At 38.8% G+C, this 72,089-nt stretch overlaps 1 protein-coding gene across 3 annotated transcripts; it reads right to left on the bottom strand.

Moving 5' to 3' along the window:
- Positions 1 to 32,716: 32,716 nt before the first annotated feature.
- Positions 32,717 to 47,169, bottom strand: LPAR4 (lysophosphatidic acid receptor 4). 3 transcript variants are annotated; one of them, XR_011446154.1, is made up of 5 exons: positions 46,824 to 47,169; positions 44,513 to 44,562; positions 43,077 to 43,178; positions 37,122 to 37,260; positions 32,717 to 33,020 (listed from the first exon to the last, which is right to left on the bottom strand). XR_011446154.1 is itself a non-coding variant. In XM_070290347.1 (4 exons), exon 4 carries the CDS (start codon positions 37,181 to 37,183, stop codon positions 36,071 to 36,073), a length of 1,113 nt encoding a protein of 370 aa, XP_070146448.1. In that variant the 5' UTR covers positions 37,184 to 37,260; positions 43,077 to 43,178; positions 44,513 to 44,562; positions 46,824 to 47,169; the 3' UTR covers positions 35,565 to 36,070. The 3 variants fall into 3 exon arrangements, 1 of the variants encoding a protein (XP_070146448.1); XR_011446155.1 differs by lacking the exon at positions 32,717 to 33,020 and adding an exon at positions 33,091 to 34,070; XM_070290347.1 differs by lacking the exon at positions 32,717 to 33,020 and having other exon boundaries at positions 35,565 to 37,260.
- Positions 47,170 to 72,089: the final 24,920 nt, after the last annotated feature.

The raw sequence follows: 72,089 nt of genomic DNA, 5'->3' as shown, positions 1-72,089 counted from the left end.
ATAATTTGGGGTTTTGGTTTTCTTTTTGTTTTGTATTTCACATATAAATGAGATCATATGGTATTAATCTTTCTCGGTCTAACTTATCTCACTTAACATAATGCCTTCAAGGCTCACTCCTGTTATTGCAAATGATAGGATAACCTTCTTTTCTATTTTATTATGACTAATATTCCATATATATATATATAATGTATATGTAAAATTCCAACCAAGAACCCTACCTGGTAAATACTTCCTTCAGAATTGGAGAAGAAATGGGAGTTCCAGAGAAGGAAAAGCTAAAAGAACTAATCTCTCTTCTCCCTTTGGGTTTCCCTGGTAGCTCAGCTGGTAAAGGATCTGTCTGCAATGTAGGAGACCTGTGTTCAATCTCTGGGTTGGGAAGATCCCCTGGAGAAAGGAAAGGCTACCCATTCCAGTATTCTGGCCTGTAGAATTCCATGGACCATATAGTCTATGGGGTGGCAAAGAGTTTGACACGACTGACCAATTTTCACTTTCATTTCTCCCTTTAGGACTCATAATGCAAAAGATGATCTGCTTGATATTGTTCCACAATTCCTTTAAGCTATCTTCACAAATTTTTTTTTCTTCACAAATTTTTAATTATTTTTTTCTGTTTGATATCTCATTAGGTGATTTTCACTACTCTGTCTTTGAGTTCACTGATCCTTCCTTCTACTTCATTTGATCTGTTGTTGAACCACTCTATTGCATTTTTTAGTTCTTGTTTTCCTGCTGTGTGACTTCTACATGGCACTTCCTTATATTTTCTCATTGTTGCAATTATCACTTTGTTAATTCATTCTTCTTTGAAATTTGGTAAACTTATTTATATTGTTGTTTTTGACTCTTTATCAGCTATATCATTTGTATTTATTTTTAGTTTTCTTAAGTTTTATCTTGTCCTTTAAAAAATAGTCTCCTCTTTCATCACTTTCTTTAATTCTGTTTTTTTTTTCCTGTGCATTAGAATAAATAGCCACCTTTCCTAGTCTTAAAAGAGTGGTCTCATATAGAAGATGAAACATCATTTAACCTTGCCCTAGCTGTGGTTGTCTTTCAAGCCTTTATGATTGTCCAAGCAGTCTACTTTGTTCTTAGTGGTTCCCAGTAACTGAGAGTATGCCAAGATCTGTCCATGTTCCAACAAGGATGATTTCAGTCAGCACATAGAATGAGGTTGATTGGCAACTAGAACCTTGGGCAACAGCTTTTAAGTCTGCAAATATACCTCTTACAGGGGAAGACTGGGAAATGGGCATTTCTGTCTGTTCCTCTGTACTGAGCCATCAAGTGATAGCCAGTTAAGAACTATTTCTTTGTGTGCTATCATTGAGCTGGTGAACACAAGCAGACTCAAAAGCCAGGATGAATTAGGATCAAGATGGCAGAGTAGGAGGACATGCAGCTCACCTCCCCCAACAAACACATCAAAAATACATTCACATGTGGGAAAATTCTAAAGAAAAGTCAATTGGAAACTAGCAGAAAGACTCTTATTCAACCAAAGCTGCAATAAATATTTCCAAATAATCGGGTAGGACAGGAAAAAAAAAAAGCATTGGGTCAGGACCTTCACCACTGGAAAGGACCTGTAAGAAGGAGAAGGTCTGGACAGGAGGACCCTTATCCTGGGGAGTGAGAAGGTCAAACCACAATCCAGGCATTCCAGTCCTGAAGTCCTTTACAGAAGAGATGGGTTCCTTTCATGATGGAAAATTTGTTACAACAGACAGAAGAGCTGGAGAAGCCTTGACTCTACTTGCAAGAAGTGTGTCCATGCTGACTGTGGACAATCAAGGCAGAGAGAGCCTTTCACTGATGTCTGCCACCTCACTGTATTTCTCAATACAAAGGGGTCTACACCCTGGCCTCACTCACTCTATACCACAGCCTGGTGCAAAAATCTGTACAGAGACCCAGTTTAGCTGCAGAGACAGAGACAGACATCCTGGGATATGAACCTGGTGAAAACATAAATATCATCAGCATGCCCACAGAGCAGTGGATATCATCAGTGTGTGTGCAAAGAGGTGCCATAGGAATAAGCAGCAGTTAAGCACTGAATCTTGGGCGGATGGGCCCTGGGAGAGCACTTGATCTAGCTATGCAGAGACAGCCCAGAGGGCTTAAAGTATGGTCTGGATGGGGTGAGAATAACCACTGATGGCACACTCAGAAGTACACGCAGGTTCACCTCCTAGTGAAAGTGTCCTAGTTCCTCTCACTCTACAATTAAGGTTAGCACTAGATCTGAGGCAAAGCAGCCCTAGGAGAAATATGCCATAGAAGCAGCTCAGATCCAAGGCAGCAGCAGTACAGTCATCTCAATTCCTGCAGCCTCAATTTCCCAGTCTGATTCACACCACAGTTCTGCACCAGATTTAGTATGAACACAAAAGAGAGATGTAATCGTGGACTACTGAATGGAATCTTGGACATATCCACAGGCAGTGCAAAAGTCCCCTGTGACTGCATAGGCCTAACTTACTTCAGCAATCACCTTCTTTGGGGAGGAACATGTAATCAAGGGCAATGGAACATATGCAAACCTGACCCTCAGAGCTTCTACTCCAACAACTGGGGAGCAGACCTCTCTCCTGACAAGGCAAGGACAGCCATGGAGCAGAGAGGAAGCTTTGCCTCATGTCCAGCACAGGTTCCAGATACTATAACACAAACTACAATCATTATCAAGGGAATAATGGACAGCACACTTTAAGGAAAGATGCAGCTGCTGTCTGTAATGAAACCAACCCTTCAACCAAAAATATTGGAAAGGCACAGTCTACACAGAAACGCTACCACATAAACATTCCTTCATAATCACAGTATATGACTATTTCTCCTAAATTCACAGAGACAGAGAAAGTTCAGTTCACTTCAGTTCAATCACTCAGTTGTGTCCGACTCTTTGCGATCCCATGAACTGCAGTATGCCAGGCCTCCCTGTCCATCACCAACTCCTGGAGTTCACTCAAACTCACGTCCATCGAGATACCATCAAGAAATATCATCCTCCGTTGTCCCCTTTTCCTCCTGACCCCAATCCCTCCCACCATCAGGGTCTTTTCCAATGAGTCAACTCTGCATCAGGTGGCCAAAGTATTAGAGTTTCAGCTTTAGCCTCAGTCCTTCCAATGAACACCCAGGACTGATCTCCTTTAGAATGGACTGGTTGGATCCACTTGCAGTCCAAGGGACTCTCCAGAGTCTTCTCCAGCAACACAGTTCAAAAGCATCAATTCTTTGGTGCTCAGCTTTATTCACAGTCCAACTCTCACATCCATACATGACTACTGGAAAAACCATAGCCTTGACTAGACAGACCTTTGTTGGCAAAGTAATGTCTCTACTTTTTAATATGCTGTCTAGGTTGGTCATAACTTTCCTTCCAAGGAGTAAGCGTCTTTTAATTTCATGGCTGCAATCACCATCTGCAGTGATTTTGGAGCCCAAAAAATTAACTAAGCCACTGTTTCCACTGTTTCCCCATCTATTTGCCATGATGTGATGGGACGAGATGCCATGATCTTCATTTTCTGAATGTTGAGCTTTAAGCCAGTTTTTTCACTCTCCTCTTTCACTTTCAAGAGGCTTTTTAGTTCCTCTTCACTTTCTGCCATAAGGGTGGTGTCATCTGCATTTATTGATAGTTCTCCCAGCAATCTTGATTCCAGATTGTGTTTCTTCCAGTCCAGTGTTTCTCATGATGTACTCTGCATATAAGTTAAATAAGGAGGGTGACAATTTACAGGCTTGACGTACTCTTTTTCCTGTTTGGAACCAGTCTGTTGTTCCGTGTCCAGTTCTAACTGTCGCTTCCTGACCTGCACATATGTTTCTCAAGAGGCAGGTCAGGTGGTCTGGTATTTCCATCTCTTTCAGAATTTTCCACAGTTTACTGTGATCCACACAGTCAAAGGCTTTGACATAGTCAATAAAGCAGAAATAAATGTTTTTTCTGGAATTCTCCTGCTTTTTCCATGATCCAGTGGATGTTGGCAATTTGACCTCTGGTTCCTCTGCCTTTTCTAAAACCAGCTTGAACATCTGGAAGTTCTCAGTTTGAGCTCAATGTGTCTATTGAGATCTGGAAGCATCTCAATAGACACAGAAAAAGCAAATTTTCACCAAAGTGAAAAATAAACACAATTAGACTTTAAAGTTGTTCCTCTTACAGTCCCACTTTGTCTCACTGAGTATATATCTCAGATTTTAATATGATTCTGACAAAATCTGGAAGATTCCACACACTCAGTTGGGTGGCAGAAATTCTTTTTCACATAGGAAGGTGACTTATCTTACTCTCTGAAATCTTTCAGTTCAGTTCATTCTCTCAATCATGTTTTTGTGACCTCATGAAACACAGCATGCCAGGCTTCCCTGTCCATCACCAACTCCTGGAGTCTACCCAAACCCATCTCCATCGAGTCGGTGATGCCATCCAACCATCTTATCCTTTGTCATCCCCTTCTCCTCCTGCCCTCAATATTTCCCAGAATCAGGGTCTTTTTATGTGAGTCAGCTCTTTTCATCAAGTGGCCAAAGTATTGGAGTTTCAGCTTCAACATCAGTCCTTCCAGTGAACACCCAGGACTGATCTCCTTTAGGATGGACTGGTTGGATCTCCTTGCAGTCCAAGGGACTCTCAAGCGTCTTCTCCAACACCACAATTCAAAAGGAGCAAGTCTTCAGCACTCAGCTTTCTTTATAGTCCAACTCTCACATCCATATACGACCACTGGAAAAACCATAGCCTTGACTAGACCGACCTTTGTTGGCAAAGTAATGTCTCTGCTTTTTAATATGCTGCTGGAAAACACTTGAAAAGACCCTGATGCTGGGAAAGATTGAGGGCAAGAGGAGAAGGGGACAACAGAGGATAATGTGGTTGGATGGCATCACCGACTCGATGGAGATGGGTTTGGGTGGACTCCAGGTGTTGGTGATAGACAGGGAGGCCTGACGTGCTGCAGTTCATGGGGTCGCAAAGATTCGGACATGACTAAACGAATGAACTGAACTGAACTGTTTCTTGAAAGAAAAGCTGTGACAAACCTAGGCAGTATATTGAAAAGCAGATACATCACTTTGCAGACAACGGTCCATCAAGTCAAAGATATGGTAGTAGGACCATAAAAAAGGCTGAACACCAAAGAATTGATGTCTTCAAGCTATGGTGCTGGAGAAGACTCTTGAGAGTCCCTTGGACAGCAAAAAGATCAAAACAATCAATCCTAAAGCAAATCAACCCTGAGTATTCATTGAAAAGACTGATGTTAAAACTGAAGTTCTAATACTTTGGCCACCTGGTGCTAAGAGGTGACTCATTGGAAACTCTTTCTCTGTTGCTGGGAAAGATTGGGCATAGGAGGAGAATGTGGTGACAGAGAATGAAAGAGTTGGATGGCATCATCAGCTCAATGGATATGAGTTTGGGCAAACTCCAGGAAATAGTGAAGGACAGGGAAGCCTGGAGTATTACAGTCCATGGGGTTGACTGAGATTGAACAACTAAGTAAATAAATATATATTCTCCAAAGAGGACATACAGATTATCAAGACACCTATGAAAAGATGTTAAACACCCCTATTAGAAAAATACAAATCAAAACTATGAGATGTCACCTCATACCAGCCAGAGTGGCTCTCATCAAAAAATCCACAAACAATAAATACTGGAGAGAGTGTGGAGAGAAGGGAACCCTTCTACACTGTTAGTGGGAATGTAAATTGGTACAGTCACTGCAAAAAACAATATGGAGGTTCCTTAAAAAAACTAAGCATAAAGCCACTGTAATACCCTGCAATCCCATCCTGTTCATATATCCAGATGAAAACATGACCCAAAAGGAAACATGCACCCCAGTTTTCATCACAGCATTGTTTACAATAGACAAAACATGGAAGCAACCTCAATGTCCATCAACAAAAGAATGGATAAAGATGTGGTACATATATAAATGGAATATTACTCAGCCATTAAACATAATGAACATAGCTGAGTAGTGCTCAGCACCATGGCCAAGGAACTACGAGGGACTGAGAGCCTAGTGCAGACGATCAGGGGAGTCAACCCAAAACGGAGAGAACCTTGGGAGGGGTCCACATTTATTCCTGGCCAGTTCCCCTGGTGACTTGACTGCAAGGCCAGGGCTGGGAACACAGCAGCCCCATTCATCTGTGTGTGCAGCCTGGGGGCCTGGGCCTGCCTGCTCCCGCCCTGGCCCCCGGCCAGCAGCCGGAATGCTCACTGAACTCGATCAGCAGCTTGCTGTAGCCCCGGCGCTGGTAGGGGGCCAGAGTCAGGATGCAGGCCACGTTGTAGTCTTCCATGGACTCCTTTTCCTGGAAAAGCCGGGCTGGAGTGAGTGTGAGGGGAGGGACCCAGCTCAGGGCAGGACTGAATGATTGCCTGCAGGAGTGCTCACCTTGGAGAAGTAGCCCACAATATGGAAGCCCTTGCAGTCGTACTCTGTCATGATGTAGAAGAGGAAAGGGTCTGTGTCATAGTATGTCTTGTGGTCGAGGAAACACCTAGCCAGAAGACACAGGTTTGGGGAGTAACTCTGCAAAAGACAAGGTCTGTCACCACCCTTGGTGGCTCTCTTGGAGTGTGGCCATCAGGCTGGGGTCAGCTTGGAGCTTCTTTGTCCCCCAAGCTGAAAGGGGTTAAGCCTTCCTCCCTGGGGCCTGAACCCATCCATGGGCCAGGCTGTCCCTAAGCACAGGCCATTCTTAGTGTCCAGGAGTCCCTGTTCCAGCTGTGATGGTATTCAAGCACCAACCTCTGGGTGAGCTGGGCAGGTTTGTTCCTACTCCCCGCACCGCCACCTAACTGGCCTGGAAGGCTTCCACTGCCCTCTGCCACAGTTACCAGTCAACAAATTGATGTGTACCCCGCCCCCAGGAAGACTGACCAAGGCTTATGAGAAAAGCTCTGCCTGTGTGACAGTCTCAGGAATCCAGCTGTCAAAAAGCCACAGTACTCTTTTGCCCAGGCACACGTCCTGAAAACACATCTGCTTGTCTACAACATGGGTGAAGAAGTCTGGGGTCTCTCAAGGGCTGCCCCAGTAAAATTCATCTTGCTACTACACTCCATGCTCACAACTCTCCTGCATATCACTGGAGGCTTTTTAAGCACCTGCTAGACTCAGAGAAGGCAATGGCACCCCACTCTAGTACTCTTGCCTGGAAAATCCCATGGACAGAGGAGCCTGGTGGGCTGCAGTTCATGGGGTCGCTGAGAGTCCGGCACAACTGAATGACTTCACTTTCATTTTTATGCATTGGAGAAGGAAATGGCAACCCGCTGCAGTGTTTTTGCCTGGAAAATCCCAGGGATGGCAGAGCCTGGTGGGCTGCCGTCTATGGGGTCGTACAGAGTCGGACACGACTGAAGTGACTTAGCAGCAAACATAATGAAATTATCCCATTTACAGCAACATGGATGGGCCTAGAGATTGTCATACTGAGTGAAGTAACTCAGAAAAAGAAGGAGAAATACCGTATGCTATTCTTTATCTGTGGAATCGAGAAAGATATGATACTTACAAAACAGAAAGAGACTCACAGACTTAGAGAACGAATTTACGGTTGCCAGAGGGATGGGATAGTTAGGGTGTTTGGGATGGACATGAACACACTGAAATATTTAAAATGGCTAACAAACAAGGACCTATTTGTACAGCACATGGAACTCTGCCCAATGTTATATGGCAGCCTGGAGGGAAGTGGGGTTTGATGGAGAAGGCAGGCTGTATATGCATGGCTGAGTCCCTTTGCTGTTCACCTGAAACTACCACAACATTGTTAACTGGCTATGCCCCAATGCAAGATAAAAAGTTTAAAAGAAAAAAAAATTAAAACAACAACAAAAAATAAGTGGTAGACCAGGAATGTCAGGCTGTACACTTAATTCTTATTTTATCATGATTCACATTATAATATTCCTTCTTCTTTAGTTTAATCAGACTTCTAATGCAAAGTTGTAATTTAGAATTATTATGAAGATGGGCTTTGGGTTTAGACCTGGATTTGAATCTCAGCTCTACTATTTATTAGCTGCCTGACCTTAAGCATTTTACTTAACTTTTCTGATCTTTCATTTCTTGCCTTCCATAAAATAAGCTTAAAAACAACAACTAGGGGATTATGTGAAAAATGAATTTGTATGCTGAATATCACAGGCTTTGTACACAGTAGATATTCAGTTCATTATCCCCTTTTCTCAAAGGAATATACATATTGGCCATGACAATTAACCTCTAGATATTTAGCCTGTGTGTTTCACCACTCTTACTTTCACTCTTACTACTGAAACTACTAGGCTAGACCCATCCTTTGTTACCCAGCCTAATAACACCTCAAATTCATGTTTATACTTGTGTTAAAACTGAAGAAGTTTTCTTGCCTCCTCCCAAACTTCACTTACATGTCTCTGTGTTCTGTGAATGATAATGGCTATTAATATGCTACTCTTACAAAGTTCAACATGTATTTGTGTTTTACTAAGATCACCTGAGACTGCAAGGAGATCCAACCAGTCCATTCTAAAGGAGATCAGCCCTGTGTGTCCTTTGGAAGGAATGATGCTAAAGATGAAACTCCAGTACTTTGGCCACCTCATGTGAAGAGTTGACTCATTGGAAAAGACTCTGATGCTGGGAGTGATTGGGGGCAGGAGGAAAAGGGGACGACAGAGGATGAGTTGGCTGGATGGCATCCCTGACTCAATGGATGTGAGTCTGAGTGAACTCTGGGAGTTGGTGATGGACAGGGACGCCTGGCGTGCTCCGATTCATAGGGTCGCAAAGAGTCAGACAATTAAAATAAATAAATTTATATTAAAAAAGAAAAGAATATAAAAGGAGAAGAGAGAGAGAGAGAGAGAAAAGAGTCAGACACGACTGAGCAACTGAACTGAGGATCACCTTGGAGAAGGAAATGGCAACCCACTCCAGTGTTCTTGCCTGGAGAATCCCAGGGATAGGGGAGCCTGGTGGGCTGCCGTCTATGGGGTCACACAGAGTCAGACACGACTGAAATGACGCAGCAGCAGCAGCAGCAGCAGCAGCAGGACCACCTAAATACTTATTATCTAATCCCAAGGATAGCATCTATTTTGTCTGCCCAGGACCATGAAGCCACAGAACAAAACAATTATGTTAAATGAAAAAAAAAAAAAAATATATATATATATATATATATGTATATAAATAAATTAGAACGTTGAATTCTAGTAAAATTAGCTTTCAAAAATTTCACACTGCCTCAAAGTGTTTGGGTTTGTTTCTTTTTGAGAACAAATAAAACACTTATTTTACCCAAGTATAAAGAAATAGAGAAAAATAAATTCTAATCAACAAATAAAATAATCAAGTGGTCAGTCTCAAATCTCTTTGAGACAACTAGCAAACCCTGCATTAAGTGGTCCTCTGCAGCTTCATCAAATAGTGACTTTGATTCTCTTATGATTTCCACATCTCCAGGGGTGACATTAGTAGCCTCCTTGCTCTCATTGTCATTGCCAGACCAAAAATCTTTCTTTATTTTGTACTGCAATTGTTGTTCTTTGAGATAAATGACACATGGCTCTACCATCCTCTCCTTCCATTTTGATGCTATCTGTTGATCACTGCTCTTTTCCTTTCATGAAGGCCCTATATCTAAGCTACTTTTCCACTTTAAATCTACATGTCATCTAGAGATATTTTCATGTCCATGTAAATAACCAACTACTACCTTAGCCCTCATTCATGGATCACAGCCTTGTTGCAGTGAAGGGGCTTGCATGACTCAATGAAGCTATGAGCCATGCCAGGCAGGGATACCAAGATGGACAGGTCATAGTGAAGAGTTCTGACAAAACTTGGTCCACTGGAGGGGGTAATGGAAAAACACTCCAGTATTCTTGTCTGAAGAAACTTATAAACAGTATGAAAAGGCAAAATGGTATGACATCACACAATGAGCACCCCAGGTCGAAAGGTATCAAATATGCTACTGGAGAAGGAGCAGAAGGCAATTATTAATAACTCCAGAGAGAATGAAGTGTCTGGGCCAAAGCAGAAATGATGCTCAGTTGTGGATGTGTTGGGTGGTGAAATTAGAGTTTGATATTGTAAAGAACAATATTGCATAGGAACCTAGAATGTTAGGCCCATGAATCAAGATAAATTGGATGTGGCCAAGCAGGAGATGGCAAGAGTGAACACTGACATTTTAGGAATCAGTGAACTAAAATGGAAGAGCATGGTTGAATTTAATTCAGATGACCATTATATCTACTACTGTGGGCAAGAATCCCTCAGAAGAAATGCAGTAACCCTCATAGTCAACAAAAAAAGTTTGTAATGCAGTACTTGGTTGCAGTCTCAAAAACAACAGAATGATCTGGGTATGTTTCCAAGGCAAACCATTCAACATCACAGTTATCCAAGTCTATGCCCCAACTACTAATGCCGAAGAAGCTGAAGTTGACCAGATCTATGAAGACCTACAATACCTTCTGGACTTAACACCACAAACAGATGTCCCTTTTTATCATAAAGGATTGAAATGCAAGAGTAGGAAGTCAAGTGATACCTGGAATAACAGGCAAGTTTGGCCTAGGAGTACAAAATGAAACAGGGAAAAGGCTAACAGAGTTTTGTCAAGAGAGCACATTAGTCATAGGAAACATCCTCTTCAAACAACACAAGAGACAACTCTACACGTGGACATCACCAGATGGTCAACACCAAAATCAGATTGAGTCTGTTCTTTGCAGCTGAAGATGAAGAAGCTGTATACAGTCAGCAAAAACAAGACCTGGAGCTGACTGTGGCTTAGATCATGAGCCCTTTATTACAAAATTCAGCCTTAAATGGAATAAAATAGGGAAAACCACTAGGCTCTTCAGGTATGACATTGATCAAATCTCATATGATTGTGGAGGTGAGGAATAGATTCAAGGGATTAGATCTGGTAGACCAAGTGCCTGAAGAACTATGGATGGAGGTTTGTAAAACTGTACAGGAAGCAGTGACCAAAACCATGCCAAAGAAAAAGAAATGCAAGAAGGCAAAGTGATTGTCTGAGGAGGCCTTACAAATAGCTCTGAGAAGAAAATAAGCAAACAGCAAGAGATAAAGGGAAAGATATACTCAACTGAATGCATAGTTCTAGAGAAAAGCAAGGAGAGATAAGAAGGTCTTCTTAAATGAACAATACAAAGAAAGAGGGATATAAAGTAGAATGGAAAAGACTAAGGATCTCTTCTAGAAGTTCTACCAACCTTGAGGATGACAAAAGGTAATACCAGGGCTGCTTGCTAGCAGGGGGCCATTTTATTAGAAACTGTTTTTGGATTGTTTTTCTACAGTTTACCTTTAAAATTCAGGTGCAATGATGAGTCAAGATGGTGGAGGAATAGGACAGGGAGACCACTTTCTCCACCACAAATTCATCGAAAGAACATTTAAATGCTGAGTAACTTCCACAAAACAACTTCTGAATGCCAGCAGAGGACATCAGGCACCCAGAAAAGCAGCCCAGGGTCTTTGAAAGGAGGTAGGAAAAAAATATAAAAGACAAAAAAGCGACAAAAGAGGTAGGGAGGGAGCTCTGTCCCGGGAAGGGAGTCTTTTAAAAAGAGAGAAGTTTCCAAACACCAGGAAACACTCTCACTGCTGAGTCTGTGGTGAGCCTTGGAAACACAAAGGGCAACATAACAGGGAGGGAAAATAAATAAATAATTAAAACCCACAGATTACGAGCCCAACGGTAACTCCCCCAGCGGAGAAGCAGCACAGACGTCTGCACCCACCACTAGCAAGTGGGGGCTGGGCAGGGAAGCCCAGGCTGCATTGCTTAGAGTAAGAATCTGGCCTGTATGCCCCGAGGGCAATCTGAGCAAATTAACTTGGGCTAGCAAACCAGACTGTGGGATAGCTACAACACGAAAAGACCTAAGACACATCCAGGCCTGCGCCCAGAACAAAGGACTGAAGAAAACTAGCTGGCTGTAGACCATCCCGCTCTGGTTACAGGCAGCCAGAGCCAGAAGGGGGCAATCACAGCCCCAGAGAGACATTATCTACCAAACTGCAAGCAGGCTTCTTTGCTAACTAAGACTTCTTGGGGTTCTGGACAGTCAACATCCACCTGAGGAGGTGCTCCGGTTGTACACCCAGAAAACCGAGTGGCAGGGACATGGGAGGCAATAAGTTGCAGCAACCGTGCTAGCCAAAGACCTCATCACCTGAGCTGCTCAGACCTGGGAAGGGCAAAAAACACAGGCCCAACCAAATCTGCCCCTCTGAGGACTACCCAAGTGCCTGAACCCAAGTGGCTTAGACCTGGGAGTTGCATGCAGCCCAGGGCCGGCTTCAGACGGTTCCTGGCAGAGCAACCTAGAGCCTGAGCAGTGTGAGCAAGGAGGGCACACGCGCTGTGAGCGGGGGGACAGACCCAAGGTGCCTGAGGCACTGTGAGCACACGCCAGTGCTATTTGTTTGCAGCGTCCCTCCCTCCCCACAGGACAACTGAACAAGTGAGCCTAAAAAAAAGTGTCCACCACTGCCCCCTTTGTGTCAGGGTGGAAATCAGACACTGAAGAGACCAGCAAACAGAAAAAGATAAAGCAGAGGAACCATCTTGGATGTGACAGATGCAATAGATTAAAACCCTGTTGTTAGTACCGACAACATAGGAAGGGGCCTATAGATCTTGAGAAATGTAACCTGGAACAAGGAACTATCCCAAAATGAACTGACTGCACAATACCCACAACACCAGAGAAAGTCCTAGATATATTTTTACTATTTTTTAATTTTTTAAATTTAAAGTCCTCTATTACTCCTTTAATTTTCACTTTTATAACCTACTATTACTTTGCAAAAAAAATAAGACCCTTTTTTATAAAGCAAACTTCATATATATATATATATATGTATTTTTTATAATTGTTATGATTTTGGTTTTTTCTCTATCTCTTTTTTCTCCTTTTCTTTAATATTGTATTTTTGAAATTCCAAACTCTACTCTAGATTTTTAATCTTTGCTTTTTCATATTTGTTATCAATTTCTCTTCTCCATGTAACTCTGGGAACCTTTCTGGGTGTCCCTCACAGTGGAGAAACTTTTCATCTTTAACCTAGATGCTTTATCAATGGTGTTGTACAGAAGAAGTCTTGAGACTACCATAAAAATAAGACTGAAAACCAGAAGCAGGAGGCTTAAGTCCAAACCCTGAGAACACCAGAGAACTCCTGACACCAGGGAACATTAATTGACAGGGGCTCATCAAATGCCTCCATACCTACACTGAAACCAAGCACCACCCAAGGGCCAACAAGTTCCAGAGCAAGACATACCACGCAAATTCTCCAGCAACACAGGAACACAGCCCTGAGCTCCAATATACAGGCTGCCCAAAGTTACTCCTAAACGACTGACATCTCATAACTCATTACTGGACACTTCATTGCACTCCAGAGAGAAGAAATCTAGCTCTATCCACCAGAACACCGACACAAGCTTCCCTACCAAGAAACCTTGACAAGCAACCTGTACAAGCCCATCCACAGTGAGGAAACTCCACAATAAAGAGAACTCCACAAACTACCAGAATAGAGAAAGGACACCCCAAACACAGCAATATAAACAAGATGAAAAGACAGAGGAATGCCTAGCAGGGAAAGGAACAGGATGAATTCCTACCAAACCAAACGAAAGAGGAACTGAAAGGGAATCTACCTGATAAAGAATTCCGAATAATGATAGTGAAAATTATCCAAAATCTTGAAATCAAAATGGAATCACAGATAAATAGCCTAGAGACAAAGATTGAGAAGATGCAAGAAAGGTTTAACAAGGACCTAGAAGAAATTTTAAAAAGTCAATATATAATGAATAATGCAATAAATGAGATCAAAAACACTCTGGAGGAAACAAATAGTAGAATAACAGAGGCAGAAGACAGGATTAGTGAATTAGAAGATAGAATGGTAGAAATAAATGAATCAGAGAGGAAACAAGAAAAACGAATTAAAAGAAACGAGGACAATCTCAGAGACCTCCAGGAAAGTGTTAAACACCCCAACATTTGAATCATAGGAGTCCCAGAAAAAGATGACAAAAAGAAAGACCATGATAACATACTTGAGGAGATAATAGTGGAAAACTTCCCTAAAATGGGGAAGGAAATAATCACCAGAGTCCAAGAAACCCAGAAAGTCCTAAACAGGATAAACCCAAGGTGAAACACCCCAAGACACATATTAATCACATTAACAAAGATCAAACACAAAGAACAAATATTAAAAGCAGCAAGGGGAAAACAACAAATAACACACAAGGGGATTCCCATAAGGATAACAGCTGAGCTTTCAATAGAAACTCTTCAGGCCATAAGGGAATGGGTAGACTTACTTAAAGTGATGAAAAAAAATAACCTACAGCCCAGATTACTGTACCCAGCAAGGATCTATTTCAAATATTAAGGAGAAATCAAAAGCTTTACAGACAAGCAAAAGCTGAGAGAATTCAGCATCACCAAAACAGCTCTCCAACAAATGCTAAAGGATATTCTGTAAACAGGAAACACAGAAAGGGTGTATAAACTCAAACCCAAAACAATAAAGTAAATGGCAACGGGATCATACTTATCAATAATTACCTTAAACATAAATAGGTTGAATGCCCCAACCAAAAGACGAAGACTGGCTGAACGGATACAAAAACAAAACCCCTATATATATTGTCTACAAGAGACCCACCTCAAAAGAGGGGACACATACAGACTGAAAGTGAAGGGCCAGAAAAAGATATTCCATGCAAATAAAGACCAAAAGAAAGCAGGAGTAGCAATACTCATATCAGATAAAACAGAGTTTAAAACAAAGGCTGTGAAAAGAGACAAAGAAGGACACTACATAATGATCAAAGGATCAGACCAAGAAGAAGATATAACAATTATAAATACATATGTACTCAACATAGGAGCACTGCAATATGTAAGACAAATGCTAACAAGTATGAAAGGGGAAATTAACAATAACACAATAATATTGGGAGACTTGAATACCCCACTCACACCTATGGATATATCAACTAAACAGAAAATTAACAAGGAAACACAAACCTTAAATGATACAATAGACCAGTGAGACCTAACTGATATCTACAGGACATTTCACCTCAAACAGTCAATTTCACCTTTTTCTCACGTGCACACAGAACCTTCTCCAGGAGAGAGCACATCCTGGGCCATAAATCTAATCTTGATAAATTTTTTTTAAAAAATCGATATCATTCCAAGCATCTTTTCTGACCACAATGCAGTAAGATTAGATCTCAATTACAGGAGAAAAACTATTAAAAATTCCAACATATGGAGGCTGAACACTGCTGAATAACCAACAAATCACAGAAGAAATCAAAAAAGAAATCAAAACATGCATAGAAACGAATGAAAATGAAAACAAAACAACAACCTGACACCTGTGGAACACTGTAAAAGCAGTACTAAGGGGAAAGTTCATAGCAATACAGGCACACCTCAAGAAACAAGAGAAAAGTCAAATAAATAACATAACTCTATACCTAAAGCAACTAGAAAAGGAAGAAATGAAGAAGACAAGAGTTAGTAGAAGTAAAGAAATCTTAAAAATTAGGGCAGAAATAAATGCAAAAGAAACAAAAGAGACCATAGCAAAAATCAACAAAGCCAAAAGCTGGTTCTTTGAAAGGATAAATAAAATTGAGAAACCATTAGCCAGACTCATTAAAAAACAAAGGGAGAAAAATCAAATCAATAAAATTAGCAATGAAAATGGAGAGATCACAACAGACAACAGATCACAACAGACAACACAGAAATACAAAGGATCATAAGAGACTACCACCAGCAATTATATGCCAATAAAATGGACAACATGGAAGAAATGGACAAATTCTTAGAAAAGTACAACTTTTCCAAAACTGAACCAGGAAGAAATAGAAAATCTTAACAGATCCATCACAAGCATGGAAATTGAAACTGTAATCAGAAATCTTCCAGCAAACAAAAGCCCAGGTCCAGACGGCTTCACAGCTGAATTCTACCAAATATTTAGAGAAGAGCTAACAACTATTCTACTCAAACTCTTCCAGAAAATTTCAGAGAAAGTAAACTTCTAAACTCATTCTATGAGGCCACCATCACCCTAATACCAAAACCTGACAAACATGCCACAAGAAAAGAAAACTACAGGCCAATATCACTGATGAACATAGATGCAAATATCCTTAACAAAATTCTAGCAATCAGAATCCAACAACACATTAAAAAGACCGTACACCAAGTGGGCTTTATCCCAGTGATGCAAGGATTCTTCAATATCCGCAAATCAAACAATGTAATCCACCACATTAACAAATTGCAAAATAAAAGCCATATGATTATCTCAATAGATGCAGAGAAAGCCTTTGACAAAATTCAACATCCATTCATGATTAAAGAAAAAAAAAAACACTTCAGAAAGCAGGAATAGAAGGAACATACATCAACATAATAAAAGCTATATATGACAAATCCACAGCAAACATTATCCTCAATGGTGAAACATTGAAAGCATTTCCCCTAAAGTCAGGAACAAGACAAGGGTGCCCACTTTCACCGCTACTACTCAACATAGTTCTGAAATTTTGGCCACAGCAATCAGAGCAGTAAAAGAAATAAAAGGAATTCAAATTGAAAAAGAAGTAAAACTCTCACTGTTTGCAGATGACATGATCCTCTACATAGAAAACCCTAAAGACTCCACCAGAAAATTACCAGAGCTAAACAATGAATACAGTAAAGTTGCAGGATATAAAATCAACACACACACACACACACACACACACACACACACACACAAAATCAAAGCCCACTTGGTGTATGGTCTTTTTAATGTGTTGTTGGATTCTGATTGCTAGAATTTTGTTAGAAAAAGAAATTAAGGAAACAATTCCATTCACCATTGCAATGAAAAGAGAAAAATACTTAGGAATATATCTACTTAAAGAAACTAAAGACCTATATATAGAAAACTATTCAACACTTGTGAAAGAAATCAATGAGGACACTAATAGATGGAGAAATACACCATGTTCATGGATTGGAAGAATCAATACAGTGAAAATGAGTATACTACGCAAAGCAATCTATAGATTCAATGCAATCCCTATCAAGCTACCAATGGCATTTTTCAGAGAGCTAGAACAAATAATTTCACAATTTGTATGGAAATACAAAAAAAAAAAAAAAAAACTCGAATAGCCAAAGCAATCTTGAGAAAGAAGAATGGAACTGGAGGAATCAACCTGCCTGACTTCAGGCCCTACTAGACAAGGCAGTATGGTACGAGCACAAAGACAGAAATATACATCAATGGAATAAAATAGAAAGTTCAGAGATAAATCCACGCACCTATGGACACCTTATCTTTGACAAAGGAGGCAAGAATATATGATGGGTTAAAGACAATCTCTTTAACAAGTGGTGCTGGGAAAACTGGTCAACCACTTGTAAAAGAATGAAACTAGAATACTTTCTAACACCATACACAAAAAAAAAAAAACTCAAAATGGATTAAAGATATAAACATAAGACCAGAAACTGTAAAACTCCTAGAGGAGAACATAGGCAAAACACTCTCCGACATAAATCACCATAGGATCCTCTATGACCCACCTCCCAGAATATTGGAAATAAAAGCAAAAATAAACAAATGGGACCTAATTAAACTTAAAAGCTTCTGCAGAACAAAGGAAACTATAAGCCAGGTGATAAGACAGCATTCAGAATGGGAGAAAATAATAGCAAATGAAGCAACTGATAAACAACTAATCTCAGAAATATACAAGCAACTCCTGCAGCTCAAGTCCAGAAAAATAAATGACCCAATCAAAAATGAGCCAAAGAACTAAACAGACATTTCTCCAAAGGAGACATAAATTTGGCTAACAAACACATGAAAAGATGCTCAATATCACTCTTTATCAGAGAAATGCAAATCAAAACCACAATGAGGTACCATTCTATGCCAGTCAGAATGTCTGCTATCCAAAAGTCTACAAGCAATAAATGCTGGAGAGGGTGTGGAGAAAAGGGAACCCTCTTACACTGTTGGTGGGAATGCAAACTAGTACAGCCACTATGGAGAACAGGGTGGAGATTCCTTAAAAAACTGGAAATAGAACTGCCTTAAGACCCAGCAATCCCACTGCTGGGCATACACACCGAGGAAACCAGAATTGAAAGAGACACATGTACCCCAATGTTCATTGCAGCACTGTTTATGATAGCCAGGACATGGAAGCAACCTAGATGTCCATCAGCAGATGAATGGATAAGAAAGCTGTGGTACATATACACAATGGAGTATTACTCAGCCGTTAAAAAGAATTCATTTGAGTCAGTTCTAATGAGGTGAATGAAACTAGAGCCTATTATACAAAGTGAAGCAAGCCAGAAAGAAAAACACCAATACAGCTTACTAACACATATATATGGAATTTAGAAAGATGGTAATGATAACCCTGTATGCGAGACAGCAAAAGAGAAACAGATGTATAGAACAGTCTTTTGGAGTGTGTGGAAGAGGAAAAGGGTGGGATGATTTGGGAGAATGGCATTGAAACCTGTATAATATCATATATGAAATGAATCGCCACCCCAGTTTCGATGCATGATACTGGATGCTTGGGGCTGGTGCACTGAGACAACCCAGAGGGATGGTACAGGAAGGGAGGAAGGGGGGTTCATGATGGGCAACACGTGTATACCTGTTGTGGATTCATGTTGATATATGGCAAAACCAATGCAATATTGTAAAGTAATTAACCTCCAATTAAATTAATTTATATTAAAAATAAAAACTCAGGTGCTACTTAGCAGCTTCCCTAGGAGTTTCTCTGAGGAGCAGATAAAAGAAGAAAAAAAGAAAAGGGGAAAAGGGACCTTCTCAAAGTCCAAAATCATAGTGTTGGCTTAGTTTCTTCACCATCACTTCAGCTGCACCTTTGGAAATGGTTACAGGTGTTAAGTTATCAAAAGTTTAAGCACTATGCTTCAAGAAGACTGAAGCACACCCAGCTTACCTAGTATCTCCAGGGAAACAGCTTGTAAGTTAGTCATGATCGCTGATCATTAAAACAACACTATGAGGGAGATGTTATTATATATTTTCATTTTAAAAATAAAGAATGAGTTTGGAAGTTTACCTTCCTCTGCAATTTTCTGGAAGATTTTGAGTAGGATAGGTATTAGCTCTTCTCGAAATTTTTGGTAGAATTCAGCTGTGAAGCCGTCTGGACCTGGGCTTTTGTTTGCTGGAAGATTTCTGATTACAGTTTCAATTTCCGTGCTTGTGATGGGTCTGTTAAGATTTTCTATTTCTTCCTGGCTCAGTTTTGGAAAATTGTACTTTTCTAAGAATTTGTCCGTTTCTTCCACGTTGTCCATTTTATTGGCATATAATTGCTGATAGTAGTCTCTTATGATCCTTTGTATTTCTGTGTTGTCTGTTGTGATCTCTCCATTTTCATTTCTAATTTGTACACCCGTGGTGGATTCATGTCAATGTATGGCAAAACCAATACAGTATTGTAAAGTAAAATAAAGTAAAAATAAATTTTTTAAATAAATAAATAAAAAGAAAAAAATAAAATAAAAATAAAGAAGCTATAATCCAATTTGCAAAAACCCATGTAAGTGCTAAGTGAAAAAGTTGAGGTTTAAACTCTGGTCTAATTCTAAGGTGAATGTTCTTCCAACTGTGCTTTGTTGCCTCTCACTTAGTGGTTAATTAGCCAATGCAACTGCTCAGCAAATAGCATTTTTTCAAGCTAAGTCATCTGCTCTGGCTGGTTATTCCTCTCAGAAGAAAAGTAATTGTTCCTTTCTGCAATACAGCAGAATTTGTGCTAAATACTTCCTTCATCAGGTCAATAAAACCCCCTTTCCATAAGCTATTGCCTAAGCCTTGGGAATGCTTCTGCTGCAGTGAATTTCTCACCGCAGAGGCATTCCTAGCAAAGGGACTTGATGTATAGACAAATAGTGCCTATAACTCATTTTGCAAGAAAATGCATATAATATTAACATTTTATGGCATAAATTCCACAGAATAAAACAACATTTTAAATTTCTTGGAAACACTTGGTAGTTCCATTATTTGTGGATACCTGAACAGTGAATGAGAGTGGAATTGAGGGAATATTTATGCTTTTTTACTTTCACATTTCTCTGCTCTGTTGCTGTGCTTGTGTGTCACTATGCCTTCTCTTTTGACCACCAAATAGAGGAAGGAGCATGTTTCCATAATCAGAAATATTCAGACACTTTTTTCTTGAAGCACAAACTTGCAGCTATTTTTGGTTTCTCTTTGAGGCAAATAGAGGACAAACATGAACTATTTACTCAGGGGGAGGGATTCCAGGAACAAACTTTGGAGAGAGTGAAAACAAGTATACGGGCATTACACATTTATAAAGGCCTTCTATCATGTCTCATAAAGTTGCCTCCTGGGAAAAGTATAACTAGCTGGTTTCTAGAAACCTAGCCTTCAGTATCTTCCTATCTTTCTTTCCCTACAGCCCCAGCTGCTCAGTGACATTTAGAAGCAACCTCCAACTCACTACTCACTTCAGAAGACACATATTCAATGATACTTTGGATTACTTGCTGAGATAGCAGCCAGTCTTTAGCTTCAAATATCCAGGAGTGCTCTGAGAGATATTCCTTCTGAGAGATGCTTTTCTATCAGCTCCAGGGCCAGAGGAGAGGAAAGTTTAGACTTTATTAGTCTTACAACCTGAATGACAGTGAAAGTATGTTATTCACAGTCTCAAAGGTGGGCTTGCTCTTGGGCACTGTTGAGAAATGGCTGACTCCTGGAATAAAAGGGAGGGAGACTGTCACAGAAGAGGAAATCACAGTCCCCTCCAGAATGAGAGCAAGGCAATCAACAGGTGTACGTTCAAAATATACCTCAAAGGTCTGGGATTTGGAAGTATTCACAGTGAGTGTCTAAGTGTTAAAGCTATCATACACTAACTATGTGACTTAGGCAGGATATTTAACTTTTCTGAACCTCAGTTTTTCTTTCTAGAAAATAATATCTACATTGCAGGGTTGTTTTAAGGAGTGTTTTAAGTATCTACAGTGCACTACCCTTCTTTCAGGGATCAAGACCATCAACCATCTGACTACTACAGTAGATTGCTAACATTTATCAGTTAAAATTCACACTCCTTAATCAACCATTCTTGAGATCCTATAGCTATGGTTATTACACATAGTTTTTGTGTTGTTTTTTTTTTCTAAAACAGGCTCCATTTCATGTATTGTACCCTATGTCCTATGTTCTCATAAATCACTGCAAATGCCTGGCAATTATAATATTTTGCTTTTCAAAATATCTTACCTCTGCCACTCATACCCAAAAGCAGCACAGAAGTTATTTATTAAGCCATGTGACAAAAATGTGAAGTCGCTCAGCCGTGTCTGACTCTTTGTCGATCCCATGGACTGTAGTCTACCAGGTTTCTCTGTCCATGGAATTTTCCAGGCAAGAGTCCTGGAGTGGGTTGCCATTTCCTTCTCCAGTTATTAAGCCATAGGCCTGATACTTGATTCATAAATTGTGATCACTGTACCTAGAATTCTTTGCAATATGTACAAATGTGGCACTTCCTTCTTCATTCTTTCACACAGCAAGAATTTATTGAGCACTCATTGTTTGCCGGGTAAATGATGCCAGAAGGGTAAATATGTTATATAGAAGAGCAGACATAGAAGTAGACATAATATGACAGAAAAATAGAATTATATAAAACTATGCTATGGCAGCCAGAGATAGAAAACAACCAGCCAATTCTACCTGAGGGTAATAAGGAAGTCTTAACTAGAGAAAGTGATGGTTGTACTGGGACTTAAATGATCCTTAAATACATAAGTGATAAATAGCTACTGTTTTTCTGAGTAGATATTGTTGAGGTGTTAGATTGGGAGGTATTCTCTTCTATTACTGATTTCCGTTTTGTGAGTTCATATACTATATTTGAATTTTTCTAGAAAGCAACATAAAAAAATTTCCCCATGATAACAAGCATACCCTCAAATATTTTTTCTCGAAGTGGAACTTAAAATATCTATTTTTTTGTCATCAGGTAGTTAAAATTTTACTGTTATTAGCGACCATTGTTTTCAGATATCATTACTGGCTCACGAAACATGGCTTTAAAAAGAAACATAACATACCTACCCACATATAGTCACACACACATGATGTGTATGTCTATGAGCAAGTGTACATATCACACACACAAAACACACACATACACATACCACTTAGAAAAAGCTCTGCATTCAGAAGTGAAATTGATAGCCAGCATTTCATGAGTATAATATTCGATTTAAAGCCTAAAAAAGAATGTAATTATCATTAAATGCTGGTTTGAGTTTCTAAAAATCAGCTAAAAATTATGTTTACAAAAGCAGTATTGATGCTTTTCAACTCTGACTTTATTAAAAATATTAATTTTGTTTCATTTTAACTCATCTTCTGTTAATTCAATAATGTGAAGCTTGTTCTCATTTACTCCTTTATTTCCCACTATAGTCTCTGTCCCAGTTCACTGCCTAACAAAGACATATCATTCGACACAGGGACAGGCAAGAGAGAGTGAATAGCTCATTGAAAATCTATCTCAGCTTGCAGGAACAGCTAATCCTCAGTCATGCCCTGCTTTAGGGGGAGGTGTGTCAAGCACTCCACATATTAAGACTTAAACATAGAGCCAAAAATGACCCAGAAAAAAAAAAAAAGCAGTGAACCAAAACATAACTGCAAGTGTTTTTGCAAGGAACAAGCAGGTGAATTAGGAGTGGAAGAAAAAGTCTTCATGACCAACCAGACACCACCATTGGTTTTGCAGCTCTCATCTCTCTTGTTGAGATAAGCTTAGGAGTAAATTTGAAGACATTGATCAGAAACTAGATAACATCTTGTCAATATTCAAGAGAAAAGCACCTTCTCCAATAGGCAGAGAGAGCCAATAGGAAAGGTGAGAAAGGCTCTGAAAGCACATTCAGCTCTGGCTTAACCAAGATGGGATTTTTCATTATCTTCAAGACCTGGCCAGTTTACAGTTCACATCTGTTAGGAAACAGGCAGCTATACATTTTCCATATAAATTCCAACTGGCCACTGCTCATTTGCATCCCCTCCTTCAAATCCAGCCATACCAGTTCCTCTGAGGCTAGCTGACCAGTAGCTGAGAATAAACTTTTTCTCTATCAATGCATAATTGGTCATTGATGAACAAACAAGCAGTCACTCAGACTACTTGAGTCTACCTAGGAAAAAATTTCCTGACCATCTTTCCAGATGTTCATGTCAGTCACCACAATCTCCATATAATTTACAAGGTATTAAATGTCAAATAATGAATCTTTTCAGTTAGCATCTTGGCAGATGATAATAGCAGCACAGTTTATGTGAGAAGCCAGCACAGACTTCTCCCACTAAAAGTGCAAACAGAAATCTGTGAGCACTGGCCCCAGATCCTCCTAGAAAAAGGCTGCCATTATACTCCATTACAGTTAAAGCTATGTATGCACTTCCTGGATGGCATCCAATCACATAGCACTTTTCCCTCTGTTACTTTTTTTTACTCTTTTTTAATGAAAACATGCCCTCTTAATGGCTAGGCAGTGGTTTCCAGTAAAGAAATAAACTGAAAATCAACTAGGGGAATGTGTGCTGAAAGTAATTAGAGAGTTTTCTAAATGACCATTAACAAGATAATTATTTGTAGTCAACTTTATGTGCTATGTGGTATGCCATATGGATCAAAGACTCCAGTCTAATATGTAATTCAGAAGTGCCAGAAAGTACAAACTAAATGAGGGAAAACTGCAAAGGAAAGGCGGAGTCATTTATTTAAGAACTTGAACATAGCTTACAAATTTTAAATATGTTCAAGATTTGTCTCCTTTCTTTGGGTTCTTCCTTGAATACTTGGGAAAATATTTGGGAACACCTAGATTCTGCACAAACTCAAAAGAAGCAAAAGATAGAGTAATTAAAGTAGTCTCTTTAGGAAATTATGTACTTTTCCAATTATATTTTAAAATAAAGATGATTTGCCCTTCAATGTTCAAATTCTGATGAAAGTCAACATAAAGCAATTGGAAAAGATGTTGAGCTTTAGGGAAAAGAGAAGTTTCAAGAAATAAATGAAGAGACAGTATAAGAGCAAGAGCCTTGAATTCAAGCAGACCTGGTTTCCTATCCCAGATCTACCATCTTGATTCATTCAATAATTATTACTTGAATGTCCACTATGTGCTAGATATTGTACTGATAAAAGCAACATGATTGCTGCCCTCATGGAACTTACATTATATGAAGAGTAATGTAGACAGGCACTGAACAAATTAATTAAAAAAGAACATCAGTGAATTCTATGAAGAAAATTATAATAGGGTAAACTGACAGGAGTATCTGCAAATCTACTATAGATTGGATGATCAGGGAAGGCCTCTCTGAAAAGGTGGCATTCGAACCTGAATGATGAGAAGGAGCCAGCATGTGAAGACCTAGTGAAAAAGTATTTTAAGCAGAGGGAAAAGCAAAGACAAAGGCTCTAAGACAAAAATGAGTTTCACTTATTAAATAATGGACAAAGCAATCTTGAGAAAGAAGAATGGAACTGGAGGAATCAACTTGCCTGACTTCAGGCCCTACTACAAAGCCACAGTCATCAGGGCAGTATGGAACTGGCACAAAGACAGAAATGTAGATCAATGGAACAAAATAGAAAGCCCAGAGATCAATCCAAACACATATGGACACCTTATCTTTGACAAAGGAGGCAAGAATATACAATGGAGTAAAGACAATCTCTTTAACAAGTGGTGCTGGGCAAACTGGTCAACCACTTGTAAAAGAACGAAACTAGATCACTTTCTAACACCACACGCAAAAATAAATTCAAAATGGATTAAAGATCTAAATGTAAGACCAGAAACTATAAAACTCCTAGAGGAGAACATAGGCAAAACACTCTCCGACATAAATCACAGCAGGATCCTCTATGATCCACCTCCCAGAATTCTGGAAATAAAAGCAAAAATAAACAAATGGGACCTAATTAAACTTAAAAGCTTCTGCACAACAAAGGAAAATATAAGCAAGGTGAAAAGACAGCCTTCTGAATGGGAGAAAATAATAGCAAATGAAGCAACTGACAAAGAACTAATCTCAAAAATAAACAAGCAACTCATGCAGCTCAATTCCAGAAAAATAAACAACCCAATCAAAAAATGGGCCAAAGAACTAAACAGACATTTCTCCAAAGAGGACATACAGATGGCTAACAAAAACATGAAAAGATGCTCAATATCACTCATAATTAGAGAAATGTAAATCAAAACCACAATGAGGTACCACTTCACACCAGTCAGAATGGCTGCGATCCAAAAGTCTACAAGCAATAAATGCTGGAGAGGGTGTGGAGGAAAGGGAACCCTCCTACACTGTTGGTGGGAATGCAAACTAGTAGAGCCACTATGGAGAACAGTGTGGAGATTCCTTAAAAAATTGCAAATAGAACTACCTTATGACCCAGCAATCCCACTTCTGGACATACACACCGAGGAAACCAGAATTGAAAGAGACACATGTACCCCAATGTTCATCGCAGCACTGTTTATTATAGCCAGGACATGGAAGCAACCTAGATGTCCATCAGCAGACGAATGGATAAGAAAGCTGTGGTACATATACACAATGAAGTATTACTCAGCCATTAAAAAGAATACATTTGAATCAGTTCTAATGAGATGGATGAAAGTGGAGCCTATTATACAGAGTGAAGCAAGCCAGAAAGAAAAACACCAATACAGCTTACTAACACATATATATGGAATTTCGAAAGATGGCAATGATGACCCTGTATGCAAGACAGCAAAAGAGACACAGATGTGTAGAGCGGACTTTTGGACTCTGAGGGAGAGGGAGAGGGTGGGATGATTTGGGAGAATGGCATTGAAACATGTATACTATCATGTAAGAAACGAATCGCCAGTCTATGTCCGATGCAGGATACAGCATGCCTGGGGCTGGTGCACGGGGATGACCCAGAGAGATGTTATGGGGAGGGAAGTGGGAGGGGGGGTTCATGTTTGAGAATGCATGTACACCTGTGGTGGATTCATGTCAATGTATGGCAAAAACCAATACAGCATTGTAAAGTAAAATAAAGTAAAAATAAAAAAATTAAAAAATAATAAATAAATAATGGAAAGAAGACCAATGTATTTGGAGTTCAAGTATGGAGGAGAGAGTAGAAATATTAGGGTGGGCAATAGGTATGAGCTTCATCTGGAGAGGGGCTACCACGTTAAGTGCTGTATTTCATAAAGACTCATTTGTTATCTATGAGATTTTGGGGAAGTTCCTTAACTCTGTCTCAGCTCCCTCACTTGTAAAAGAGAGGGATGATAAGAGCATTTACCTCAGAAGATTATTATGAAGATAAAAAGAGATATCTGTAAAGCATCCTAAGGGATTTGATTTAAGTCATACCAGAATAGTCCAGTGGTTTCCCCCACTTTCTTCAATTTAAGTCTGAATATGGCAATTAGGAGTTCATTATCTGAGCCACAGTCAGCTTCTGGTCTTATTTTTGTTGACTGTATAGAGCTTCCTCATCTTTGGCTGAAAAGAATATAATCAATCTGATTTCAGTATTGACTATCTGGTGATGTCCATGTGTAGAGTCATCCTTTGTGTTGTTGGAAGAGGGTGTTTGCCATGGCTGCTGTGTTTTCAGGGCAAAACTCTGTCAGCCTTGGCCCTGGTTCATTATGTACTCCAAGGCCAAACCTGCCTGTTACTCCAAGTATCTCTTAACTTCCCATTTTTGCATTCCAGACCTCTATGATGAAAACAACATCTTTTTTAGGTGTTAGTTCTAGAAGGTCTTGTAGGCTTTCAGACGGATTCAGGGGATTATATCTGATAAACAGAGTGCCTGAAGAACTATGGGAAAATTTTCGTAGCATTGTACAGGAGGTGGTGAAAAAAAAAAAATCCCCAAGAAAAAGAAATGCAAAAAGGCAAAATGGCTGTCTGAGGAGATTTTACAAATAGCTGAGAAAAGAAGAGAAGCAAAAGGTAAAGGAGAAAAGGAAAGATATATCCATCTGAATGCAGAATTCTGAAGAATAGCAAGAAGAGAGAAGAAAGTCTTCCTCAGCGATCAATGCAAAGAAATAGAGGAAAACAATAGAATGGGAAATACTAGAGATCTCTTTAAGAAAATTAGACATACCAAAGGAACACTTCTTACAAGATGTGCACAATAAAGGACAAAAATGGTATGGACCTAAAAAGAAGTTGAAGATATTAAGAGGTGGCAAGCATACACAGAAGAACTATACAAAATAGATCTTCATGACCCAGATAACCATGACGGTGTCATCACTCACTTAGAGCCAGACATCCTGAATGCAAAGTCAAGTGGGCCTTTAGAAACATCACTACAAACAAAGCTAGGTGGTGATGGAATTCCAATTGAACTATTTCAAATCCTAAAAGATGATGCTGTGAAAGTGCTGCACTCAATATGAAAGCAAATTTGGAAAACTCAGCAGTGGTCATAGGACTGGAAAAAGTCAGTTTTCATTCCAGTCACAAAGAAAGGCAATGCCAATGTTCAAATTACTGCACAATTGGACCCATCTCACACACTGGCAAAGTAATGCTCAAAATTCTAAGCTAGGTTTCAACGATACTTGAACTGAGAAATTCCATATGTTCAAGTTGGATTTAGAAAAGGCAGAGAAACCAGAGATAAAATTGCCATCATCTATTGGATCATAGAAAAAGCACAAGATTCCAAAAAAGCATCTACTTCTGCTTCATGACTATGCCAAAGCCTTTGACTGTGTTCAGTTCAGTTCAGCTGCTCAATCGTGTCCAACTCTTTGTGACCCCATGGACTGCAGCATGCTAGGCTTCCTTGTCCATCACCAACTCCTGGAGCTTACTCAAACTCATGTCCATCAAGTTGGAGGTGCCATCCGAACATCTCATCCTCTGTTGTCCCTTTCTCCTCCTGCCGTCAACCTTTCCCAGCATCAGGGTTTTTTCCAATGAGTCAATTTTTCGCATCAGGTGGCCAAAGTATTGGAGTTTCAGCTTCAGCACCAGTCCTTCCAATCAATATTCAAGACTTTTGACTTTGTTGGTCACAGCAAACTAGGAAAAATTCTTAAAGTGATGGGAATACCAGACCACCTTACCTCCCTCCTGAGAAATCTGTATGCAGGTCAAGAAGCAACAGTTAGAACCGGACATAGACTAGTTCAAAATTGGGAAAGGAGTATGTAAATGCTGTACCTTATCACCCTGATTATTTAACATATGCAGAATACATCATGCAAAATGCTGGGCTGAATGAAGCATAAGCTGGAATTAAGATTTCTGGGAGAAATAACCTCAGATATACAGATGATACCATCTTTATGGAAGAAAGCAAAGAACTAAAGAGCCTCTTGATTAAAGTGAAAAAGAAGAGTGAAAAAGTTGGCTTAAAATTCAACATTTGAAAAAAGAAGATCATGGCATCTGGTCCCATCACTTAATGACAAATAGACGGAGAAACAATAGAAATAGTGACAGACTTTATTTTCTTGGGCTCCAAAATCACTGCGGACTGTGACATGAAATTAAAAGATGCTTGCTCCAGAGATGTTATGGGGAGGGAGGTGGGAGGGGGGTTCATGTTTGGGAACGCATGTAAGAATTAAAGATATTAAAATTTAAAAAAGTAAAAAGTAAAAAAAAAAAAAAAGAAAGAAAAGAAAACCAATGACCCACCTGGACAGCATACTAAAAAGCAAAGACATTTACTTTTCCAAGAGAGGTCCACATAGTCAAAGCTATGGTTTTTCCAGTAGTCATGTATGGATGTGAGTTGGACCATTAAGAAAGCTGAGCACTGAAGAATTGATGCTTTTGGACTATGGTGTTGGAGAAGACTCTTGAAAGTCCCTTGGACTGCAAGGAGATCCAATCAGTCAATCCTAAATGAAATAAATCCTGAATATTCATTGGAAGGACTGAAGCTGAAGCTGAAGCTTCAATACTTTGGCCACCTGATGCAAAGAGCTGACTCATTAGAAAAGACCCTGAGGCTGGAAAAGATTAAAGGCAGGAGGAGAAGGGGACGAGAGGACAAGATGGTTGTATGGCATCATCAACTAGATGGGCATGAGTTTGAGCAAGCTCTGGGATTTGGTGATGGACAGGGAAGCCTGGTGTGCTGCAGTCCATGTGGTCACAAAGAGTCGGACACAACTGAGAGACTGAACTTACAAAGCATAGTGTCTGGCACATAGTAAACATTTGATACTTAGTTATTATATATTAAAACAAGTTTCTCGGCTGCTGATTTTAACTAGCCTGTATAAATATGTAAGTCTTGGTTCTGCCTTTTATTGGCTGTATGACTTTGGGCATGTTACTTAAGCTCCCAATTCCTCAGTTTTGTCACCTTTTTTTTTGTTGTTGTTGTTGGCAAAGTAATGTCTCTGCTTTTTTTTTATTTTATTTTTTTATTATTTTTTTTTAATTTTTATTTTTACTTTATCTTACTTTACAATACTGTATTGGTTTTGCCATACATTGACATGAATCCACCACAGGTGTGCATGAGTTCTCAAACATGAACCCCCCTCCCACCTCCCACCCGATATCATCTCTCTGGATCATCCCAGTGCCCCAGCCCCAAGCATCCTGTATCCTGCATCAAACATAGTTTGGAAATTCATTTCTTACATGATAGTATACATGTTTCAATACCATTAATGAAATCATAAGACTATGTGTACTACTTCCTGACACTTATTGAGCATTTGAAATAGCTCCATTAATATTGCTATTGTTATTATTTAAACTCGTTCTGGCCTCACAGGGGAGTGGTGGTGGTTTACTCACTAAGTCGTGTCTGACTCATGGGACCCCATGGACTGTAGCCTGCCAGGCTCCTCTGTCCATGTGTTTCTCCAGGTAAAAATACTGTAATGGGTTGTCATTTCCTTCTCCAGGGGATCTTTCCCATCCAGGAATTGAACCCAAGTTTCCTGTATTGCAGACAGAGTCTTTGCTGACTTGCTATGAGGGAATCCCTAAAGTGAAAGTGAAAGTCGCTCAGTCGTGTCTGACTCTTTGCCACTCCATATAGTCCATGGAATTCTCCAGGCCAGAATATTGGAGTGGGTAGCCTTTCCCTTCTCCAGGGGATCTTCCCAACCCAGGGATCGAACCCAGGTCTCCCGCATTGCAGGTGGACTCTTTACCAGTTTTCCTGAAAAGAATGGTGGAGAGAGAGGGAGTCAGAGGAAGTGACAGAAACAGAGAGAAAACAAGTGAACCTCTTGCTCTAGGATGAAGCCTAAGGGAGAGGAGGCTGAGGCCATGACATTATCAGCTTTGATGACTGAAAGTTGCCTATGCCTGGGTTTTCAGTAGCCTTTTGAGGTCTTTGGCTTGGGCAAGAGCATAAACAGCTAAAGGTAGACAGACTAACCACAGAATTTGGACAATTCAGGTCTGCATAACCCCTTTAAAAACAAACATTAGTGATGTGATGTTTTAAAGTCAGAACTTTTTTGCACTTCTTTACATGCATTGTTATGTATTGCATAAACTTAATTAAAATAATTTATTTAGAGAGAGGCATCCGTTTCTTTGTAATGTTTATGATCTTTAACATTTTAATCTAGTACTGCTGTGGAGCTCAAAATTTGGTTTCAGGCATGTGTTCTCCTTTACTTCACTTTATTTTCTCCATAACACTTATTATAGTCTGTCATATTACTTTTTAGCTTATTTTGTTGTTGTTTTTAGTTCTCCATGCTCTGAGTCTAGAACATAAGATTTGAAACAACTTTTTGCCTGTTATTTTCACCACTGCATTCTTAATGTCTAGAAAAATGTTTGACACATGGTTGGTGTTCAAGGAATTTGTTGAAAAAGTAAATGAATGAATTATGAGTCGCTCCCCCAGACAAACTTTCCCAAGAACCTCAAACTGCCTTGAATCAAGACTAGTCCAGAAGTCCCATAATCTCAACTGAGGAAGATGGTGACCTTGAGTGAGGAAGGTAAAAAAGCTGAGCAGACAGTTTATACTAGACTAGCAGTGGGAGCAATGAAGGCTCTTTGTAACAAGCTTTTCATCTTTTAGGGCAGAGCTCCACCATGATATGGAAAACAAGGGATGTACAAGTCATCCCAATCTTAGGGCTTGCCTAGTTTCTCTCACTGACATATTTTAGGCTTCACACTGGCTCTACTCCTCCACCTTCCTGGATTCAGTACCTCTCTGGGTGTTTGGGACAGAAGAACTTCATTCCCGGACACTCAGACAGAGAAAGAAGTAAAGCAGTAGGAAGTATATAGCTATTCAAAACTCTGAATACAGGCAAATTTTTACTCAGTCATCTGTACTTTGGCTTCTCCATTGAAACCAACTGCTTCATATTTTAAGAACCACTTCACCAATTCCACCAGGATCAGGAGACATTTGAGGGAAATAATCCAAGTATATATGAAATGAGAGCATGTGTTCCCAGTCATCAGGGGGCAATTTTGGAAGAAAAGTCTGTGTGGAGGAAGGTGCTGTATATTTTAGACTCAGTAATATACAGGGTAGTGTCAAGAGAGCGAGAAAAGAGAGTGGCAGTACAGAGGCCTTACCATGAGATGAAGGAGGCTGAAGTTCATGAGATGATTTACCATTTACAAGGACAGTTATCTCTTCCCATCTCAACCCTGCTTCAGTCATTTGAATTACCCAGACTCCTTTTGTAAGATACAAACACCAAAGTGAGAATTAAAAGCAGTGGGTAGAGGTGTCTTAATGTAAATCTGTTCAATATGTCACTGTCTTGGCAGACATTTATGTCATTTATGTATTGGTTTTGGTCCACAAAGAAGTACTATTTCTGTAAGAGATGGGGAAAGATGTTAAAGGGCCACAAGAAACATAGATAAAGATTTTGGTAAACAATAGCAAACATAAACTGCTGGGCTTTGGGGGTACAGACAGAGATGGAAGATGGTTAATAAGGATGTAAAACCAATGGTATATCCCCATTTCTTCTGAGGATCTTTCTTAGGTCACCAATGACAAAGTTCTTATAATTTAAAACATAGCCTAGGGTTGACCATGCTGGTCATGATGTTAGAAAAGGCAGTGTTTGCTGTCATCACATGGGGAACCGATATACAATGTACTTTATGAAATGTTGACACTGCTTTCCCTGAGAGTTAGAAGGCATAAGGATGACTAGGAATTTCCTGTGCTGCTATCCTGGGACCACCACTTGTTTTAGTTATTGATCAGTCAATCACCTCTTTCCAAAATCATCTCACTGTTGTTAGATGGTTTTTCCCCCTGACTTTCCGCAGGCCTCCCAGTCATCCTAGGGTATTTCAGCAAGCCTGAAAAGTCCGATTCAAGCATCAACTTGGCAATAAACTGCAAATAAATCAAAGCCAAGTTGAACAAATCAGCTTAACCTTTCAGTTTGATCCCTGAAAAGTCACCTGGGGATTTTCCTTTTGCAACTGTACATTAGTCTTCAGACAATTTCAAAAACAAAGTATTGGAATTGATTTGAGATCAAATATCCTTTAATAAGTTCTTTGCTGAAGGATGGAGGGAAGATAAAAGAAAATTGTCTCTGGATTCCCACAGATAAAGGCAAAGTTCAGGGGTCCCTTTTCTCCATATTCTTGCCAACATTTGTTGTTTCTTGTCTTTTTAATAATAGCCATTCTGACAGATGTGAGGTGGTATCTCATTTTACTTGCATATCCCTGATGATTAGTGATGCTGAGCATCTTTTCATGTGATATGCCTGTTGACCATCTTCCTTGGAAAAATGTCTATTCAGGTCTTCTGCATACCTGAAACTAATATAACATTGTATATCAATTATAATTCACTAAAAAGTGCAAGTTGAATAAATATTTGACCGAAGTATGACTGCTAGATAATTCAAGTGTATTTTATTACATTTAATAAGCACTTAAAATCCAAGTCGTAACTACAGTTGAATGATTGCTTTTGCTTTTAAATGTAAAAGGTAATTTTATATTTAGCTTACATTACATTTTGTTGGTTACATTGTTAATATGACAAAAAATTTATCATTAGCAAGCTATATTAACTATAAAATTTAAAATTAAAATAAATTGAAATATGGAAAAGTAAACAAAACTAAATATGGAAATTATACAGTAGGAAATTGGTTTATTGATATATGTCAACTTGGTTAATATATTCTATTAAATGGTTTGGTGTAATAATCCTAAAATTTCATAATTTTGAGAGTCAAGGGCACAAACAAAAGTTCACATATAGTTTATATTTATAAGAAACAGAAGAGAAAGAATACTAAAATAAACAAAAAGATTATTCATACTTTGATAACTAATTTGATCTTACAATATAACCTAACAACCAAAATTTACCTAACTTAACCTAATTTCATCTAACTCAATCTAATGCCTTACATATTCTATCTATAACCTGTTTTCAGAAGACAATATAATGCCTGATTATTTTTAGGAATTTAGATCGTGAGGAAAAAGTAATGCCATTTTTAAGAACTCTGTTTTATTATTTTTCTATTGTTTTAGCCTTTTTTTCAATCAGTTCCTAGTCCAGGCACAGATTTAGCGGTTTTTAAGAGTTACATTATGCTCATGAATTTTCATCTTAAAATTTTAGTATTTTTAATCTACATATATGTGGGATTCCCTGGTGGCTCAGATGGTAAAGCATCTGCCCGCAATGCAGGAGACCCCGGTTCGATCCCTGGTTCGGGAAGATCCCCTGGAGAAGGAAATGGCAACCCACTCCAATATTCTTGCCTAGAAAATTCCATGGATGGAGGAGCCTGGTGGGCTACAGTCCATCGGATCACAAAGAGTCCTACATGACTGAGTAACTTCACATATCTGAAAGACAAAGGTTAATAAGAGTTTTAACAATTAGCTTACCGCTTTAGAAGTTTTAATTTTTTGTCATTATTTTATGGTTTTTAATCTTTTTTAAATCACTCCCTGGTGCAAGTTCAGCAACTTACAAAATGTGTTTCTGAAATTTTTACTTAAGAAGTCTTAGCATTTTAAAATTATCACATTTCTAAATAATTTTTAAAAATGATTAAAACATATTTTAAGAATACTTTGGTTTTGTTTTGCAGTGCTTCAATTATGTGTGTATTTGTGTGTAGTATGTATGCAGGATATTTATTTTCACTACTTCTTAACTGAGCACGAATCTTTCAAGCTACACCATGCTCAGAAGTTTTGTTTAAGGTTTTAATATTCTTAAATCTATACTTCATTCAATAAATGGTAAGAAATTCTAAAGATGTTTTTGCTGCTTTTGTTGTTTAAGTTGGTCACAAAAAGTTTCTTTGTATATACTTTGAAATATTGATTTTAATTGCTCCTGAAGCAGATGCCAGTTTAGTAACTTCCTAGTTCCATTTTAATTCAAAGCATCATAAGAAAGTTATAGTATCTTTTAAGTTTTAAAAATGCTCAGAAAAGAAAAGTTATAAGTTTTGTGTGTGTGTGTGTTGTTGTTGTTCTTGTCTTCAAAGGAGTTATTTTGCTTTTATTTTTTGCCAATTAGGTCCTGACTTGGGCACAAATGTAGTGGATTTCTACCTGTACTCTAAAATTTTATACAAATAATACAGTAATTTAAAATTTACATATACTCAAATAATAAATAAAATATTAATGCAAGTGTTAGGAATATTTTTGTGGTTTTTATTATTTTACAGTTTTTCTTTTTGTGTGTGTTTGTTTGTTTGCATTGGTTTAGTTTGGTTTATGTATTTTTTTTTTTCAATATATTCCCAACCTGGGCACAAATTGAGCAGCTCTCTGGCTACATTGTGCTCCAAAATTAATATGAAAGCACAAGTAATTTACAGATCTCTGCTCTCTCACTCAAAAAATGATTGATGCAAGTTTTAAGAAAGTTTTTTGTTTTATTCTTATATTTTTGTTATACTTTTGTCTCTTTTGTTTTTTCAATTTGCTTCTGACCTGGGCACAAATACAGCAGCTTTATGGTTGCACTGTGCTTCAAAATTTCACATATGGAATATTTGTAAAAATTAGTCTCCCAAAAGAAAAATAATTGAAAATTCTTAGAGAAAATGTTAATTTCTCTTAGTTTTTTATGAACATTTGTTGTTTTATGTGATTTTCCATTTTGCCCTGTTTCAGGCACATACTTAGCAGCTTTCTGGATTTGACATTTCATATAAAAAATTTAATATAGTATAAAAAAGGAAAAGTTTTTCAAAGCTGACACTGCTGGTAACTGCAAATATGTAAATCCAGTTAATTTTCCATTTCTTCCCAGCAATATTCATACAAACACAACTTATGTTTCTGCTTTTAAAATATATACAATACATTATACTAACTTTTTAAAATTTGATATTTTATTAATAATATTAAACTAAAGTATATTCTTGTACTAAAAAAACTCAATGACAATTCAAAAAGCAAAAAACGACTAGTATATATCAGTAGTAACACAAAAGATTGTTTAAGAAAAAAACCTGAATTTGTTCTATATTTATAGGCCCAAACTAATTACCAAATATTGGAATGGAAATATATTTTTTCAAAGTTTTTAAGTAACCTCTATATCACTGAAGTCAAGGCTACTATTGGCTTATATAATGTGGTACAATGAATTTCCAACCCAGAAGAAGAGTTTGGCAATTCCTTTTGGCTGTTGTAATTAGATGTGACCTATAATTATTGAACAAAACAATATATGTATTACAATAAACATTCAAATAAATGTATCTGACTATATTCAGTACATTAATCTATTCTCAATATCATTAGCTTCAAATTTTTTATTCAAAGCATAGGAAATTCATAGAAGAAACTATATCTGGACCTAAAGAGACTTCTTGTACCTAGAAGGTGGATTCTAGCATTAATTCACCACCATTATGTGTTGTTTGATCACTAACTTCCTCTTGAATAGCTGGAAGGGAAGGCTTTGTGGTCAGAGGTGTTTCAGTCTTAAACAGAGACTCCATCTTGATATGGGTATTGATATAGAAGGACTTCTGAAAGGACTCAAGGGTGAAGTAATAGATGAAAGGGTCAAAGCAACAGTTTAGAGTTGCAAGGCACAAGGTGATTGGATACATAATCTTTGCAAATCTTTCCAACAAGCAATTGGTAATGGCTTGGGAGCGCACCAGGGCATACAGGAAGAGAACAGAGTTATAGGGTACAAAGCATACCACAAAGACTGCCATATGCACTGTGATCATCTTCAGCACTTTTTTCTTATTAGTCCCAATTTGAGACAATGTAGCAGGCTTACGGAGGGTTTTTAGCACCACAGAAGAGCAAGAGACATTCAGTATCAAAGGAATGATAAAACCAACAACTTCAATAAATATGGTTATCTTGGACAGATACGTCTTCCATACACGTTTGGAGAAGCCCTCAAAGCAGGTGGTGGTTGCATTGTTGACATTAGTGGTGGAGAATAAAGAGGCTGAAATACCACCACTGAGGACTAGGATCCAGACTCCAGCACACACAATGGCAGAATTCCTCCTGGTCCTAATGGTACGGGATCGGAAGGGATAGACAATGGCCAGGAAACGATCCACACTAATACAGGTAAGGAAGAGCATGCTCCCATAGATGTTGGTTAGGAATGCAGTCCCAGAGATCTTGCAGAGGGTATCACCAAAAGGCCAGTGGCGGTTGAAATTGTAAAATATTTTGAAAGGTAGAGTGCAGACAAAGAGCAAATCAGAGAGGGCCAAATTGGTGATGAAAATAGCCGTCTCACTTCTCATTTTCATGCGGAAGCAGAAGACAAACAGAGAGGCACTGTTGGTTATCAAACCCAGGATGAATACAACACTGTAGACAGCACCATTCAGATTATACTTGAAAGAATCATCAACAATGCAAGTATTATTGGCAGTAGAATTGCCCAACCTGGGTCTGAGGTTTGAATTTAAATCTTGGAACTGGAAGTCAATGAATCTTCTGTCACCCATGGACTTTTATTCAGGAGGCCTGCAGGCTGCAGGGTTCAGCACTCTGAGACTAAAGACTGGTAGGAAATGTTTTCCTCCTATGGGAAATAAGATTAAATGAGTCATCAAATCTACCTTCAATCCATTTTTGCGGAGTAAAAGATATTCTGTTCACACAGACTGGAAATAACATGCACATTCAGTTTGGTTTAACAAGTACCTTTTGAATACCTACCATATATTAAAAGGTACTACAAGAGTATCTTGCAGGAACAGGAGGGACCACACTCAAGACAGTAAGCACAATACTGTAGCATTGCAATTCACAAGAATAAGGTATTTGTTCCTTCGGAGCCCTAGGCTAGCAAGGGTAGGAATACGGAGACTCTGATAGTTAAAACAATGCTAATACTTGGAAATTGGTATAATTTTTTTTAACTTCTAAAACATGTTTTATTTGATTCCCATAAGAACACCATAAGATAGGCAAGGCAGGAATTTATCACCATGTTGCAGAAGCAAAAGCTGAGGCTTACATAATTTAGAAATACAATGTCAGAATTGGAAGAACATGTAAATGGTATAGTCAGAACCAGAATTCAGGTGTTCTTTTTAAATTCCTAACCAGAGGATTATTAAGCTTCTCTAAATTATATTGTCTACTCTCTGGTATTACTAAACTTCATTGTTGAGTGTTAGTTCTACTGCACAAGACTAAGGGTGGATATGGGACCTCCAGGAAAACCTCTTTTAAAAGTTATAACTAAACTCCTGAATTAAAATGTTGATTCACCTTTTCTTCTAAAATACAGGTTCAGAGAGCAGGAATTCCTCAGTACATTAAAGCTTCTGGCTGAAACTTTTTACACTCCATTACAATGCCTTTATATAGAGAGAATTCAAATGACAATCACAGTGTTTCTCTCCTTTAGATTGTGGTCCCTTATCAGATTGTGGTCCCTTATCAAGGTTCTTTCATGCCATACCTTGAGCCTTGGATATTGTCCTACTCCCTCTCCCACTGCCCATTCCATGAGTTACATTCATGCTTTTAGCTTTTAAAATGGGCCAGGTCAATAAAGCCTTTTCTGGCTAAATACAAGTGAAATATGAAAGGTAGATTTGAGTTGAACAGCCATTCTTGTACGCGTGGAGGTCACTGACTAATTATCTTTGTTGAATATCTGAACCAATGTCGTTCAAAGGTGCATATAGAAATCTTACTAACATGCTCCTAGGTCAACAGCTGCCATTGGAGGACTGTCTTCTGAATGCTCTATAATGCACTGTGAATAAGCTGCAGCTGAATGAATTCTTTTCAATGAAGAGGATATGGAGTGAAAGTAGTCTTTGTTCCTGACATACCCAGTAATGAGTTTGCACATGATTATATTTTAAAATGTGAAAGCCATTTCTCTGAATTGATTCCTCCTTATGTCACTCTTTCTTTCCAGCTCCTGGAACAGAACACAGGGCCTCATATATAACAGAAAAGGGAATGGCAGGAGGAACCTGCCAGAGATATAGAGGTCTGAAGTCACTTCGACCAGTGTTTGGCCTGAGGGAAGAAAACATGATTTGAGAGAAGAAAAAAAAAAAAATTCACTCACTGTAGTGCCTAGAATGAGAGTTGACTTTGGAGAAAACAGAGTGCAAAAAATTACTGGCATTTTTAATAGCTAAAGTTTAAAGTTAAAATTGGAAGTGGGCTGTTTCTGAATTCTCATTTCACGAGCTTTATGGAGTGCCTCCCCTGAGTCTAACACTTCTGTAAGGTCATATTCCTTCTTGGCCATTTCATCTCATATGAAATGGCTCAACTCAAAAGCCAGCTCAACTTTTGCCAGAAGTGACCTTGATATATGAAAGCAGAGTATAGTAAGAATCTTGACAAAGTAAGGTCCAGGAGGAAAAAGAAAGCCAGACACGGAAGAAATAAAAATAGATGGGGAGAGCAGAAGAGGAGATAGGAAAGAAAGTAGCAGAGAAAGAAACATAGAACTGAGAGAAAAGGAAGAATAGAACACACAAAAAAGAAGACCTTGCTGGAGAGAGATCACTATTTCCATCTAATTTGTATTAAGGGCTCAGAAGATAATTACTGTAATTCCATCCTCTCTACCTTGCTTCATCTGACTTCTTCCATTTTTCTCAGAAAAAAAAGTACACAATGACTGCTTAAGGTCAATGAATCTAATCTGAAAAATAAAAACAAAAAGCCAGGAAAAGTTCAGTCAATGGAGTTCAAACCTCACCTTGAGAGCTATAAATCTAAGTTTCTACAGATTGCTTCACCAAGGGGGTGGCAGAAATGAAAACAATGGTAGCTTTCAACTGTTTAAACCACATTACATACTAGTTTACACCCGACATGCATTAGTCTGAAAGTCATTTTTTTTATTGCTGAAAGAAATCAAAATAGTCAAAAATATCCCTCTGACATAATGATAACCCTGTATGCGAGACAGCAAAAGAGACACAGATGTACAGAACAGTCTTTTGGACTCTGTGAGAGAGGGAGAGGGTGGGATGATTTGGGAGAATGGCACTGAAACATGTAGACTATCATACATGAAATGAATCGCCAGTCCAGGTTCGATGCATGATACTGGATGCTTGGGGCTGGTGCACTGAGACGACCCAGAGGGATGGTACGGGGAGGAAGGAGGGAGGGGGGTTCAGGATGGGGAACATATGTATTCCTGTGGCAGATTCATGTTGATGTATGGCAAACCAATACAATATTGTAAAGTAATTAACCTCCAATTAAAATAAATAAATTTATGTTTAAAAAATCACATAATCTAAAGAAATTATGAGACTGAAAAACCCCTAACATTAAAATCAAGCCTAATTCACTATGATCTGCTTGTATTTGCCTTCTACAATAAGTACTGTCAATAAATTTTATTTGGAAAATGCTTTCGTAATAGAAGACTTTCTATATTTGCTCAGAGTCCCTCCAGTCTGCCCACTGGTGATCCCCTTACAGAGCATACTTCTAGCTCACTGGCTCTGTATTATTTTGTACTTCCCAGGATGGCATGTTTCAAATAGCTGAGCTTTGCTCCCCAGTTTTCTATTCAGTTTTATATCTCTCAGAACATATACACTATATCCACAGCAGACAGTCTGCAAATGCCTAGCATTTCTGTTCTTCTGCTTTGCATAACCAAATTCTGTGGGAGAGAAAGGACCAAAGACAATAAGACATTACAGTCCCAATCCTGAAGAGAGAGCATGGGAAAACTGTCACTAAGGCCCTATTCACAGCTTTCCCTTACTCAAACACACAGCACCTTTTGCTGTCTGGCAGAGAGGGTGTGGTGCTAGGATTTAACACAGCACTGGAAGCAAGGAGTTCTATTTCTGATTCAGACATTGGTTCTCTCTGTAACTTGGCTATACAGTTTCTCTTCCTTGTATAAACATTACCTCTGAGCCTCACAGCTGAGGCTAGGAAGATTCAACAGGGTTTTTGAGTAGCTTTATGAGCTTGCCCAGCATTCAGTCCTACCTAACCACAAAGAAATATTACAGGAGTTTTTTCATTCTCCTTCATCTAGCACAGCTGGACACCTATGTCTCTGTCTTTCTTGGTATGCTGAACTTCATATTAGTAACACATCTTCCTCCTAACACCTCCTAACACTCTACTTCAGAAATCTTCCCTTGAATTTTGACCTTAACTACACAATTTTATCATAACAGGACAATCCAGGAATGTGTACCAAAAGGAATATCTTCCCACTGAGCTATGGTTAAAAAAAAAAAAAAATCAGAGAGGCATTTGACTCAAAACTAATTCTGAAGAAAAAATCAATGAAAAAGAGAAACAAGATCTGTTTTCTGACTGGCTTTCCTTTCTTTCCACTGAAATAACCAGTGTTTTTTTAACCACTAGATTTTCCTAAATGGCTAACATATTGTGTACTAAATGGAAGCAAAGGGCCAACACTTGAGCTTCAGATGAGATGAAGAAGAAAAAGAAAAATTAGACTGATACAGTTAATTACATCTTTGACTGTAAGTAGCATTAGACTATTATCTTGTGAGGACCTTTACAGCCAATTATTCTAAACTAATCACCTAGGGGTTCAGAGTGCTGAGTGGATGTATTTTCAGTGACAACAAGCAGGAAACAAGTCACCTGGAGGTTGGCCAAAAAGAAATCTGACCTTCATGAATTTTTAACTTTGACCTACACATATGGAGCCAGTTCAGACAGTTCACAGTAGTGTTCACAATGTTTTTCCTTTATAAAAAATTTCTAATGATAACGAAATATAACATGCTTGGGGTCTTTGGGGCTACTGGAGGAAGTAGAGTTAACCCTTTTTTTCCTGTAAAGATGAATATCTAAATCACTTTACTAAGTGCTAAATTTTCAGATGATATATTGAAAACAAAGGTCTAATTTCTGGCATATTCCCAGTAGCCCAGAAAGGCTGACTTGCTTTTGTTCCATACAGAAGACAATCTGAAATTCAGGGAGGCAAGGCCTTAAAGGAAGAGAATACTCAATTTTCCTTGCTTGGCTCCCTTTTTAATGAGCTTGGGTCAGATCAGAATGCCTCTGATCCCGAGTCATTTCCTCTTTCTACTCTGGTCGAAGCTTCGGAACACTGCCACAATAGTTTTCAGAGGAAGCTGAAACTTATTGGGTCTTTGTCTATAAATATTTAGCAGTGACGCAAACTAAAAAATACAAAAATGTTGCAAAAATATAGATTAAAACTACCCCACTGGAGTAATAGGGAATACGTCCAGATTGCCGTTCCTCAGACGAGTGGCTGCTAACAGAAAAGACTCCTTAAGGAAATCTTCTAGGCCAAGTCACAAGCACAGGTCACAATCAAACACATGGTTTCAATTGATGTTTCTGTGCACTGGTTACTGTTTCATAATAGTTTTCAAAACACAACCTAGCCATATAAAATTACATATGGAGGAAACCATTGGTAAATGTTTCACTCCATAACTGAGCTGGGAAATTCATCTCTACCAGGTTTCATCTCAAATAAGCCTGTGTCAAATGTTTAGATTAATAAGCCTTATTTATTTTATTTTTATCCTCATTTATTGTTTATACAAGAAATATCCTTTTGAAGAAATCTCTTTATGTTAAATTTGGTTCACACTAAGATTGTTATGACTGTTTTGTCCTCCTACTTTATTTGAAATGAGCAGGAAATTGACATATATCCTAATCTGAGCAGTTCTATCCTTGGTGATTAACTTAATTTTTTTTCACCAAAAAATTATTCTAGTCTCTCACTAACCTTTCATCTGATAACACAGTCTAATATTTGAAAAATAATGTGGTTTAGTGCTCAATATGATGGTGTCAAAGAGCTCATCATTCCTACTAAAGCAGAATTTTCCTTAGCAGTAAGTTATAGAGTAAGACAACTGTAGATAAATTGTTCAACCTAATATTATGAAATTGTCTAGAGTCTTGAAACTTAATATCTGATCTTAGCAGAAGCCCCAGACATTTTGAGGAAATTTTTAGGTGTTCCTAAGAGAACCTATTTCCAAATCCTGTGAGGTTCATACATGCCAGCTAGGAATCTGACTTTATTTCACATATTTGAACAAGTAAATTAGCTACCAATTTGCATATCAATTCATCTGAAATACTTGAATACTGATCCTGATAATATGAACAAAAGTCACATCTCCCATTACTAAAGGTATATACCAGTGGCAGAGAAGGCTTAAACCAAAGAATCAATATTTTTCCACCCCAAATCTGCCTGGATTACAATAAACAAATACAATTCTTCCATACATTCTGGATTTTTTAAATCATATAATCTGTAATAAACTGGAAACACTGGTTAGGAAAAAAAAGTTGGAGAATAAAATTAAGAATTTTAGACAGAGTTATTACCAGGACAGTGGTACTCACCACATTAGTTCAAACCAAATTCTGGCACCAATTTTATCCAAGACTTGGTTGATCAATGAACTTTCTGGAGGTACTGTGGTTAGAGATTTCCTCCAGTGGATGCTGTGAAATAGAAATGATCACAATAGCATATCATGGAAAGAACTTTTCAATAAAGCGTATACCAAAATCATAAGGTAAAAAAATTGATTATATGATATGCTGCTGCTGCTAAGTCGCTTCAGTTGTGTCTGACTCTGTGCAACCCCATAGATGGCAGCCCACCAAGCTCCGCTGTCCCCGGGATTCTCCAGGTAAGAACACTGGAGTGGGTTGCCATTTCCTTCTTCAATGCATGAAAATGAAAACTGAAAGTGAAGTCTCTCAGTCGTTCCGACTCTTTGCGACCCCATGGACTATAGCCTACTGGGCTCCTCTGTCCTTGGGATTTTCCAGGCAAGAGTAGTGGAGTGGGTTGCCACTATCTTCTCCAATTATATAATATAAATCAGAGTAAATGAGAGCCAACACATTTAAAAATGGTATATAAATGCTTTCAATTTCATTATTACAGAGTTGCTGATAACATTTTATTTTTGAAACTTGTTACTGCTATGTCATATTTTATTAGTTATATTAACACACATGAAGTCCATGAGTTTATGTAACTTATAATCATTTAAGGATAACTAGTGACAAAAGGCATAAAATACTTCTTCCACTTTGTAAGGTAACTGTTTTTGTTGTTGTTATTCAGTCACTAAGATGTATCTGACTCTTTGTGACCCCATGACTACAGCACGCCAGGCTCCCCTGTCCTTCACTATTTTCTGGAGTTTACTCAGATTACTTTATATTAAAAATAATTGAACAAAGGAGATTTCTTTATTTTGATTGAAGTTGTATTGGTTCTTTGGGTTTTGTTGTTGTTGTTGTTTTTCTGCTTTCTTTTTCCCTGGCAATGACTATTACTATTGAGCAGGAGCCTTGATAGGCGAAGAGAAAAGAAGACTGGAACAACTTGTGGAGACCTTACTGCCTTGTCTCTAACCTGCATCCCTAGTCCAGCTGGATTTCTTCCTTCTCTGAACTGTAGTCATATGAGCAAGTCTTCAATTACTGGATATTAGCACACTGACAGTCACCGCTGCCTCTACTAGGATGTCCTAGGGCAACCTAATATAGCATATCTGTAACATCTTCAAATCACAATTCTACCTAAAATAACTGTATAGAACCAGAAATATTCTGCAATGGTATTCTTACAAGTAGCACTTACTGCCTGTAAAGTGGCAAACTTATACTATCATCACATCTCACTCCTTTCTGAAGGTGGCCTAAACAAAACAAAGTAGACTGCTATGCTTGAACTCTCCTGAAATAATTTTTCTCTAATCTAAAGAAATCAAAACTTAAAAATAAAATCATGAGACAATTTTAAATATATTTGAGATCACCTTAACATTAAGGAGAATCGATTTTCACACTCCTCCAGAGACCAGTGTTCCTAGAAAGAAATTAATATTATTTTATTGGTTTATCTTAAAGAAATAACCATTAACATTTCTTTTATGGCTTTCACAATTGACACAGATTATAAAGAAAAAACTTCTTTTGGTTTAGAATCAAAGAAAACTAAGAAGTTCAAATACCTAGAAGTTTTCATACTTGGTATTAATTCAATGTAGCCACATCCAGCCCCATCACTAGCTAACTGTGTGAGACCAAGTCACAGGCCCCTTCTGGTCCTCAGTTTCTCATTTTCCTCCATCTTTGCCTTGATTATTAGCAGCCTTCAACTGGCGTCATGGCAGTGTGACTTTACTGGCTGTTCCCTCCTATCGGTTGTTTTCACCAGCTCCCATTTGTCACTGCAAATAAAAATTTTAATCCCTCAAAGTCTGAGATAAGGGGAATTAATTTTTATTAGACTCAGTAAAACTACTGCTAATTTATTTTATTTTTAATTGAGGTATAATTGACATATTATTAGTTTAAAGTGTATATCATAATGATGATTTGATTTATATTTGTATGCATTGTGAAATGATTATCACGGTAAGTCTAGTCAATATCCATTACCATACATAGTTTAGATTTAACATCAGAAGTAAATATTATTAATTTTTATCAGAACCTGAGAATCACAGATCAAGCTGGCATTTACATGGTAAAGTCTCCCTGATACCCTCATTTTCCTCCTCTTCTTTCCTCATGCTCATATCAGCCCTAATTGTCTAGGTCTTAATCCTTGACCTATTCTACCTGCTCCCCAGTCACCTCTCTTCAAAATATAAGATTATTGAAATACTTCAGAACATAACTCTAAGGAATCAGTAGATTATTTATCTTATGCTTTGCTCTAATAACCAATCATTTATCTACCAAAAATGGGACTGGATAACCCATGGTAGGTGAATTCCTATTAAGCTCCCAATTTTTAGTACTAATATTCACAAGTACATTATTATGTTTCCTCCTCTCCATTAAAAAGGCCAAGTGTAGACTATACCCAATGACCACATAGACAGAAAAAAGGCAACTACACAATTAATCTTTGACCACACCACAGTAAGGGCAACAATTTTCATTACAGTTTCTGTCAGATGGAACTGAATAAATTAAGCTTTAGCTAAACTTAGCCTATCTCTGTAAGTCATATTCCTAGCCCTCTTTTTAACTTTTGTGAGTATACATCCAGAAAGGCTGGTCTGCTTGTTCCAATAGGGCTTTCATTTGCAACTCCGATTAGCAGGAGATGCTTTAGAGTATAGCCGCCATCAAGTGTATTAGCTGAACTCATCTTTTTCAGCAAAAGCACATTTCATCTGTGGCAAGGCAAAATAATTTACAGTCTATGTTGATGGGATATGTTATTTGAAATTCTGTTCTGAAAAATAAACTTTTCAAAGCCACTGAATAATTTGGAGCTTAGGTTGTTATTGCTGTCTTCTTCATATTAGCTAAGGAAAAAGAAAGTTGGTATAATTTGATAAGGTAGCAAAATGAACAACCCAACTAAGCTCTGAAATATTTTAATCTTAGAATTTGTCTGGTCCTTTCCATAGTGGAATAATAAATTACAGTGCTCAATTTCCTAAAACAAAGTAACTAAAATATAATATTTATCAATTCAACAAAATCTTGTAAGTAAAAAAAAAAATCTTAAAAATATTCAGGATATACAAGAAGAGAAATTTAAATGTTACATTATTGAATTTGTTTGGAAAACAGTAATTAATTTCACATATAAGAGCAAATTCCATTTATGCCAGAATTACTTTTCAATTAAACTGTGTTTCTTCCTTTATGGATTATTCATGAATTATTCAATAAAGCAAATGTCACATTCTCCACCAATCAATTAGGCATCAAAGACATGCTGCTGTATAGTTTTACTAGAAGAAACCTCATCATAATAGAAGCCACATTAGCTCACAATCAATTGTAAACCAAAGAAATATAAAGCTAGCCAAAGAAATTTATAAATTCCTTTACTCTGTGATTTTAAATCAGCTTTTTAGGACAACTGCGTTAACATGAAACAGCCTGAAAATATTGTATCTCTTCCACTAGAACAGTATTACTGCCAAAACAATAGAAAATCCTCTTTTGTAACCATTCAACATGAAGATCCCTGTTCAGCACTTCAGCGTTGTAATCTAATTTCTTTCCCCAAACCCTCAAAGCCTCAGTGCTTCCACTGAAGTTTGTTATGCCATCCCCCACCCCAAACGCCCGAATCAAATCTTTCTCAAAGAGACTTACCCCAAGAAAGAGTGTGCTAGATGAGAGAGTGTGCTCATGCCTGTAGACAATTAGCTAATAAACATGTAAACGGGAAACTCGCACTTTAGAAGTGCATATTTTGATCTATTATTATTTTTTACAGGGAAAGTTTATCCCAGCCCAAAGTAACAGACTCTGGCTGCTGCAGCTTCTTACAGCAAACTGCTCCTTCTGAAAATGTGAGCTTATTTACATTTATCTCTTTCCCTTTGTTAAGGAACGGCCCTCTTGAATGCTGTAGCTGGCATGCCTTTAAAACCGAGACACAAGAAAAGGCCCAAAGTCCGGGCCTGAGCGGAGGGCCTGGGGAACTCTTGGGGGTCTCAATAGGAAATGCTTTTCATTGGATAAGAAGGCATTATTAGGAGCCAAGATCCCGCCCAATCCTCTGTGCTCCACGGTTCCCTCAGTCACCAATCACTGGACTGAAGAAGTTTTTCCTTAAAGAGCATTGCCCAGGAAAAGCAGTTTTCACAGTCAAGAACTGGCGGCTTAAGTGCCACTTCACAATATAAAAAAAATGTCTTCCCTGGGCAATAAATCCTCTGAGAAATCCTGTGTGCCTGTCTTTGCTGCAGGACTGCTATCTTCTCCCATCCCCTTACAATTCTAATGAGGAGGATGAGATGAAACTCCAAACTGGGAGGAGTGTTTCACTTTTGAGCAGCCCATATTTGTTCCAACTTGTTTAAAATAATTGCAATAACAATATTAATAATAATAGGGGCAGGGAAAGGCAAAGTGATTGGTACCATAAATACACTCCTATGCAAAATACACTCCTACCTATGCAAAATTAAATCTCCCACCACCACAATAAAATGAAATTTAATACTATACTCACTTACTTAAGCCAGTGAAGTGCCCTCAGATGGAGATATGCTCGGGTCCCAGAGCTTTAGTACCCACCTTCCATGTACTAGGGAGTGTTCTGTGGCAAAAAGAGGGTCTACACTTTGCTTAAATATCTTCCTGGAAGGACATCTAATTACCACGAGATTTTTCAGAGTTTTGCTAAAAACCAAAATAAATAATACAGATGCGATTTGTTTATAATGAGAACTTATCTTCAACTGTATACCTACTTCCCCCGGGCAAGTTCTTTTCCTATAGGTTTACCACCTTGGTTGCTCACACTGTTTTTTGTGTTTGTTTTTTTTTTTTTCCCTCCTTCTCTCCCTCTCTTTGATTTGAATTTGTTACAGAAATTCATTCACTCATCTGTAACTTCTCACTAATTCTTCCCTTCTGTCAGCTCTCTTCATCCTTCTTTCCTCTATCTCCACTCACTGCCAATGCTACCACCAGCAGCCACCCCTCCCCCTTCTCTGAAATGAAACTGCTGGGCCAGGGACAAGATGCTTTCTTACTCTGGGCAAAGTGGTGTTCCTGGAGAACTGAGGGACTCTCTGACTGCTTTAAAACTTTGGTCTATATAATTAAGTTGCTTCCCAAATAAAGCATGCTTCGTCTTTATTAATTCTGCCTCTTTCTATAGCTCAATTGTGACTTTTCACTGAGTCAAGCTAGCAAGCAAGTGTGAAGCTGATACTAGCCTTATTATTTGTGACTGATTCTAAAAAACACTTTCTCTGTTGTTTTCCTTCTCCCCCACTCCCAGTCTCTGCTCGTTCTGTTCCCCTCTCCACTTATCTCAGGTATGTCTATTTCTGTCAGTTGCAGAATTGGCTATGTCTCCACTCCACAAATGATCATTCACCCACTCTGAGCCTGTATCAGTCCTTGGCATATTTATCAATCTACAAGAGAAAGACATAGTCACTGTACTACAATGCCTCACAGCCTAGCTAGGGACACAAGACACATGAAAGGGTGAGATACCAAAGGAAATTTCAAAAAATATTAAACTCATTATATGGAAAGTAAGTTCTGTAATGGATCAGAGGATGGAGATGAAGTCCCATGGATAAGGCCAGAAGGGCTTCCCAGAAGAAGTGGAATTCAAACTGGACTTTGATAGATAATTGGTGTTTAAATAATACAAGAAAACAAGGAGAAATCTTTTCAGGGGGCCAGATAATAAGTGATCAGATGCAGTGGTGTAGAATAAGATGAGGGGAAAATGAAACTGGTTTGTGAAGAGGAAAAAAAAAAAAAAGTATGATAAGAGCTTTTTTGCCAGATGGCTTAATTGTAGCAACCCGGTGCACCACAATGATTAAAATCAAATTTTAGTCATAGAAAGTGAAAGTGAAAGTCACTCAGTCTTATCCGACTCTTTGCAACCCCATGGACTAATCCATGGAATTCCCCAGGCCAGAATACTGGAGTAGGTGGCCTTTCCCTTCTCTAGGGGATCTTCCTAACCCAGGGATTGAACCCAGGTCTCCTGCATTGCAGGCGGATTTTTTACCAACTGAGCCACAAGGAAATTTTAGTCATGGTCACTGTCTATTTGTCTGTATGATCAGCTCATTATCTTTCTCCCTTTTGGATTAATATTCCTCAGTCTTTCAACTCATCTGCCTTCATTTCTCCTTAAGGTACCCAAGTACCTTTCTGATTAATCTCTCAAATGACTTCTAGATTATTTACCATTTCACTGGGTCACATGGCCTTCTTGCATCACTCCTTCTCTGAACTCTAGCCTAACTGACCCACTTCAGCTTCCTAGAACGATATATGATCCTTCACACCATAGCCCTTTCCACACATTAGTCCCCTTGCCTGTAACACTCTCCCTCTCTCTAGATTCCCCTTCACCAAGGTAATTCCTACTCCTCCTTCAGAATTTATCAAAGTAATCGTTGTCTTCAGGGAACCTTTCCATATCCGTAGTTCAGGTTACATATAATTATTACATGTTCTTATAACATTATGGACCTTTGGTTCAGTGTATTCATCACAGGTATAAGTTTATAAGATGTGACAATGTTTTTTTCTTACTTGTATGATAATTTGATTATCAGTCTCTCCCAACTGCAAACTCCAAGAAGATAGGGTAAATATCTGCTTAATTCAAAATTAATATTAGTAGTGTTCTCAAAAACTCTTAGGTAGAGCAGCAACATTTCTTGTTTTATTTTCTTATTTTACTCATTAGCGGAAAACCTGTGTCATTTCATCTTTTACAAACAAGTCCATATCAAGGTGTTATTTTACAACAAAGGGTACAAACATATAAATAAAAAGTCCTATTAACAAGAAAGTACTAAAGCTTATCCACTACCATCTCCTTTGGCTTGCATCTCAAAATCCTCACTGTGAACATTCTGGTTCTGCTTGCTCTAATATTTGTAAGGTGGAAGGGAGGAAATTAAAGCTTTCCAAGGTGTTTTCCAAACAACCAGTTTATAGCCCACACAACTTAACCCAAAAAGTCCTTTTAAAAATGCCTTCATTGAGTTGCTGATGTCTTTGCTACTGGGAGGTAAGGGATGAATATGCAGCTGAAAAAAGTGCTTTCAGAACTACCTGGGAGGGTGTAAATTTCATTTTATCTGAATACAGAATAACAAAATATGACAAACTTCCAACTGGGAATTTACACACTAGGGAAAGGACAGTCAGATGCTTAAGATCTAAACATCGCAAACCCAAATCACTCTTTTTCTGCCAAGAATATCAAACAACTAGGTGAATTCACCCCAAATTCTAAGACTCAAAACTATGCTAGTTTCCTTAGAAACAGTACAGATGTAACCAAAGGATTTTTACTATGCCTATGGCTTAGGGTCCCACTACAATTTTGATGACTCTTATTTTCTCTAAATGAACACAGTGCCTTTATAAACCTGGGCAGTGTTCCAGGAAGAGAGCTCATTTAATTACTTATTTTGCATTAATTAGCAGATGTCTTGAAACCTTTAATAAAACAAAGGCAAGATCCTGAACCTTACAGACTTTCTTCTTAATACAGTCTTTTTTGTTTCAATGGGAGGAAAGGACCACTGGTTAAGTTCCAAACCAGTTCATAACACTGGACACTACATCACTGAAAGGGCAGAAAATATTTTTTTCACTCATAGTCCCTGGAAGATTTTTTAGCTCATCCTTCACACTGGAGCACCATGACCTCTTAGCACTTGCTCTGGCAACTGGGATTTCCTTCTCATTTAACTGAAGAGGCTTAGATAATAGCAAGGTTCCATTGCTATAGGCAGGGTTGATGGTTGAAGAAAATGAACGTTTTAACCAGTGAGCTTTGTAAAGCACCCAGAAGCCTTGAATACTTAGTTAGAAAAACGTCAGGGTAATAATAATAATAATAGCAATAGAGAACTATTCTTGAACATTACTATACCCCTGGTAATATTCTAAGTGCTTCTCCCGTATTCATTTACCTAATCTGCACAACAATGCCATGTTGCAGTTACAGTTATTATTCTTCTTTTATACTTAAAAATCAAGTGCAGAAAGGTTAAGAGACTTATCCAAAGCCATACATCTAGTAATTCCTCCAGTAATTTTGCCAATTTTCAGGCTAATAATCATAATCACATATTCTTTTGATAGAACACTTACAACTCTGCCCCAAATATATTGTTCATGAGCAAGCACAAGGATGTATGTTTTGTAATGAAAATTGATCACCAAAAGCTGACAAATTCCACTAATAGAATGTATGGTTTTTTAATCTTTCTAATGTTTAAAAATTTCTTTTTAAAATTCATTTATTTTTAATAGGAGGATAATTGTTTTACAATATTATGTTGGTTTCTGTCATACATCAACATGCATCCGCCATAGTCCCCTCTCTCTTGAACCTCCTTCCCACCTCTTAAATAAAAATTTTCTCACTAAGGTTAGAAACAAATCAAAAATGCTAGATTTTTACAACTTTTATTAAACATAATACTGGAAATTCTAACCAGAGCACTTAGACAAGAAAAACAAACCAAAGGCATTCAAACTGGAAAGGAAGAAGTAAAACTGTCTCTGTTCACAGATAATGTGATGTTATATATAAAAAAAAATCCCAAGGAGTCCAAAAAAATAGCTATTAGATATAGTGAATAAGGTCAGCAAGGTTGCAGAATATACGATCAACATACAGAATCAGTTGAGTTGTTATACATCAGTAATGAACTATATGAAAAGGAAATAAAGAAAATAATGCCATTTATAATACCAACAAAATCAATAAAACACTTGAGAATAAATATAACAGAAATGCAAGACTTACATACTGATAATTATACATAAATATGTTTGTATATTATTATAAATATATATGATAGTATGTAAATAATGGAAAGAGAGCTATGTTTATGGTTTGGATGACAATATTTTTAAGATAGTAATATTCCTCAAATTGATCTATAGATTCAAAGCATTTTCTATCAAAATTCCAGTTGGCCTCTTTGCAGAAAATGATAAATTAAAAATCATATGAAAATGCAAGGTACTCAACATAGCCAAAATAATGTTTTAAAAAATAACAAAATTTGCAGACTCATACTTAACCAATTTTAAAGCTTAATACAAAGCTAGATTAAATCAAGATTGTGTGGTACTGGAATAAGAATAGACTGACACATAGATCAATAAAATAGAAGAGAGAATCCAGAAATAAACTCACGTCATTATGTCGATTGATATTTGACAAGGGCACTAAAGACAACTAAATGGAGAAAGAATATGTTTTCACATTTGGTAATAGGCGAACTGGATATAAGGATGTCTCTCAAAAGAATGGCTTTGGACTTCTAACTCACACCAAACACAGTGCAAAAATTAACCTAAAGTGAGCCACCTTCCTAAAATTAAGAGTAAAATTAAAAAACTCTTAGAAAAATAAGCGTAAATCTTCAAGATGAGGGGTTAGACAATGATATCTTAGCTAAAATATAAAACTCAAGACCTATAACAGATTGAGAATTTCAGTCCAGTTCAGTCGTCCAGTCATACCCGACTCTTGTGATGCTGTGGACTGCAGCATGCTAGGCTTCCCTGTCAGTCACCAACTCCCAGAGCTTGCTCAAACTCATGTTCATTGAGTCGGTGATGCCATCCAACTATCTCACCTCTGCCGTCCCCTTGTCCTCCTGCCTTCAGTCTTTCCCAGCATCACGGTCTTTTCCAGTGAGTCAGTTCTTTGCATCAGGTGGCCAAAGTATTGAAGCTTCAGCATTTCTTCTGCCAATGAATATTCTGATTTCCTAAAGGATTGATTTCCTTTAGGATTGACTGGCTTGATCTTCTTGCAGACCAAGGGACTCTCAAGAGTCTTCTCCAACACCACAGTTCTAAAGCATCAATTATTCAGTGCTCAGTCTTCTTTATAGTCAAACTCTCACATCCATACATGACTACTGGAAAAACCATAGATAGCTTTGACTAGATGGACATTTGTTGGCAAAGTAATATCTCTGCTTTTTATTATGCTGTCTAGGTTGGTCATAAGTTTTCTTCCAAGGAGCAAGCATCTTTTAATTTCATGGCTGCAGTCACCATCTGCACAGATTTTGGAGCCCCTCAAAATAAAGTCTGTCACTGTTTCCATTGTTTCCCATCTATTTGCCATGAAGTGATGAGACCAGATGCCATGATCTTAGTTTTATGAATGTTGAGTTTTAAGCCAACGTATTAATGCTCCTCTTTCACTTATATCAAGAGGCTTTTTTAGTTCTTCTTCACTTGCTGCTATAAGGGTGGTGTCATCTGCATATCTGAGGTTATTGATATTTCTCCCAGTAATCTTGATTCCAGCTTATGCTTCATCCAGCCTGGCATTTTGCATAATGTATTCTGCACATAAATTAAATAAGCAGGGTGACAATATACAGCCTTGACATACTCCTTTCCCAGTTTGGAACCAGTCTGTTGTTTCATGTCCAGTTCTAACTGTTGCTCTTGACCTGTATACAAATTTCTCAGGAGGCAGATCAGGTGGTCTGGTATTCCCATCTCTTTAAGAATTTTCCAGTTTGTTGTGATCTATACAGTCAAAGGCTTTGGTGTAGTCAATAAAGCAGATGTAGATGTTTTTCTGGAACTCTCTTGCTTTTTTGATGACCCAACGGATTTTGGCAATTGACAATTTGATTGAGAATTTGCACTTACTCAAAATCAAAACTTTTGATAAAAAAAACAATCTACAGAATAAGAGAAAGTATTTCCTGATTATATATCTCGTGTGAGGTTAGTATGCAGAGAACAGAATGAACTCTTACAATTCAATAGGAAACAAGACAAACAGTTCAATTTAAAAACTGGGCAAATTATAGGAATAGATGTTCATCCAAATAAGATAACTAAATGGCCAATAAGGACATGAAAATGTGCTCACATCACTATTTATGCAAGTCAAACCCATAATGAGATATCACCTTACAACTGTTAGGATGGCTATTATGAGAAGAAGAAAAAAAGTATTGGACAGGATGTAGAGAAATTGCAACACTTGCACAAAATTCGTAGGAATGTAAAATGATGCAGCCAGTATGGAATACAGTATGGAAGTTCTTTAAAATGCTTAAAAAGGAACTATCATTGTTGTCAGGGATCCCCTGGTGGCTCAGACAGTAAAGAATCCACCTGCAATGTGGGAGAACTGGGTTCGATCCCAGGTTTTGGAAGATCCCCTGGAGAAGAGCATGACAACCCACTCCAGTATTCTTGTCTGGAGAATCCCCATGGACAGAGGAGCCTGTCAGGCTACAATCCATGGGATCTCAAAGAGTTGGACACTACTGAGCAACTAAGCACATCATCGTTGTTTTTCAGTCCCTCAGTTGTATCCAAATCTTTGAAACCCCATGGAAGCCAGGCTTCCTTGCCCTTCAACATTTACTGGATTTGGCTCAACTCATGTCCATTGAGTCAGCAATGCCATCCAACCATCTCATCCTCTGTCGTTCCCTTCTCCTCCTGCCTTCAATCTTTCCTGGCATCAGGGTCTTTTTCAATGAGTCAGCTCTTCCCATTAGGTGGTCAAAGTATCGGAGCTTCTGCATCAGTCCTTCCAATGAATATTCAGGATTTATTTCATTTAGGATTGATTGGTTTTATCTCCTTGCAGTCCAAGGGACTCTCAAGAGTCTTCTCCAGCACCCCAGTTCAAAGGCATCAATGCCTTGGTGCTTAGCCTTTTTTATTGTCCATCTCTCAAATCCATACATTACTACTGTAAAAACCAAAGGTTTGACTATATGGACCTTTGTTGGTAAAGTAATGACTCTGCATTTTAATATGCTGTCTAGGTTTGTCATTGCCTTTCTTCCAAGGAGTGTCTTTTAATTTAATAGCTGCAGTCACCATTCACAGTAATTTTGGAGCCCAAGAAAATAAACTCTGTCACTGTTTCCATTGTTTCTCATCTATTTGACATAAAGTGATGGGACCAGCTGCCATGATCTTTATTTTTTGAATGTTAAGGGTTTTTTTTTAATTTATCTATTTTAATTGGAGGCTGATTACTTTATAATATTGTATTGATTTTGCCACACATTAACATGAATCAGCCACAAGTGTACATGTGTTCACCAACCTGAAACCCCCTCCAACATCCCTCCCTATCCCATCCCTCTGGGTCATCCCAGTGCACCAGCCCTGAGCATCCTGTATCATGCTTCAAACCTGGACTGGTGATTTGTTTAACATATAATATACACGTTTCAAAGCCATTCTCCCAAATGATCCCACCCTCGCCCTCTCCCACAGAGTCCGTAAGACTATTCTATACATCTGTGTCTCTTTTGCTGTCTCACATACAGGGTTATCGTTACCATCTTTCTAAATTCCATATGTATGGGTTAGTATACTGGTTTGGTGTTTTTCTTTCTGGCATTCTTCACTCTGTATAATAGGCTCCACTTTCATCCATCTCATTAGAACTGATTTAAATGCATTCCTTTTACATTTACGTATATTTTTACATTTACATATATTTTTACATATATGTGGTACATATACCACAGCTTTCTTATCCATTCGTTTGCTAATGGGCATCTAAGTTGCTTCCATGTCCTGGCTATTATAAACAGTGCTGCAATCAACACTGGGGTACACGTGTCTCTTTCAATTCTGGTTTCCTCAGTGTGTATGCCCATCAGTGGGATTACTGGTTCATAAGGCAGTTCTATTTTCCAGTTTTTTAAGGACTCTCCACACTGTTCTCCATAATGGATGTACTAGTTTGCATTCCCACCAAGAGTATAAGAGGGTTCCCTTTTCTCCACACCCTCTCCAGCATTTATTGCTTGTAAACTTTTGGATAGCAGCCATTCTGACTGGCGTGAAATGGTACCTCATTGTGGTTTTGATTTGCATTTCTTTAATAATGAGTGATGTTGAGCATCTTTACATGTGTTTGTTAGCCTTCTGTATGTCTTCTTTGGAGAAATGTCTGTTTAGTTCTTTGGCCCATTTTCAGATTGGGTTGTTTATTTTTCTGGAATTGAGCTGCAGGTGTTGCTTGTATATTTTTGAGATTAATTCTTTGTCAGTTGCTTCCTTTGCTGTTATTTTCTCCCATACTGAAGGCTGTCTTTTCACCTTGCTTATAGTTTCCTTTGTTCTGCAGAAGCTTTTCATTTTAATTAGGTCCTGTTTATTTATTTTCGCTTTTATTGCCAATACTCTGGGAATTGAGTCATAGAGGATCCTGCTTTGATATATGTCAGGGAGTGTTTTGCCTATGTTCTCCTCTAGGAGTTTTATAGTTTCAGGTCTTTTTTTTTTTTGTATCTTTAATCTTTTTGAGTTTATTTTTGTGTATGGTGTTAGAAAGTGTTCTAATTTCATTCTTTTATAAGTGGTTGACCAGTTTTCCCAGCACCACTTGTTAAAGAGATTGTCTTTTCTCCATTGTATATTCTTGCCTCCTTTGTCAAAGATAAGTTGTCCATAGGTGCATGGGTTTATCTCTGGGTATTCTATTTTGTTCCATTGATCTATATTTCTGTCTTTGTGCCAGTACCATACTGTCTTGATGAGTGTGGCTGTGTAGTAGGGCCTGAAGTTAGGCAGGTTGATTCTTCCAGTTCCATTCTTCTTTCTCAAGATTGCTTTGGCTATTCGAGGTTTTTTGTATTTCCATACAAATTGTGAAATTATTTATTCTAGTTCTGTGAGAAATACCATTGGTAGCTAGATAGGGTTTGCATTGAATCCATAGATTGCTTTGGGTAGTATACTCATTTTCACTATAATGATTCCTCCAATCCATGAACATGGTATATTTATCTATCTGTTAATGTCCTCTTTGATTTCTTTCAGCAGTGTTTTATAATTTTCTATATATAGGTCTTTTGTTTCTTTAGGTGGATATATTCCTAAGTATTTTATTCTTTTTGTTGCAGTGGAGAATGGAATTATTTCCTTAATTTCTCTTTCTGTTTTCTCATTGTTAGTGTTTAGGAATGCAAGAGATTTCTCTATTCATTGAGTGCTAGTAATTTTCTAGTGGAGCCTTTAGGGTTTTCTGTGTAGAGGATCATGTCATCTGCAAACAGTGAGAGTTTTACATCTTCTTTTCCAATTTGGATTCCTTTTATTTCTTTTTCTGCTCTGATCGCTGTGGCCAAATTTATGTTGAATAGTAGTGGTGAAAGTTGGCACTCTTGTCTTGTTCCTGACTTTAGGGGAAATGCTTTCAATTTTTCACCATTGAGGATAATGTTTGCTATGGGTTTGTCCTGCTGTTTTTGCTGCTACTGCTGCTGCTGAGTTGCTTCTGTTGTGCCCGACTCTGTGAGACCCCATAGACTGCAGCCCAACAGGCTCGCCAGTCCCTGGGACTCTCCAAGTAAGAACAGTGGAGTAGGTTGCCATTTCCTTTTCCAGTACATGAAGGTGAAAAGTGAAAGTGAAGTCACTCAGTCGTGTCCAACTCTTAGTGACCCCATGGACTGTAGCCTTCCAGGCTCCTCCGTCTATGGGATTTTCCAGGCAAGAGTACTGGAGTTGGTTACCATTTCCTTCTCCAGTGGGTTTGTCATATATAGCTTTTATTATGTTGAGGTATGTTCCTTCTATTCCTGCTTTATGGAGGTTGTTTTTTTTTAATCATAAATGGATGTTGAATTTTGTCAAAGGCTTTCTCTGCATCTATTGAGATAATCATATGGTTTTATTTTTCAACTTGTTAATGTGGTGCATTGCATTGATTGATTTGCAGATATTGAAGAATCCTTGCATCCCTGTGATAAAGCCCACTTGGTTATGATGTATGACCTTTTTACTATATCGTTGGATTCTGTTTGCTAGAATTTTGTTAAGGATTTTTGCATCTATGTTCATCTATGTTCATATTGACCTGTAGTTTTCTTTTTTGTGTGTCTTCTTTGTCAGGTTTTGGTGCTAGGGTCATGGTGGCTTCATAGAATGAGTTTGGAAGTTTAACTTCCTCTGCAATTTTCTGGAAGAGTTTGAATAGGATAGGTGTTAGCTCTTCTCGAAATTTTTGGTAGAATTCAGCTGCAAAGCTGTCTCGTCCTGGGCTTTTTTTGCTGGAAGATTTCTGATTACAGTTTCAATTTCCATGCTTGTGATGGGTCCCTTAAGATTTCCTATTTCTTCCTGGCTCAGTTTTGGAAAGTTGTACTTTTCTAAGAATTTGTCCATTTCTTCCACGTTGTCCATTTTATTGGCATATAATTGCTGATAGTAGTCTCTTATGATCCTTTGTATTTCTGTGTTGTCTGTTGTGATCTCTCCATTTTCATTTGTAATTTTATTGATTTGATTTTTCTCACTTTGTTTCTTGATGAGTCTAGCTAATGGTTTGTCAATTTTATTTATCCTCTCAAAGAACCAGCTTTTGGCTTTGTTGATTTTTGCTATGGTCCCTATTGTTTCTTTTCCATTTATTTCTGCCTTAATTTTTAAGATATCTTTCCTCCTACTAACCCTGGGGTTCTTCATTTCTTCCTTTTTTAGTTGTTTTAGGTGTAGAGTTAGGTTATTTATTTGACTTTTTTCTTGTTCTTTGAGGTATGCCCCTACTGCTATGAACCTTCCCCTTAGCACTGCTTTTACAGTGTCCCATAGGATTTGGGTTGTTGTGTTTTCATTTTCATTCGTTTCTATGCATATTTTGATTTTTTTTATTTCTTCTGTGATTTGTTGGTTATCCAGCAGCGTGTTGTTCAGCCTCCATATGTTGGAATTTTTAATAGTTTTTCTCCTATAATTGAGATCGCATTGTGGTCAGAAAAGATGCTTGTAATGATTTCAATTTTTTTGAATTTACCAAGGCTAGATTTACGGCCCAGGATGTGATCTATCTTGGAGACAGTTCTGCGTGCACTTGAGAAAAAGGTAAAATTCATTGTTTTGGGGTGAAATGTTCTATAGATATCAATTAGATCTAGCTGGTCTATTGTATCATTTAAAGTTTGTGTTTCCTTCTTGATTTCCTGTTTAGTTGATCTATCCATAGGTGTGAGTGGGGTATTAAAGTCTCCCAGTATTATTGTGTTGTTAATTTCCCCTTTCATACTTGTTAGCATTTGTCTTACATATGTGGTGCTCCTATGTTGGGTGCATATATATTTATAATTGTTATATCTTCTTGAATTTCTCTGTCTATTTTCACAGCCTTTGTTTTAAAGTTTATTTTATCTGATATGAGTATTGCTACTCCTGCTTTCTTTTGGTCTCTATCTGTGTGGAATATCTTTTTACATCCCTTCACTTTCAGTCTGTATGTGTCCCTTGTTTTGAGGTGGGTCTCTTGTAGACCACATATATAGGGGTCTTGTTTTTGTATCCATTCAGCCAGTCTTTGTCTTTTGTTTGGGGCAATCAACCCATTTATACTTAAGGTAACTATTGATAAGTATGATCTCGTTGCCATTTACTTTATAGTTTTGGACTCGAGTTTATACACCCTTTCTGTGTTTCCTTTCTTGAAAAGATCATTGGAATTTATTTGAGAGGTGGTTTAGTGGTGCTGAACTAAAGCTTGTCTGTAAAGCTTTTCACATTTGAATGAGATCCTTGCTGGGTACAGTAATCTGGGCTGTAACATCCTTTCATCATTTTAAGTATGTCCTGCCATTTCCTCTTGGTGTGAAGAGTTTCTATAGAAAGATCAGCTGTTATCGTTATGAGAATCCCCTCATGTGTTATTTGTTGTTTTTCCATTCCTGCTTTTAATATTTGTTCTTTGTGTTTTATCTTTGTTAATTTGGTTAATATCTGTCTTGGGGTGTTTGGCCTTGGGCTTATCCTATTTGGGACTCTCTGGGTTTCTTGGACTTGGGTGATTATTTCCTTACCCATTTTAGGGAAGTTTTCAACTATTATCTCCTCAAATATTTCTTCATGGTCTTTCTTTGTGTCTCCTTCTTCTGGGACTCCTATGATTCGAATGTTGGTGCATTTAACATTGTCCCAGAGATCTCTGAGGTTGTCCTCATTTCTCTTTATTTTTTCTTTTTTCCCTCTCTGATTCATTTATTTCTACCATTCTATCTTCTACCTCACTTATCCTATCTTCTGCCTCCCTTAGTCTACTCTTGGTTCCCTCTAGAGTGTTTTTGATCTCTTTTATTGTATTATGCATTACATATTGACTCTTTTTTTATTTCTTGTAGGTCCTTGTTAAACCTTTCTTGCATCTTCTCGATCCTTGTCTCCAGGCTATTTATCTGTAACCCCATTTTGTTTTCAAGATTTTGGATCATTTTCACTATCATTATTTGTAATTCTTTATCAGGTAGATTCCCTATCTCTTCCTCTTTTGTTTGGTTTGGTAGGCATTTATCCTGTTCCTTTCCCAGCTGGATATTTCTCTGCCTCTTCATCTTGTTTATATTGGTGTCTTTGGGGTAGCCTTTCTGTATTCTGGTAGTTTGTGAAGTTCTCTTTATTGTGGAGTTTCCTCACTGTGGGTGGGATTGAACTAGTGGCTTGTCAAGGTTTCCTGGTTAGGGAATCTTGTGTCGGCGTTCTGGTTTGTGGAGCTGGATTTCTTTTCTCTGGAGTGCAACGAAGTGTCCAGTAATGAGTTATGAGATGTCAGTGGGTTTGGAGTGACTTTGGGCAGCCTGTATATTGAAGCTCAGGGCTATGTTCCTGTATTGCTGGAGAATTTGCATGGTATGTCTTGCTGTGGAACTTGTTGGCCCTTGGGTGGTGCTTGGTTTCAGTGTAGGTATGGAGGCATTTGATGAGCTGCTATCGATTAATGTTCCCTGAAATCGAGAGTTTTCTGGTGTTCTCAGGTTTTGGGCTTAAGCCTCCTGCCTCTAGTTTTCAGTCTTATTCTTACAGTAGTCTCAAGACTTCTCCATCTATACAGCACTGATGATAAAACATTACGTTAATGATGAAAAGTTTCCCCCCAGTGAGGGACACCCAGAGATGTTCACAGAGTTACATGGAGAAAAGAAGAGGGAGTAGGGGGATAGAAGTAATCAGGAGAAGAAGAGGGGGAATAAGAGAAGAGAGCAAGCTCGCCAGTAATCACTTCCTTATGTGTTCTCCACAGTTTGGACCGCTCAGAGATGTTCATGGAGTTATACAGAGAAGAGAAGAGGGAAGAAGGAGACAGAAGTAACCAGGAGGTTAAAGGGGGGAATCAAAAGGAGAGACATGGATCCAGCCAGTAATCAGTTCTCTAAGTGTTCTCCACAGTCCAGAACACACAAATAGATTCACCGAGTTGCATAGAGAAGAGAAGGGGGAGGGAGGAGATAGAGGCAACCTGGTGGAGAAAAATAGTCTACTCCCAAGTAAATATGAGTACTGAAGATTGAGTTCTTAAAGTACAAATTTGATACAAATACCAAGCAAAGATTAAAACTCTAGTGTAGAAGTTGGATTCCCAAAAATACAATATTAAAGAAAAAAAGTCACAAAAATTATAAAATATATAGATATGAAGTTTGATTTTAAAAATAGGGTCTTTTTTTGCAAATTAATAGTATGTTATAAAAATGAAAATTAAAGTAGTAATAGAGGACTTAAAATATATATTTCCTTAATTTTAAAAATGATAATTACAAAAATATATCTAGGACTTTCTCTGGTGTTGTTGTGGACAGTGTGGGGTCAGTTCATTTTCAGATAGTTCCTTGATTTGGCTTATACTTCTCAAGATCTATAGGCCTTTCCTATGTAGTTGGTGCTAACTGCAGGGTATTAATCTGTTGCACCTGTCATTTCCAAGGCGGTTCCCTCTGTTTTAGCTTCTTCTGTTGCTGGTCTATTCAGTGTCTCATTTCTGCCTATTCACTAGTTGATGGTGGTGGTCACTTTTTTAGGCTCCCTTGTCCAGTCATGCTTTGAGGAGGGAGGAAAACTGCAGACAAATAACACTGGCATATGCTTGCAGTGTCTCAGGCACACTGGATTTGCCCCCACTCACGGTGTGTGTGCTTTCCCTGTCTACACTGCTTAGGCTCTAGTCTGCTCTGCCAGGATCTGTCTGAGGCCAGCCCTGGGTTGTATGCACTTCCCAGGTCTAAGCCACTAAAGCTCAAGTACGTGGGTACTCCACAAAGGTGCAGACTTGGTTGGGCCTGCATTATGTGCTCTTTCCAGGTCCGACCAGCTCAGGGGACCAGGTGCTTGGTGAGTGCGGTCATCCACAATTGAAGGCTTCATCATATCACCTCTCCTGTCCCTGCTGCTCAGTTTTCTGGGTGTACCAAGAAGGTGTACAAGAAGGTGTACACAGCACAGGTGTGCTGTGTGTCTCTTCTGGAGAGCTGATCTCTGGCTGCAACCCTCTCAATGGATGTCAACCATCTAGAATCCCAAGAAGTCTTAGTGAGCAACGAAGCCTGCTTGCTGTTTGGTAGATGATGCCTCTCTGCGGCCACAATTGCCCCCTTCTGACTCTGGCTGCTCTCACCTGCCTGTCTCCAGTGGGGGATGGGCTGGTGCCCAGCTGGCTAGCTCTGCTCAGTCCTTTGTTCTGTGAGCAGGGCTGGTGATGTCTTAAGTTAAGGCTTTTCATGGGATAGCTATCCCACAGTCTGGTTTGCTATCTCAAGTTAGTTCCCTCAGATTGTCCTTGGGGCATTCAGGCCCAGTCCTTACGCTAAGCAATGCAGCCCGTGCCTCCCTGCCCAGCCCCCGCTTGCTAGTGGCAGATACAGGTGTTGTGCTGCTTCTCCACTAGGATTTAACTTTGGGCATGTAATCTGTGGGTTTTAAATATTTATTTGTTTTTCCTCCCTGTTATGTTGCCCTCTGATTTTCCAAGGCTCTCCACAGACTTGCCAGTGAGAGTGTTGCCTGGTGTTTGGAAACTTCTATCTTTTTTAAGACTCCCTTCCCAGGACAGATCTCCATCCCTACCTCTGTTGTCTCTCTTTTTATCTTTTATATTTTTTCCTACCTCCTTTCGAAGACAGTGGGCTGCTTTTCTTGGTGCCTTAAATCCTCTGCCAGCATTCAGAAGTTGTTTTGTGGAATTTACTCAGCGTTCAAATGTTCTTTGATCAATCTGTGGGGGAAAAAGTGGTCTCCCCATCCTATTCCTCTGCCATGTTAGGACCGTCCCCCTTTCCTAATTTTGAACCAGGCTGTTGTTCCGTGTCCAGTTCTAACTGTTGCTTCTTGACCAGCATACACATTTCTCAGGAGGCAGTTACACATTTCTCAGTGGTCTGGTTTTCCCATCAGTTTAAGAGTTTTCCACAGTTGGCTGTGATCCGCACATTCAAGTGTTTCACTGCAGTCAGTGAAGCATAAGTATATGTTTTTCTGGAACTCTCTTGCTTTTTCTATGATCCAACAGATGTTGGCAATTTGATCTCTGGTTCCTCTACCTTTTCTAAATGCAGCTTGAACATCTGAAAGTTCATGGTTCATATACTGTTGAAGCCTCCATTGAGGAATTTTGAGCACTTTTGTGCTAGCATGTGAGATGATTGTAATTATGTGGTAGTTTGAGCATTCTTTGGCATTGCCTTTCTTTGGAATTAGAATGAAAACTGACTTTTTCCAGTCCTGTGGCCACTGCTAAGTTTTCCAAATTTGCTGTCATAGTGAGTACAGCACTCTCACAGCAACATCTTTTAGGATTTGAAATAGCTCAGCTGGAATTCCATCATCTCCACTAGCTTTGTTCATAGTGATGCTTCCTAAAGCACACTTGACTTCACACTCTGGGATTTCTGACTCTAGGTGAGTGATGACACCATCATGGTTATCTGGGTCATGAAGATCTTTTTTGTATAGTTCTTCCATGTATTCTTGTCATCTTTTCTTAATGTCTTCCGCTTCTGTTAGGTCCATACCGTTTCTGTCCTTTAATGTGCCCATCTTTGCATGAAATGTTCCCTTCAGTTCAGTTCAGTCGCTCAGTCGTGTCTAACTCTTTGTGACCCCATGAATCACAGCACTCCAGGCCTCCCTGTCCATCACCAACTCCCAGAGTTCACTCAGATTCACGTCCATTGAGTCAGTGATGCCATACAGCCATCTCATCCTCTGTCGTCCCCTTCTCCTCCTGACCCCAATCCCTCCCAGCATCAGAGTCTTTTCCAATGAGTCAACTCTTTGCATGAGGTGGCAAAAGTACTGGAGTTTCAGCTTTAGCATCATTCCTTCCAAAGAAATCCCAGGGTTGATCTCCTTCAGAATGGACAGGTTCGATCTCCTTGCAGTCCAAGGGACTCTCAAGAGTCTTCTCCAACACCACAGTTCAATAGTATCAATTCTTCAGTGCTCAGCTTTCTTTACAGTCCGACTCTCACATCCATACATGACCACAGGAAAGACCATAACCTTGACTAGACGGACCTTAGTCAGCAAAGTAATGTCTCTGCTTTTGAATATGCTATCTAGGTTGGTCATAACTTTTCTTCCAAGGAGTAAGCGTCTTTTAATTTCATGGCTGCAGTCACCATCTGCAGTGATTTTAGAGCCCAGAAAAATAAAGTCTGACACTGTTTCCACTGTTTCCCCATCTATTTCCCATGAAGTGATGGGACTGGATGCCATGATCTCAGTTTTCTGAATGTTGAGCTTTAAGCCAACATTTTCACTCTCCTCTTTCACTTTCATCAAGTGGCTTTTTAGTTCCTCTTCACTTTCTGCCATAAGGGTGGTGTCATCTGCATATCTGAGGTTATTGATATTTCTCCCGGCAATCTTGATTCCAGCTTGTGTTTCTTCCAGTCCAGCATTTCTCATGATGTACTCTGCATAGAAGTTAAATAAGCAGGGTGACAATATACAGCCTTGACGTACTCCTTTTCCTATTTGGAACCAGTCTGTTGTTCCATGTCCAGTTCTAACTGCTGCTTCCTGACCTGCATGCAGCTTTCTTAAGAGGCAGGTGTGGTGGTCTGGTATTTCCATCTCTCTCAGAATCTTCCACGGTTTATTGTGATCCACACAGTCAAAGGCTTTGGCATAGTCAATAAAGCAGAAACAGATGTTTTTCTGGAACTCTCTTGTTTTTTCGAGGATCCAGCAGATGTTGGCAATTTGATCTCTGGTTCCTCTGCCTTTTCTAAAACCAGCTTGAACATCTTAGTATCTCTAATTTTCTTTACTAGATCTCTAGTCTTGCCCATTCTTTGATCATGGTGAAAGGTTTTCTTAACTATCTTCCTGTTCTTTGCAACTCTGCATTCAGATGAATATAGATTTCCATTTCTCCTTTGTGTTTAGCTTTTCTTTCCTCAGCTATTTGTAAGGCTTCCCCAGACAACCAATTTGTCTTTTTGCATTTCTTTTTCTTGGAAATGGTCTTGATTACTGCTTCCTGTACAATGTCATGACACTTGTCCGTAGTTCTTCATGCACTCTGTCTATCAGATCTAATCCCATGAATCTATTTATCATTTCCACTGCATAATCGTAAGGGACTTGATTTAGGTCATATGTGAAATGGTTCTAGTGATTTACCCTACTTTCTTCAACATAAGTCCGAATTTTGCAATAAGGAGTTCATGATTTGAGCCACAGTCAGCTAACTGTCTTGTTTTTGCTGACTGTATAGAGCTTCTCCATCTTTGGCTGCAAAGAATATAATCAATCTGTTTTCGGTATTGACCATCAAGTTGTCCTATGTGTTTTTGGAAGAGGGTGTTTGCTATGACCAGTGTGTTCTCTTGGTAAAACTATGTTAGCCTTTGTCCTGCTTCATTTTGTACTCCAAGGCCTAATTTGTCTGTTACTCCAGGTATCCCCTGACTTCCTACTTTTGTGTTCCAGTCCCCTATGTTAAAAAGCACATCTCTTTGGGGAATTCGTTTTAGAAGGTCTTGTAGGTCTTCATAGAACCATTCAACTTCAGCTTCTTTGGCATTAGTAGTTGGGGCATAGACTTGGATTACTGTGATACTGAACAGCTTGCCTTGGAAACAGAGATTATTCTGTTGTTTTTGAGATTATACACAAGTACTGCATTTCAGACTCTTTTATTGACTATGAGGGCACTCCATTTCTTCTAAGGGATTCATGCCCACAGTAGTGAATATAATGGTCATCTGAATTAAATTATCCCATTCCAGTCCATTTTAGTTCACTGATTCCTAAAATGTTGATGTCCACTCTTGCCATCTGTTTGACCACTTCCAATTTGCCTTGATTCATGGACCTAACATTCCAGGTACCTATACAATATTTTTCTTTACAGCATCGAACTTTACTTCCATCACCAGTCACATATACATGTGGGCATTGTTTTGCTTTGACTCCATCACTTCATTTTTTCTAGAGTTATTTCTCCACTCTTCTCCAGTAGTATATTGGGCTACTCAGTGGCACTGCACTCCAGTACTCTTGCCTAGAAAATCCCGTGAATGTAGGATCCTGGTGGGCTGCAGTCCATGGGGTCGCTAAGAGTCAGAAATGACTGAGTGACTTCACTTTCACTTTTCACTTTCATGCATTGGAGAAGGAAATGGCAACCCCCTCCAGTGTTCTTGCCTGGAGAATCCCAGGGATGGGGAGCCTGGTGGGCTGCCGTCTATGGGGTCGCACAGAGTCAGACACAACTGAAGCAAATTAGCAGCAGTAGCAGCAGCAACCGACCTGGGGAGTTCATCTTTCAATGTCATATATTTTTGCCTTTTTATACTGTTCATGGGCTCTGAAAGCAAGAATAATGAAGTGGTTTGCCATTCCTTTCTCTAGTGGACCACGTTTTGTCAGAACTCTCCACTATGCCCCGTCCATCTTGGTTGACCCTATATACTATGGCTCATAGTTTCACTGAGTTAGACAAGGCTGTGCTTCATGTGATGAGTTTGGTTAGTTTTCTGTGTTTGTGGTTTTCATTCTCTCTGCTCTCTGATGAATAAGGATTAAAGGCTTATGGAACTTCCTGATGGGAGAGACTGACTGTGGGGAAAACTGGGTCTTGTTCTGATGTTCCGCTGGATCATGAAAAAAGCAAGAGGGTTCCAGAAAAACATCTATTTCTGCTTTATTGACTATGCCAAAGCCTTTGACTGTGTGGATCACAATAAACTGTGGAAGATTCTGAGAGAGATGGGAATACCAGACCACCACACCTGCCTCTTGAGAAATATGTATGCAGGCCAGGAAGCAACAAGTTGAACTGGACATGAAACAACAGACTGGTTCCAAATAGGAAAAGGAGTATGTCAAGGCTGTATATTGTCACCCTGCTTATTTAACTTATATGCAGAGTACATTATGAGAAATGCTGGGCTGGAAGAAACACAAGCTGGAATCAAGATTGCTGGGAGAAATATCAATAACCTCAGATATGCAGATGACACCACCCTTATGGCAGAAAGTGAAGAGGAGCTAAAAAGCCTCTTGATGAAAGTGAAACAGGAGAGCAAAAATGTTGGCTTAGAGCTCAACATTCAGAAACCTAAGATCATGGCATCCGGTCCCATCACTTCATGGGAAATAGATGGGGAAACAGTGGAAAGAGTGTCAGACTTTATTTTTGGGAGGGGCTCCAAAATCACTGCAGATGGTGACTGCAGCCATGAAATTAAAAGACGCTTACTACTTGGAATAAAAGTTATGACCAACCTAGATAGCATATTCAAAAGCAGAGACATTACTTCGGTGACTAAGGTCCGTCTAGTCAAGGCTATGGTTTTTCCAGTAGTCATGTATGGATGTGAGAGTTGGACTGTGAAGAAGGCTGAGCACCGAAGAATTGATGCTTTTGAACTGTGGTGTTGGAGAAGACTCTTGAGAGTCCCTTGGGCTGCAAGGAGATCCAATCAGTCCATTCTGAAGGAGATCAACCCTGGGATTTCTTTCGAAGGAATGATGCTAAAGCTGAAGATCCAGTACTTTAGCCACCTCATGCTAAGAGTTGGCTTATTGGAAAAGACTCTGATGCTGGGAGGGATTGGGGGCAGGAGGAGAAAGGGACGACAGAGGATGAGATGGCTGGGTGGCATCATGGACTCGATGGACATGAGTCTGAGTGAACTCCGGGAGATGATGACGGACAGGGAGGCCTGGCGTGCTGCTATTCATGGGGCGGCAAAGAGTCAGACACGACTGAGCGACTGAACTGAACTGAACTGAGGTTCTAAAACGCAATGCTTTTTAAAATATAAATTTATTTATGTTAATTGGAGGCTAATTACTTTACAATATTGTATTGTTTTAATATAAATTTATTTATGTTAATTGGAGTTTAGTTACTTTACAATATTGTATTGGTTTTACCATACATCAACATGAATCCACCATGGGTGTGCACATTTTCCCCATCCTGAACCCCTCTCCCGCCTCCCTCCCCATCCCATCCCTCTGGGTCATCCCAGTGCACCAGCCCCGAGCATCCTGTATCATGCATCGAATGTGGGCTGGCAATTTGTTTCACATATGATATTATACATGTTTCAATGACATTCTCCCAAACCATCCCACCCTCGCCCTCTCCCACAGAGTCCATAAGACTGTTCTATACATCTCTGTCTCTTTTGCTATCTCTCATACAGGGTTATCATTACCATTTTTCTAAATTCCATGTATATGCATTAGTATGCTCTATTGGTGTTTTTCTTTCTGGCTTACTTCACTCTAGGCTCCAGTTTCATCCACCTCATTAGAACTGATTCAAATGTATTCTTTTCAATGGCTGAGTAATATTCCATTGTGTATATGTACCACGGCTTTCTTATCCATTCGTCTGCATAGAATGCAATGCCTTTTAAAGTTGTACAACATGATTACATATATAGAGTTAAATGTTTACCATAATCAAGTTAATTAAAACATCCATTACCACACATGGTATTTGATATCACTAATCATCAGTCTTCCTGACCCAGGGATTGAACCCATGTCCCCCACATTGCAAGCAGATGCTTTAACCTCTGAGCCACCAGGGAAGCCCTAATCACCAGGAAAATGCAAATCAAAATCACAATGGGATACCATCTCACAAATGTTACAATAGCTATTATTAAAAAGACAAGTGATAACAAAATTTTGTGGGGATGTGGGGAAAAAACATTTCTTATACACCATTGAAGGAAATGTGAATTGGCACATCCATGATGGAAAATAGTATAGAAGTTTCTTTCCTATAGTTTAATAATTTATTGGTGCCACAACACAGAAGTATCCTAATACCAGTTCTCACAGGGACAACAAGATTTCCCTGGATGGCCCCTATTTATCCAGCATGCCAGACTCCACTCTGGCATTGTAGAATGTAAGCTTGACTATGAAATTGCTCCTTAGACATTTTCTCCCTGGGTAGTATATTTACAAGAGCCTGTTCTCACCTTCAAGTGTGCTCATCTTAACTTCTCAAATACCAGAAACTATGCTGTACTAGTTATGTGGCCTCAGACAAATCGTTTCTCCTCTCTGAGCTTCAGAAGTTCCATCTATAAAATGAAATGATTAGACTAGATGAACACTAAGGTATCCTTCTGTTCAGTTCAGTTCAGTTCAGTCGCTCAGTCGTGTCCAACTCTTTGCAACCCCATGAACTGCAGCACTCCAGGCCTCCCTGTCCATCACCAACTCCCGGAGTTCACCCAGACTCGCGTCCATCGAGTCAGTGATGCCATCCAGCCATCTCATCCTCTGTCGTCCCCTTCTCATCCTGCCCCCAATCCCTCCCAGCATTAGAGTTTTTTCCAAGGAGTCAACTCCTCGCATGAGGTGGCCAAAGTACTGGAGTTTCAACTTTAGCATCATTCCTTCCAAAGAAATCCCAGGGCTGATCTCCTTCAGAATGGACTGGTTGGATCTCCTTGCAGTCCAAGGGACTCGCAGGATTCTTTTCCAACACCACACTTCAAAAGCATCAATTCTTCAGTGCTCAGCCTTCTTCACAGTCCAACTCTCACATCCATACATGACCACTGGACAAACCATAGCCTTGACTAGACGGACCTTAGTCAGCAAAGTAATGTCTCTGCTTTTCAATATGCTATCTAGGTTGGTCATAACTTTTCTTCCAAGGACTAAGCGTCTTTTAATTTCATGGCTGCAATCACCATCTGCAGTGATTTTGGAGCCCCCAAAAATAAAGTCTGACACTCTTTCCACTGTTTCCCCATCTATTTCCCATGAAGTGATGGGACCGGATGCCATGATCTTCGTTTTCTGAATGTTGAGCTTTAAGCAAACTTTTTCACTCTCCTCTTTCACTTTCATCAAGAGGCTTTTTAGTTCCTCTTCACTTTCTTCCATAAGGGTAGGGTCATCTGCATATCTGAGATTATTGATATTTCTCCCGGCAATCTTGATTCCAGCTTGTGTTTCCTCCAGCCCAGCGTTTCTCATAATGTACTCTGAATGTAAGTTAAATAAGCAGGGTGATAATATACAGCCTTGACATACTCCTTTTCCTATTTGGAACCAGTCTGTTGTTCCATGTCCAGTTCTAACTTGTTGCTTCCTGACCTGCATACATATTTCTCAAGAGGCAGGTTAGGTGGTCTGGTATCCTCATCTCTTTCAGAATTTTCCCAGTTTATTGTGATCCACACAGTCAAAGGCTTTGGCATAGTCAATAAAGCAGAAATAGATGTTTTCCTGGAACTCTCTTGCTTTTTCAAGGATCCAACAGATTTTGGCACTTTCATCTCTGGTTCCTCTGCCTTTTCTAAAACCAGCTTGAACATCAGGGAGTTCACAGTTCACATATTGCTGAAGCCTGGCTTGGAGCATTTTGAGCATTACTTTACTAGCGTGTGAGATGAGTGCAATTGTGTGGTAGTTTGAGCATTCTTTGGCATTGCGTTTCTTTGGGACTGGAATGAAAACTGACCTTTTCCAGCTAGAGCAGCCATTAAGAGATACCCCACGCCCAAGGTAAGAGAAACCCAAGTAAGATGGTAGGTGTTGTAAGAGGGCATCAGAGGGCAGAACACTGAAATCATAATCACAGAAACCTAGTCAATCTAATCACACTAGGACCACAGCCTTGTCTAACTCAATGAAACTAAGCCATGCCCACGGGGAAGCCCAAGATGGGCAGGTCATGGTGGAGAGGTCTGACAGAATGTGGTCCACTGGAGAAGGGAATGGAAAACCACTTCAGTATTCTTCCCTTGAGAACCCCATGAACAGTATGAAAAGGTAAAATGATAGGATACTGAAAGAGGTACTCCCCAGGTCAGTAGGTGACCAATATGCTACTGGAGGTCAGTGGAGAAATAACTCCAGAATGAATGAAGGGATGGAGCCAAAGCAAAAACAGTACCCAGCTGTGGATGTGACTTGTGATAGAAGCAAGGTCCGATGCTGTAAAGAGCAATATTGCATAGGAACCTGGAATGTCAGGTCCATGAATCAAGGCAAATTGGAAGTGGTCAACCAGGAGATGGCAAGAGTGAATGTTGACATTCTAGGAATCAGCAAACTAAGATGGACTGGAATGGGTGAATTTAACTCAGATGACCATTATATCTACTACTGCGGGCAGGAATCCCTCAGAAGAAATGGAGTGGCCATCATGTTCAACAAAAGAGTCTGAAATGCAGTACTTGGATGCAATCTCAAAAATGACAGGATGATCTCTGTTTGTTTCAGAGGCAAACCATTCAATATCACAGTAATCCTAGTCTATGCCCCAACCAGTAATGCTGATGAAGCTGAAGTTGAACGGTTTTATGAAGACCTACAAGACTTTTTAGAACTAACACCCAAAAAAAGATGTCCTTTTCATTATAGGGGACTGGAATGCAAAAGTAGGAAGTCAAGAAACACCTGGACTAACAGGCAAATTTGGCCTTGGAATGTGGAATGAAGCAGGGCAAAGACTAATAGAGTTTTGCCATGAAAATGCACTGGTCATAGCAAACACTCTCTTCCAACAACACAAGAGAAGACTCTACACATGGACATCACCAGATGGTCAACACTGAAATCAGATTGATTCTATTCTTTGCAGCCAAAGATGGA

Source organism: Ovis canadensis, chromosome X (genome assembly GCF_042477335.2).
Source record: "Ovis canadensis isolate MfBH-ARS-UI-01 breed Bighorn chromosome X, ARS-UI_OviCan_v2, whole genome shotgun sequence".
Taxonomy (NCBI): domain Eukaryota; kingdom Metazoa; phylum Chordata; class Mammalia; order Artiodactyla; family Bovidae; genus Ovis; species Ovis canadensis.
This window is presented reverse-complemented; position numbering and strand designations above follow the sequence as displayed.

Bases quoted from the DNA above. Each gene is read 5' to 3' on its own strand.
- LPAR4 (XM_070290347.1), bottom strand. From the start codon at position 37,183: ATGGGTGACAGAAGATTCATTGACTTCCAGTTCCAAGATTTAAATTCA.